The 70,456-nt window shown below is 54.6% G+C and overlaps 1 protein-coding gene across 1 annotated transcript; it reads right to left on the bottom strand.

Annotated features, from left to right (window-relative positions):
* Positions 1-26,985: 26,985 nt before the first annotated feature.
* On the bottom strand, positions 26,986-56,309 carry MAP2K3 (mitogen-activated protein kinase kinase 3). Its single transcript, XM_042914927.1, has 12 exons — positions 56,124-56,309; positions 41,041-41,107; positions 40,609-40,657; positions 39,456-39,569; positions 39,160-39,279; positions 37,714-37,830; positions 36,402-36,453; positions 34,825-34,952; positions 34,280-34,357; positions 29,917-30,056; positions 28,739-28,784; positions 26,986-28,106 (listed from the first exon to the last, which is right to left on the bottom strand). Exons 1-12 carry the CDS (start codon positions 56,170-56,172, stop codon positions 28,023-28,025), a joined length of 1,044 nt encoding a protein of 347 aa, XP_042770861.1. The 5' UTR covers positions 56,173-56,309; the 3' UTR covers positions 26,986-28,022.
* Between the last annotated feature and the right edge of the window lie 14,147 nt (positions 56,310-70,456).

Below are 70,456 nucleotides of genomic sequence, written 5' to 3'. Positions count from 1 at the left end.
CCTCTGAGACCGCAGGGGATAGCAGCCCCGCCCCACAGAAGGCTGTGGAAGCCCCGCGCCGGGACACAGACAGAGCAGCTGGCTGGGCCCCATGGGGCCCCACATCCAGGCTCCTAAGACCAGTCAGCTTAAGTGGGAAGGAGCAGGGCCCCGGGGGTCCGACGTTCCCCGGTCCACGCCTTGACTCATCGCGTGACCTTGGGCAAGCCACTTCACCCTTCTGTGCCTTGGTTTCCTCATCTGCAAAGCAGACTTAATGATACTTACCCCGGGATGCTGTCAGGACGGTGAAATGAGGTGAGCCCGGGACCGACTCGGCAAACAGCGCTTGTGGCTAATATGGCTGCTCTGCTCCCGTGCTCCCCACTGCCCAGGAGATGCCGGCCACGCACCCAAGTCTTTCTCTGGGTAGGCCCCAGCCTGGGAAACACAGGATCTTGCCATTCGCCTCAGACTGAGCCTTTCTCCTCAGGTAACAAGGACCAGCCGGCGGACGCATCTCCCGCTTTCCCAACTGACACGTGACAAACACATCAGAGAAGAAAAGAAGGTCACACGGGACAGCCGTAAGAGCTTGGTGGCAACATGGGACAGAGTAGGGGCGAGCGAACCGGTGGCTCCCACAAAGTGGGGCTTGTCTGGGGTCCCAGGGTGTGCATCCTGGAGACCTTCCTACTGCCTCTATTTTGGAGGCTCCAAATGGGTTCGGCCCGGCCTCTGTGCCCAAGTCCCCAGCCTCCCCGCCCACACCTGTACACACAAACCTGCGTGTTGGGGCCCAAGCATCACTCGCTTTCCTGGGAATTCTCACCTACTGAATCATTGGGCCAAACAAAGTCAGGTGGCCTGGGACAAGTGCAAAAAGCCAGACACCCTTAGGTTCCAATCCTAGACCTGCCCCAGTCTGTGTGACCTCACCTGCTCTGGGCCTCAGCTAAAAACCCGAAGCCAAATAACCTGAAGATAGTCATGAACACCCCTGGTAAATAATAAATGCAAAATCAATGGCCGCTCTCATCCCCTAGAGCCGTAAGGCACTTTATAGTCTAGAAAGGCCATTAGAGTTTATTCCCCACGTCCCACCTCCATGACCTCATTTCTGTGTTGGGCCAAACCTTCCCCTTCTAGCACCTTGGATGTCCCCCCCCATCTGACTATGTATACCTCCTCCGTCAAACCAGAGGCTTCTGGAAAGCAGAAACTGAGCCTGATTTCCTTCTGTGGCCCCAGCAACACCCAGCATAAGACGTGGGAGCTCAGAGCATCTTTATTGATGGACTGCATGACTCCTATCAGCTGTGGGTAAATTGCAAACACAGCCCCAAAGTCCTTGCAGCAACTTCCCTCAAGAGCTAGAATTCAGGGGCACCTGGGTGGCTCAGTCGGTTAAGTGTCCGATTCTTGATTTCGGCTCAGGTCACGACCTCACGGTTTGTGAGTTCAAGCCCTGTGTCGGGCTCTACACTGACAGTATGGAGCCTGCTTGGGATTCTGTCTCCCTCTCTCTCTCTGTCCCTCCCCTGCCTCCTCTCTATCACTCTCAAAAATAAATTTAAAAAATAAACTTTAAAAAAAGAGAGAGATAGGACGCCTGGGTGGCTCAGTTGGTTAAGCGGCCAACTCCGGCTCGGGTCATGATCTCACAGCTCGTGAGTTCGAGCCCCGCGTCGGGCTCTGTGCTGACAGCTCAGAGCCTGGAGCCTGCTTCGGATTCTGTGTCTCTCACTCACTTTACCCCTCCCCTGCTCATGTTCTGTCTCTCTCTCTGTCTCTCAAAACTGAATAAATGTTTAAAAAATTGAAAACAAAAAAAGAGATAGATCCTGTCCCCTTGTATCATGGGATTTGTAGGGCCAGTAAGATGAGAGGCAGGTGTCAGACGAGGCCAGGCCAGGGGTCAGACGAGGTTTCAGGAGGCCTTGCGGCTCCCACTGCTGTACTGGAGACCCTTCTGCCACATGGACTAGCCCTGCTGGCCTGCAGGAGGGTGAGAGGCCTCTTGGGGAGGGGGGCCCAGCCGTCCCAACCGAGACTGCACGCGGTGAGCAATCCCGGCGGAGAGCAGCTGAGCCCAACCCAAATCGCCAATCCACAGAATTGTCAGCTAAATGAAATTGTTGTTTTGTACCCCTGCGCTTAGGGACTGTTCGTTATGGTGCGGTAGCTGTTGACATCCCCCATGTCCCCACTTGATAGTGAGGAGATCAAGGTTTCCATGGGCCGAAGCTCAAGGCCTCCTCTCCCTCTGAAGAGGGACATCCGACCTCCCCTCCCATCCAGAGGAAACCAAGGATGCAGCCCATGAGAAGTGCCCACCAGGGGATAGGTGGCTGTGACAGGTTCTGCCAGCAGCTTCGGTGGCATCATTAAAAGCCTCGTTCATACAGATGTATTGTGGACGATAAAGCTCATGCCTTGTAATTGGTCCTGACATTTCTGCACTGGCTGCTCATTGATTGAGTGGCAGCCGAGCCCCTGCCAGAGAGACTGAAAGAGCCGGCATCAGCCTCCTCCCTCTCAACTTCGGAGCCACGAGGAGGGGGCTCCTTCTCTAGCTGGAAAGTCAGCTGTGCTCTGAATGGTGGCCAAAGAGAGGAGAGGAGAAGGACTCTGGCTGGCTTGGCTTCCGGCCGGCTGGCAACGATCCCCCTCCCGCCTGCTCCACCCCCCTCCCCACCCCGTGCCCGCCGCCCCGGGGCAAGTTCAACATTTTCTGCACGGGCCACACACCTTTGCAACTGCTGTTCCTTCTGCCTGGTGCACCCTTTTCTTCTTCCTCGCCAAACCATGGCCCCACTCGTATGCGATCCTCAAGGCCCAGACCAGCTTCGCTTTTTTGGCCCTGCTTGCTCTCCTCTGATCTCAGGTAGGACTTAACTCTCTGTGACCCCTTGGTCCCCAGCGCTGAGCTAAAACGATCAGTTCAGCACACCACCTCTCCTACTACCATGAGAGTCTTCGGAGGGCAGGAACCATGCAGGGAAACCAAAGCCAGGCACCACCTCTGACTGCACTTCTCCAGGAAAATGCATTTCTGAGGTGCTGCGAGTCAAACCCAGTCGTGGGTCTGAGTCACTGGGTGGGGACCGGGGGATGAGCGTTGTAAAAAATCCTGGATCAGGGGGCCCCGCCTCAGACTGCAAATCAAACTCCGCAGGGATAGGGCTCCAGAATTTGTATCTTAAAAAGCCTTGCCCTCTCCCCACGCCCATGACTCCCACACGCGGCCGGGGCTGGGATCGGCTGGACTCGAACAAGGGGGGGCCCGCCAGCCTGGACTCCCTAGCAGACTGCTCGCTCAGCCACCCTGGTCTCTCTCCATTCCTCCAGTAGACCTGGCTTGTACCTCACCGCAGGCCCTGTGCGCGTGCCCCTGCCGGGACCACTGTCCCCTAGCTCCCTGCGTGGCCGGTTCCTTCTCATTATTGAAGCTTCGACTCTTTGTCACCTCCTCTGACGGATTCCCGCACAGCTCAGCCAAATGCTGGACAGCCGCCCCTACCCTCTTCCCTCTCTCCATGAGCACCTCTTGGGCCTGTAATTATGATTATTTATTTCTTTGACGTCTGTTAGCTCCACAGGGGCAGGCTGTGTTCGGTGCTGTGTCCGCAGACTGTCTGCTCACAGCGGGGCCGGAGGAAACGTGTGGAAGGAGTCAGCGAATAAGTAAATGAGTCAATGAATACGTGAATGGATGGCCAAACCAAGAAGCTCCTGAGGTTGCAAGCAGGAATGGAGGTTTCCCAGGAGCAGAGGCAGCGATCAGCAGGATGAGGGAGTGGGGGCCCGAGGCCTTCGCAGGGAGTGGGGGTCGTGGATGAGCCGGGATCCGGAGGTGAGGGAAACGAGCGCTGCCAGTAAGCGCTCAACAGCCAGCCTCTCCTGGAGGGTAACGGTTAGGAGCCCGGGCCAGGAAACAAAAGCGCCGGCGTTCCAGCGTGTGTGGCCTCACGCCCGTGTCTTACCTCCTGAGAGTGGCTGCCCACGCGGTCGCTGTGGACATGCCCTGCGGGCTGGTAGGGAGAGAGCAGAGCCAGCCACACCAACGTAGGAATTGTTTCTGACGGTTTGCCATGGGCGGTGGCAAGGCCCACGCCCACCCCCCCGAGGTAGTGCTCTGTATGATACCATTTGGGGGAGGAGGAAACTGAGCCCAAGGATGTATCACTGATCAGAGGTGGAGCTAGGCTTCTAGACAAGTCTTCACTCCAGAGCCCAAGCGCTTCCCCCACCGCGGCAATAGGGCACCGGCGTCTGGTGGTTTTTCAACTCTCAACTCTGCCCCCCCCGCCCCCCGTCAGCACACCCTCCCACACACATACTATGTGACCTTGGCCACGTCAATGCCTTCCGAGCCTCGATTTTCCATCAAGTCATGGCTCATTGCCCCGCCCCGACTCCCTGGGAAGGCCTGGTCAGCCAGATGCCTCTGCCCACCACCTCGCCCATTTATCCTCACTGATGGCGCAGAGCAGCGCTGGGCTCTCAGCTCGCAGCCAGCGAGGTTAAAAATACACCCAAACGATGTTTCCATTGACTTCCCCCTGAGTTATGGGCTGAGGCCTGCGGCTGCCTCCAGCTCTGACTCCAGAGGCCTCCTAGGAGACCATACATGCTCTGGGTGAGCCAGACCAGGTGCACATTCCAGCCCGGTGGGACAGCCTCGCCTTTCTCGCCTGTGAAATGGGCTGGCGATGCCCCTCCCCGAGGGCGGCTCACATTCACATTTCTCCAGACGACGCATCTGCGATTGGCTCCTCCCGTCCTCGGTGGTCCAGCAGGCCGGAGCAAGTTAAAGAGTGTGACTCGGGACAACATAAAGGACATTCAGAATTATGCCGCTGTGTCAGTTTCTCTGTATTCTTCAGGCCCTCAGCCCGAGAGACCCGGCGCAGGGCCGGAACGTTTAATAGAGGCAGGAAATCAGAGCTACAGGGGCTTCGGAGATACTGGAGAGGAAATGGGTTTCTATAGCGCTCAGGACGGGGCTGGAGGTCTTGGACGTGGTGAGGCCACACCCTCGGTTACTACCCGCTCACCAGCTGCCTCCCTTCTCCCCAGATAAACCTACCCAGACCTTATTTAGCCAAAGGCAAAGTGCCCAGACCCTAGCGCTGTGCTGTCCATTACGGCGGGCTCTAACCACGTGAAGCTATGTACATTCAAATTAATCAAGGAGCGCCTGGGTGGCTCAGCGGGTTAAGCATCCAGCCCTCAATTTCCACTCAGGTCATGATCTCACAGTCGTGACATCGAGCCCCGCATCGGGCTCCATGGTGAGTGTGCAGCCTGCTTGGGATTCTCTCTCTCTCCCTCTCTCTCTGCCCCTCCCCAACTCCCTCCCTCTCTCAAAATAAATTAAAAAACATTTCAGTGATTAATTGATCACAATTCAATTCAATAAAAATTCAATTCCCCAGTCTCCCTAACTACGTGCGGTTCAAGTGTTCAATCACCACTCGCGGCTAGTGGCTACCATATTGGACAGCCCAACTCTAGAGGATGAATCCTGTTGGGTCTAAGCCAGTCACAAATCTCATCCCGCATTGCCAGGGGTTGGTCTGTGGCTGTCGTGGGACTCGTTCCGATCAGTGAGACCGAAGGGAAGGCTGGGAAAGATGGCATTCCTGGAACAAAGAGAGAGATGCCGGAGGAGCGGACTCTACACGTCGGCTACCCCGTTGCCTCCAGCCTCTGGAGGCCGCAGTGAAAGGATGTGATGGATGAATCCGAGGCGCCCATCTTGCAGCTGTAGCACAATAAGCCTGTGATGGAAGGCAACACACTGACGGGGGGCAAAACTGAAGGATGGAAGGAGGTGGGGCTCCATCGAGCTAAGCACCAGCTGCCTCTGAACCTTATATGATCATTCAAGCCACTGTGGCTGGGGACCTCTGTCACCTGCAGCTAAATGCTTTCTAACTGACCAGGCAGGAAATGATAGCTGCGTTAGACTTTCAGGCCTGTGGCTTGGTTGTTCTCTCAATGTCTCTCTTCTTAGCTCTTTACAAGCTCCATTCAGGTGTTAGGGCCCAGATCAGGGCCACCTCCTCTCAGAAGCCTTCTCTCCACATCCCTCACAAGCTGGAAGTGACCACTCTGTCCTCGAATCCCAGACTGGTCCCTGTCTTCCAGCACTTGAAACCAGTCACGGGCAGAGTGAGGGCAGGGTCTACGTCCGTCTTCATGGAGCTGCACCCCCAGGCCCTAAAGAGTTCCTGGCAAGTAGCAGGTACTCGATTAATACTTGACGAATGAAAGATGAAGTGCTTTCTTTCAGCGTCTCTACACGGCGTACGTTTACACTAAAGCTTGTAAAATGAAGGAGTGGGTTTCTCACAGTTCTCAGAAGTGGAGAAACTCAGAGTAGGCTGCCCGCCCCTACCTCACACCACACACCCAAATGCATTCCTAGTAAATTATAGAGTCAGATGCAGAAGCAGAGAGTTGACATTTTTATTTATTTATTTTTTAATTCCATGTGGAGTCCATGGACGGATAAACGGACAAATAAAATGTGGTGTATTGATACAATAGAATATTATTTAGCCTTAGAAAGGAAGCAAATTCTGATGCATGCTACGACATGGGTGAACCTTGAGGACATTATACTAAATGAAATAAACCAGTCACAGAATACAAATCTTGTATGATTCCTCTTATATAAAGCACCTAGGGTAGTCAAATTCATAGAGACGGAAAGTAGAATGGCCGTTGCCAGGGGCGGGGTGGGGACAGGAGGGAGTGGGGAGTTGTCGTTTAATGGGGGATGGCGTTTTAGTTCTGTAGGACGAAAGAAAGTTCTGGAGATTGGTTGCGTAACAATGTGAATATACTTAACACTAGTGAACTGTATACTTAACTTTTATGGTAAATTTTATGTTCCGTGTATTTCACCACCATTAAAAAAGCGTTTAAATGTTACTTGGAATATACATGCCAAAGGGCATATAAAATGTGTCCACTTTAAACCAGAATGCTAAGATGAACCCCAGTGGGCCCACCCCCCACCTGAAGATGAGAGAGCATCCGTTACCTTTGAAGCTCTGAGGGTCCCTGCCTGGTTCCACCCCACCCTCCCCTGTAGAAGGAACGGCCCCTTAGAATGCCGTTCATTTCCTTGCCTTTCTTAGAGTTTCGCTTAAATAATATATAGTTCAGTTTTGCTTAGTTTTAATCTCTGCAAAAATGAAACGAAGAAAGCAAATGCCGTGTCCTTCCTGTGACTTGTTTTTCTTCTGATTATTTTTGGGGTGTGCACCTTTATTGTTATGATTTGTCACACTTGCATATGTGTTGTGGACTCTTTGGTGTGCCTCATAAATGTCACGGTTACAAAATAAATACACAAAGTGCTAAATGTAAAGATTGAAGTTCTTTAAAACGTAAAGGAATCTAGGTGACTATTTTTATAATCTTCAGATGAGGAAGGCCTCTCCAAGCGTAACACCAAAGACAGCAATCACGAAAGAATCAGTTGACATGGTGGATGACAAAACAGTTTAAAATGTCTGTGGATGAGGGGCGCCTGGGTGGCTCAGTCCGTTGAGTGTCCAACTTCAGCTCATGGTTCATGAGTTCTAGCCCCGCATCAGGTTCGCTGCTGTCAGCATGGAGCCCGCTTTGGATCCTCTGTCTCCCTCTCTCTCTGCCCCTCCCCTGCTCATGCTTATTCTCTCTCTCAAAAATGAATAAACGTTTTAAATAAATAAATAAATAAATAAATAAATAAATAAATATGTCTGTGGATGAAAACACCCTGAGCAGAGTTAAAAGGACAAAAAAAAAAAAAACCAAAAAACCCACAAAACAAAAACTGGGAAAACTATTAACGATGCATAAGACACAGAAAAGACTGATATCCCCTTTATACGAAGGGGGTCTGTCAAATTACATGAACATGCTACCATACTGTTGGTGCTCTTATGAGTCAGTACAACGGTTTAAGAAGGCAATAGATGTCAATATATCTCCAAAGTCTAAAGCAAAGTCTGTACCCTTTAACCTGGAATAACTTCAGGAACTTCACCTTAGATAATGAGCGGAGACGTGCACTACAATTCACGTACGAGGTGTCCTTCACAATCACACCTACCATCGGGGAGATAGACAAGTGACCTAAATGTTAAACAACGGGATGGTTTGAACTATCAAAACCATTGAAGTCGTGTCTCGGAAAAATGTCTCCCTTCAGCAGGGCAATACTAGTTAAGTTGGAAAGCAGGTTATACTCTGATAGACTGGAATCCAAAACGGTACAGCCACGTTGGGAGAGGGTTTCTTCTGAAGTCAAACACACATTGACCATACAACCCAGAGATGATACTCTTAGAAATGGAGCCGAGAGAGATGAAAATGTGACCACAAAAACTTGGGCGCAAATGGTAATAAGTTTTATTTACAGTAGTCAAAAACTGGAAATAACCCAAATGTCCATCGGGTGATGCAGCCATGCTGTGGACTTCTAGTTGACAATAAAGAGGAACAAACTTCTGGATGAATCTCAGAGACGCTGTGTTAAATGAATGAATCTAGACACCAAAGGCTAGTTGCAGTGTGATTCCGTCTATGTAGCAGTCTGGAACAGGCAAAACTACAGTGACAGAAAACGAATCAGTGTGGGTCAGGAGCTGGGGTGAGAACAGAGTTCAAGTGCAAATCAGCAAGAGGGACTTTGGGGGCAGGGGGGTGAAGGAAGTGTTCTCTATCTTGTGGTTACACAGCCGGGTACACTTACTAAAATCATCAAAATGACACTTAACATTGGTGGATTCTATTGTCTGTAAACGATTTGATTTATAGACAAATATTTTAATTTTTTTAATGCCTAGTATTTTTGGGAGAGACAGAGAGAGACATACAGACAGAGCATGAGCAGGGGAGGGGCAGAGACAGAGGGAGACGCAGAATCCGAGGCAGACTCCAGGCTCTGAGCTGTCAGCACAGAACCTAACATGGGGGCTTGAACCCACGAACCACAAGATCATGACCTGAGCCGAAGTCGGACACTTAACCGACTGAGCCACCCAGGCGCCCCTACAGACAAACATTTTATTATCTGTAAATTGTACCTCAGTGAAGCTGATTTTTTACAGTTTTTTTTTTTTTTTTGAAAGACAGAGAGCAGGGGAGGGGGACGAGAGAAAGGGAGAGAGAGAATCTTCAGCAGGCTCCACGCTCAGCACGGAGCCCAACGCAGAGCTCGATCCCACAACCCTGGGATTGTGACCTGAACCAAAATCAAGAGTCACTGACTGAGTCACCCAGGCGCCCCTTAACAGTTTTTTAAAAGCATGTTATAAGTAACATGGCTGGTAGGCTCAATTTTGTGTGAAAAAAGTTTACTACTTATCTCTGTTGGCCAAGAAGACTAAAGTTGTGCTATGGTAACAAACCCCCACAATGTTGGTGGCTTGACCAAAGTAAGGTTTTTGTCTCATCCCCATGTCCCAGTCTCAAACAAGTTGGATGACTGTCCAGGGTAGCTCTCTCCTCCACGTGGTGTCCCAGGTGTCCAGGCAGCCTCCATTTTGTGGCTCTGCCGTCTCCACACGTGACTTCCACAGTTACCACCACCAACGGAAAAACGTTGGAGGAGAGTTCCAGGTCTTATCTGGGTCAACTTGAAATCGACCCAGGTCGGGGTGCCCGGGTGGCTCAGTGGGTTGAGCGTCCAGCTTCAGCTCAGGTCATGATCTCGCGGTTCGTGAGTTCGAGCCCCGCATCGGGCTCTGTGCTGACAGCTCGGAGCCCGGAGCCTGCTTTGGATTCTGTGTCTCCCTCTCTCTCTGCCCCTTCCCTGCTTGAGCTCTGTCTCCCCTCTCTCTCTTGAAGATAAATAAACATTTTTTAAAAAGATCTTTTTTTTTTAAATAGAAATTAACCCAGGTCATGGGGCGCCTGGGTGGCGCAGTCGGTTGAGCGTCCGACTTCAGCCAGGTCGCGATCTCACGGTCCGTGAGTTCGAGCCCCGCGTCGGGCTCTGGGCTGATGGCTCGGAGCCTGGAGCCTGTTTCCGATTCTGTGTCTCCCTCTTTCTCTGTCCCTCCCCCGTTCATGCTCTGTCTCTCTCTGTCCCAAAAATAAATAAACGTTGAAAAAAAAATTTAAAAAAAAAAAAAAAAAAAAAAAAAAAAAAAAAAAGAAATTAACCCAGGTCACATCTGGGATTAGTCCGTGGCCAGAATGAGTCACATGACTCCACCCCCATGGCAAGGAAGACTGGAAACATGGATCTTCAGCAGTGCTGGTTGTCTCTGCCATAACACTTCAAATACGCTCTGCCCCGTCCTTCCTACACAGAGAATACACCCCTCCCTTAAGGGAGAACACCTAGGTCCCACCCAGTCATTGCCTCCCGCTGAGAGTGCAGGGTCCATGGGCAACCTGCAGTGGTCTCTCTGTGGCTCCTCTTTGTCCAGAGCCTTCTGAACTAAAACCACAGGTCACATACCCCTTTCCACACACACCCGATGTATTCCAGTGGAATAGGGATCCGATAACCACAATCTGCATTCCTGTTTGGAATCCATCAAAGCATTTCAAAAATTCATCTATAATTTTTAAAAAATTTTTAATGTTTATTTTATTTTTGAGAGAAAGAGAGAGACAAAGCATGAGCGGGGGAGGGGCAGAGAGAGAGGGAGACAGAATCTGAAGCAGGCTCCAGGCTCTGAGCTGTCAGCACAAAACCCGATGTGGGGCTTGAACCCACGAACCGTGAGATCATGACCTGAGTCAAAGTCAAATGCTCAACCGACTGAGCCACCCAGGTGCCCTCATCGATAATTTCTAATAAAAAAAAACTTCTAGAATTTGAGAAATCGCGGCAATGTTGAGAATTCACCAGGGATACTTTGTGCAGCCCCCACTTTGAGGGTGAGAAGTTTCCTGACTACAGCCCTGACTCCTCCCTCTGAGAGAATCTCCAAGTCCAATGTCCTCCACGGTGACTTTTGGGACTCTTCTTTTCCCCCCTGGGTTTTATTTGCCTTCTTGACCATTTCTGGAGTGAGTTTTCTCACGTTCCCAGTCTGCTTCCTGTCTCCTAGGAAGGGTGAAGGCTCAAACATCATTTCATTCCATTTGAAGTCTCGAATTATCAAAGGCTTTTGCAGGCCAGGCATGGGATCTCATCGGAATTACAGTCCCTTTAAAAATCTAATAGGCATCTGACTGATTTGACTCAGGTCTGTTCTATGTGCACATTCTCACCTGTGTCTTTGCTTGATCCCCTCTGGGCCCTTTCTCACAATTTAATGGCTGAATCGACCTGAAACGACAGGTGAGAAGGCCACGCCCTACTCTCATATTTACCCTCAATCACCTTGATCAAGTGACAGATGTTGCTGGGTTTTAGGCCCAAAGCATCTCAAATACCACCTCAGACTGTTGGGAATCCAGAAGGCCTGAGTGTGTCCGCCCTACTCGGTCCTGACCTTCTGATTTATCCCAACTCCTTTCCATTCCTTTTGAGCTGATGTCTTCCTCATAATCCTCACCAGATGCAGCCAACAGCAGTGAAGAAACTTTATGTGCATCTTCTTTTCAACCTTTTTCTCTAGAACTATAAATCCAGGAGGTACTCGTACTTTCCAAATGGTCACAGGAGACAGGCTTGTGAAATGTATAACATAGATCTCTGCCTTTCTGGCCTCTGATACATTTCCTTAGCACCTGCCCCTACGGTGCTAAGCCAATACCACCTATTTCAGAGCTTTGCAATGCCAGCATTTCTCTTACAAATCAATTTCTGTGGGAGTCACAATTGGACAGCCTGTGTGAATAAGCCCCAAAGTTCAATGGCTTACCATTACTCTTTGCTCACGTTCGGTCTGAGCAAACATAGGGACAGATGAGGGATCCAGGACTCAGAGGGGTCCGGGCCCTTCCATCTTAGATGAAGCTCCGTCTTCCAAGACGACCACAGCAGTGGAAGAAAGAGGCAGAGGGGCAGACCCAGTCTTCGCGGCTTCAGCCAGGAATGGATATATGCTTTGTGGAAACTGGGAGGACTGAGCACACAACTCCCAAGTGTGGGTGAGCACAAGTGGCCCACAGAAAGATCTGAGGAGGCTGCAGCAGAGGGGACCCTGTGAACTCTCGATACTAATGAACTGAAACTCCACTTCAGGGCAGGGCCCCAGACAAGAAGGCACTGCTGAAAGTAGGAGCCAAACTGGACAAAACAGAGACAATAGAAACCCAAAAGTAGACACAAGAGGAAGAGAAAGAAAGAAAGTAAAAAGAAAGAAAGAAAGAAAAGAGGGAAAGAAAGAAAAAAGAAAGAGAAAGAAAAGAAGGAAAGAAGAAAGGAAAGAAAAAAAGAAAGAAAGAAGAAAGAAAGAGAAAGGAAAGAAGGAAGGAAGGAAGGAAAAGAAAAGAAAGAAGGAAAGAAAGTAAAGAAGGAAGGAAGGAAGGAAGGAAGGAAAGAAGGGAAAAAGAAAGGTCTACATAGAAAGGAGAAGGGGGATACGAGACTTTTTTTTTTTAACATTTCATAGACACAACAGAAGAGGGGACTATGGAGCTACAAAGCTGATTCTGACCCATCCCTCCTCTGGAAAGTTCAGAAAATTCCTTTCACATAAACATGAGCATCAGAAAATGATTGTTGTAAAGTTATCGTAATAAAAATGAGAATAACGGGCAACGTCCCTACAGATAATGAGGGCATCCCAGAAATGTGTGCCCATACAACACATGCCTAAGAACATAAAAAACCGTATCCTGGTATTTAAAAATGAGTCAACAGAAATTTTTTAAGTAATAAAAGATACAGAAGAATATTCAAAATGAAAAGACCTCAGAAAAGTTGTGCTAGACCTGAGATTGAAATTAGAAATAAAAGGAAAACCTCATTAAAGAATAAAGCCTAGGGGTGCCTGGGTAGCTCAGTCAGTTAAGCGTCGTAAGCATTGGACTTCAGCTCAGGTCACGATCTCGAGGTTCGTGGGTTCGAGCCTCGTGTCAGGTTCTGTGCTGATGGCTCAGAGCCTGGAGCCTGCTTCGGATTCTGTGTCTCCCTCTTTCTCTGCCCCTCCCCCGCTCGCATTCTGTCTCTTACTGCACAAAAATAAATAAACATTAGAAAAGAAGAAGAAGAAGAAGAAGAAAGCCAAAACTGAACAGAGCATCAGAGCAAATAAACACAAAAGTCAGAACATAAGTGGTGGGGCATTAAAAAAAAAAAAAATGGAAGGGGCACCTGGGTAGCTCAGTCAGTTAAGTGTTCAGCTTTTGATTTTGGCTCAGGATGATGTCACAGTTTGTGGGATCAAGCCCCGCATCAGGCACTGTGCTGTCAGCACAGATTCTCTCTCTCTCTCTCTCTCTCTCTCGCTCTCTCTCTCTCTCTTTCTTCCCCTCCTCAGCTCTCTCTCTCAAAAGAAAGAAATAAACTTTTTAAAAAAATGGAGGAGAGAAACTGATTTGAGAAAAAGTGCCTATACAGAGAGCAGGCAGAAAGACCTAACATATGTGTAATAGAAGTCACTGAAGAAGGTAATCGAGGCTAAAGAATCAAACAAAGGCCAAACACTATAATTAAAAACCAAACAAACAAAAACACTCTCCTGAAATAACTAACTTGAAACAGCACCGGGTACCTGGAAAAACTGAGCCAGAATATCCAACAGAGAGATGTCATAGTCTGCGACATAGTCTGCAGATGCCTTTGGGAATCCAGGCGAAAAAGACACAGTCACTTCTCAGGAAAATCGGGTCTTTCTCAGACTTACCCACATCGACACTTCTTGTCAGAAGCAACGGAAGGCGTATTTGCAATATTAAGGGAGAACAGCAAGAGCCAAGGGTGGCATATCCAGCCAAACTGATCTTCGAGCGTAAAGGTTATGAACAGTTATCAACAATCAAGAACTCCAGGAATATTGTTCCCGTGGGCACCTCCTGAGGACCCTATCGGAAAACCAGTTCAGACAACTAAAATGACCAGAGACACACAAACAAAGGGGCTGATGGTGAGTGGTAGTCGTAGGGGGCACATAGTTACTTGTACGGTTGAGACCAAAGAGTGGCTGTAACAGACACAGGATAGGGCGCTGCGGTACAACCATCAGATGTTGGAGGGAGCGTCAGAGGAGCGTAGAGAACCTGGAAGAAACTTACTGACTGGTCAGTGTCTGGGAGCAAACCGGGGTTAATTCAAATCACAGGCTAAAGAGGATCATAGCAAGTTTCAATATCGCCCGTGGTAGAGAACCAATAGACAAAAAGAGAGGGAACTGAAACTATTTCCTACGGAGATGAGCGTAAAGGGAACAACAGTTAGAGCAGAGGTGCCCGAGTGGCTCAATCAGTGAAGCGTCCGACTCTCGATTTCGGCTCAGGTCATGGTCTCACGGTCCGTGAGATCGAGCCCTGCGTCGGGCTCCACACTGAGAATGGAGCCTGCTTGGGATTCTCTTTCTCCCTCTCTCTCTGCCCCTCCCCTGTTCTCTCCCTCTCGCTCAAAATAAATAAATAAATGTTAAAAAAAAAAAAAACGTAAAGATTGGAACAAAAATATGAACCTTTCCTAAGTACCAAAGAGATAAAGTCAAAGAGAGAGAGGAAATAAAAAATATACCGAAAGACAATTTGTTTTAAAAGCTTACATAGGCATAAGTGTAACATAAAACAATATGACAGAACTGAGGCTAAACATATTGATTCTGTGGTCTTAACTCACCTATTAATAGAAAAACGTTTTTAGGTTGTCTAAGAAAGGAAACTTTCTTTAAATCTCTCTGGAGTGATGGCCAGAACATATACTGTGTGGTGAAAAAAACGTGAGGTGGAGGGAAGTGACTATGGTATATTTTATCTATTAAAGGAGGGGGATGAATGTGGATATGGCCAGCTTATGTTACAAATTCGAAAGGAAGAATGTTCTGATTATCTATTGTACTACGAACTACCCCAACGGTAGGCTTAGACAGTGATCTTGCTATTAAATTGTTTCGTGGGTCAGGAATTCAGGGAGGGCGCGCTGGCTGGCTGGGTTTTGCTTTTCCACGTGGTGTCGGTGTGGGTCACTCACTGGCATCCAGTTGGAGGTGAGCTGGCCTGGAAGGTCCAGGATGGCTTTACTCACATGACTGGCATTTGGTGGGGCCAGCTGGCAAGCTGGGCTTCGAGGGGACTGTGGATCGATGCGTGATACACGTGGCCTCTCCAGCAAAGACCCAGCAAAGGGTCTTGGAGCAGGGAGGGGTCCAAGCATCGGTGTCTTGCGTGAGTCAGGATTAGGTTCTGTGGCCGTGTACTACCGAACTCAGAAGGCCCAGAGAATCACTCCTGCTGCACACTGCTGGTGGCCGAAGTGGTCACAAGTCACCCAGAACCAAGGGGGGGGGGGACATAGACCGCATATTTTTTTAATGTTTATTTATTTATTTTGAGAGAGAGAGAATGAGCAGGGGAGGGGCAGAGAAAGAGAGAGACAGAGGGAGAGAGAGAGAGAATCCCAAGCAGGCTCTGCACTCTCAGTGCAGAGCCCAACCCACGGCTCGAACTCACAAACCATGATATCATGACCTGAGCAGAAATCCAGAGTCAGAAGCTCAACCGACTGAGCCACCCAGGTGCCGCTAAACCATAGATTTTTTAATGATTACATGCAGGAGAGAAACCCCCAGTAAGGGTGATTCTCACAACCAATTGAAGTATATAAAGTATCTTTCAATCCAGGCGTTCAAAATTATTTCTTTAATCCCTGTTTGGTCACCGTTGGACGACGAATGTAACTTAGAAAACTACAGGGACTCCACAAGCAGGCACTCCACCTTTTCCTTTACAACCTGTATCACCAGGTAGGCAAATAGGAGACGAAGGTGAGTTTCTCTCCACAGAAACATTTCAGCTAATGAGTGAAGAAGTGACAACAGAATTAGGATGTCACCAGCTTGCAACCACTAACAAATGACCATCAGCAGCTGCTCACGCCGCAGAGACAGCGGGACTCCGTGCCTCCCACAGGAGGACCGCAGAGCTCTCTACCAAGCGTTCTTGCCAAAGAAAAATTCCAACCTGAATCTGAGCAAGTCTCTAGACCCAGCTCCCGGTTTGCGGGAAGAACGCAAACCACGGGAAACTGTAGGCCTCTCAAGCCCTGTTTCTTCAACAAGTAAATTAAAAGGAGGAAAACACGGCAGGGTAACCTCAAGACGAAAGACACTTGGGAGATACGTCAGCCAGTGTGACGGGGGGACCTCAGATCCTGATTCAAACTGGTTTTTGCTTCTTTTGGACATTTCGGAGACATGCTAAGTCCGAACAGAGACTGGATGTTTGCTGATATTAAGGAATGATTGTTACACCTGAAGCATCCAATAATGATATTGTTACTGTTTTTAAAGGCCTAATCTTTCACAAGCACACTCTGGAATAATATTTGTGGGTGTAATCATACGATGTCTGGAATGAATGGGACGTAGGCCCTAAGAATTTGGGAGGTAAAGAAGTAAAGTGGGCAGGGGTAAAGACAAGACTGGCGTGCACTGAGCACTCTGGGTGTTGGGTATGTGGCGGCTCGTTACTTGCTCTCATTGTACACATGTCTGGACTTTTCATACTAAAAGGCTCATGTGTGCAAACGTTTGTACAATAAAAAAAATTTATATAGAAAAAGGCTTGTGGGGCACTTGGGTGGCTCAGTCGATCAAGCGTCCAGCTTCGGCTCAGGTCATGAGCAGTTCATGGGTTCGAGCCCCGCGTCGGGTTCTGTGCTGACAGCTCGGAGCCTGGAGGCTGCTTCGGATTCTGTGTCTCCCTTTCCCTCTGCCCCTCCTCCGCTCACGCTCTGTCTCCCTCTCCCTCTCCCTCTCAAAAATAAATAAGCATTTAAAAGAAAAAAAAATTTTTTTAAAAGGAAAAGGCTGGAAAGATATACATCACTTAAACTTACACAGTGCTCTATGTCAAGTATGTCTCAATAAAAATAAATTCTAAAAAATGCCAAGCATAAGTCGTTTTGGCAGATGGGATGGATCATAGGCGAGCTTTCTTTTTAAATCATTCAATATCTTCTAAAATGGCTACAATGAACACGCAGCATAATCTGGGGGAGAAAAATGAAACCAAGCTAGCACACCCTTCCTAGGGAGGGAAGGTTTCTCTCAGGCTCTGCAGGTGGACGGCTGACCTGGCACAGCCGGGCCAGGAAGCCATGTGGCTGCGCACACTGTGGCCCTTCCAGGCAAATGTGCTTCCCTTGGCCCCACTTCTGGGAATCGTGCCCAGGGAAATCATCTGAACCCTGAAACGCCAACCAAGCTGCCTGCTCAAGGATGTCCACGCTGGGGTAGTTACCAGAGTAGAAACTTGGAGTCAGAGGCCACATCCAACAACAGGGAACTGCCTTGGCGAAGAACGGAACGTGGAATGCTAAGAAGCCATCAAAATGGTGATTGTGGGACAGAGAGCCTCGGACCTAATGCTGTGTGAACCAAGGGTGCATGTTTGTATGTCTGACACGATTCTAGTTTTGCAAACATATGCGGAAAATGAATAGAACCCAGTTATCAGCCTCACAGAACAGCCCATTAATATCTGCCTCTACCCCTTATAAGACAGATTTGGTTTCCTCAAAGCTCCTCCGGAATCCTCGGGAGGCAGATGGCTCCCTTAAACCCCACCTGTTCCAGTGCCCCGTGTCTCTCGCATTCTCAGCTGGGCTTTGTCTTTTGCGACGAATCCCCCCACTGCCTGCCTGGTGAGGCTCCCGAGAGCCCCTGGCTCCTTTCCTCAATCTGCAACTCCCTTCCAGGCTCCTGTGCGTGTCGCACTTTAACTGAAAAGTGGAGAAGCTTGGGTTTCACAGTGAAAGTATCCTCACCACAGGCGGCCCCCCACCCCGGCCACTTCTTGTCCCTTCCTCCCCCACTCCTGGCCCCAAGGTGCCCCGGTGCACCGCACATCTCTAAAAAACTTCACAGCATCCCATGGCTCCCCTGTGCCCTGCTGCCCCCCCTCCCCCGACGGGAGTCCCCTCATCCACAGAATCCTCAGCATATTTTCTTAAAGACCATTCTCAGTGAAAGAAGACTTTTGTTCCAGCTTCAAAGTACCATTTGTGCCCTTATTTGTGGTGGGACTTGTTAGATTTCCCCGTCTCTACTCCGCCTCCTTCTACAGTCATATAGCCCCTGCTGTCTAGGTAGGGCCCTGGCTGCCTACACAAAAACTACATTTCCCAGCCTCCCTTGCAGCTACAGATGAGCATGTGACCGAAGTACGGCCAATGGGATGTGACCCAATGAGGTACTACTTCCAGGTTATGCCCCTATCCAAAGGATGGGATATGCCCGCCATCCTGCCACTCAGAACATGGGGTTTGGAGCTGAGGAAACATCTGGGTCATAAGGGTGAAGGCATCAAACACCCTAGGAACAGCAGAGCAACAAGACGGAAGGAACCTAGGCCCTGACACCATGAAGCGGCCACTGTTGCTGCAGATCACTGTCCCTCAAGCTGTTACGGGAGAGAGAAAAATAACCGTCTGTCTGGTTTAAACCACCATCAGTTGGATTTTGCTGTCGGTGTTAATAAGCAGCCAAACCTGGGTCGTAATGATAAACCTGCTCTATTAAAAGGCGCCATGGCACCCAGTGCCAGCAGGCTCGCTTATGTCAGGAAGAGCCTGGGACCAGGATTCAGGAGCAAGTGCTTCATGAAGGAAGTGCTCCCAGCGGAAACCAGTAAGGGAGTGAGGGAAACGGGAGAAATGGGAGAAGCCAAGCAACGGTGCGTTTCTGCCCCCTGGCCGGGGCCTGATCCCGGGGAGCTCTGGAGTGTAGGTTATACTCCGGAGTACTATCCGGAGGGGATCCGGTATGAGACCCCCTGATGGGGGTCTGCAGCCTCTGGAGCCTCTGGTCCCCACGCGTGGGGAGCTGAAGCCTTCCAGGCCCTCTGTGATTCCCACCCCATCGACCTCTTTCCCCAGCCTGGGCCTGCCCTCCGCATCCAAACAAGATGAACAAGGACAACCCCAAAGATACCCCCCTGGAACCCTTAGCCAGGAGCGCTGGCAGATGCCATGAGACCTACAATTCGGTTGCCCAGTAAACCACGCCGGCATTTGCCCAGAGAAAGCAACAGGGCCCAGCACACGGAGCTCAGGATGTGGAGAATCAGAGAGGTGCAGCGACTTACCCAAGGCCACACAGCCGAAGCGGAGGGACTGAGGTGGGTGGGTGAAGGGCGGAGCCGTGTAACAGAAAAGCCTACGGCTGTGAGAATCTGTGGGGAGCTGGGGGAGCTTCTGGGGGCAGGGTGGCCCCATGGGGGGTAGGGAGAACCCCTGTAAAGACTTCAGGTTGCATTTACTGAGCATTTCAGCGGACTGACAGCCTGGCCTCTGTTAGCATCGGCTTTCCCCGGTAATTCACAGAGGCGCCACCTCCTTCGGAGCGCCCCGCAGCAGACGCTGAGAGAAGGATTCGGGAGCAAGAAAATCCTGGGAAAGACCCACAGGGAAGTGAGAGCCGGGCAGAAAGGAGCTGATTTAAGGTGCGTTCTCAACACAGTTCCCCGGGGCTCCTGGAGCTCTGTCCAGCTGGGGAAGCCTGGGACAGCGATGGCCCGTGTCTTGCTCTCTCCAGCAGCACACTGGCCACAGAAAGCTCCTGGGCAGAGCCCTGGAGCCTGAGGCAAAGGACAGGCACAGGAGCCCCCTACGGCGGGTAGGTAATTTCATTCCCCCACATACAGGGGAGGGGCCGCTCCTGGCCACGCGGGCCACACCGTCGGCCCAGGTCCGTTTGACCCAGGGCTCCAGAAGTTACCAGTCTTTCCAGCTCTTCCTCCCTCTTACTCCTGAAAATAGCATTTGCCAGTGTTTTGAGACCCGTGTGCTTTCTTCATTTTAACAGCTTCAAGACTTGAATGACTCAGAGCTTTTCATTTACACACTGGCATTATATTTACTCAGCTCCATTAACCCACTCTGGGGCGGGGAGGGAGGTCTTCAAACACCTGAGAGGAAAAGAGCAGCTGGGTGGCCAGACCCCTCCCTGAATGGGGCTGGACTCTCCCTCACTCACCAGCCCTTAGAGCCAGGCCACCTGAGTTTGGATCCCAGGCCCGGCCCTCACCACCTCTGTGACCTTGAACAAATTGCCTCGCATCTCTGTGCCTCGGTTTCATCATCTGTAAAATGGGAAAGGCAACAGAACCCACTTCCTAGGGCTGTTGTGAAAATTCAATGCAATAACCCACGCAAAGTGCAGGGAGAAGTGCCTGGCAGAGGGTAAGTGCTTAATAAATGCCAGATCGACCTGTGTTTCAAAGGAGCAGAGTCGGCTGTAGGAAGGGGACTTGGACATAGACATGGCCACACCCGGCGCGACTGGGGCTGGATAGAGGGAAGCGAGGTGCTGTGGGAACCCTGAGAAAGGAGTGACAAAGACAGGAAAACCGTGCAAAGGCAGAGCTGGAGGAAGTAGGTTTTGGGGGGTGAGTAGGAGTTCACAGGCAGAAAAGGGAAGGTGTAGTGAATGTGTGTGTTGGGGCGGGGTGGCTGTCCCCCATCTAAACCTCTTCTTAATTGAGAGGAGCTCCTGTATAGAGTCCCAGGTAGGCAGCATCCCGTCTCCCCCTGCAGAAGCTGAAACGACCAGACTTTGGTTTGGTGCATAGGCGACTCCTGCCTGGGACTTTGAAGGTTAACACTGGGCAAGGGCCATAGTGGAGTCCTGGCCCATGCTGGCTTGGATGCCCAGGCCCCAGTATCTTCCTCAGTCACTGAAAGTCCTCACATCCACTGGGTAAGCCCTGAGACTGAGCTAAGAAATCCCCCCTTTACCTCGAGTGGACAGTCGCCTTCTGTTGCTTGCAACCAAGAGTTCTGAAGGGAATTCCTGGCAGAAAGACCAGAACGAGACAGAAATGGAAAGGAGGACATCTCCAGTGATCCTGACCCTTGCCCCCACCCAAGGCCCCACCCCAAAGCCTGCCCCCCCCCCCCAAGCTTTCCTCATCGACATTCACTGAGATCATACAAGGAGGCAGGCTTGGTGGGCGGACGGACCCCTCCACTCCGTCACACAGGCAACAAAACTGAGCCCTGAGAAGTAATCATTTGCTGAAAGTTGCCCATAGATGGGAAGGCCCAAGTAGGCTCTGATGTAGGGTCGGACACCTGGCCAGGCTCTGCACCTGCTGCAGTCAGAGGCGCCGGGACCCTGAATTGGGCACCTGCCATAGAAGCCCTTGGAATCTTACAGTCCCAGGACAGATGCTGAGGCCAAGGTTTAAAAGGCAAGCCTCTCTTGGCCATGGCCACATATCCTGGGGGGACTATGGCGAATGGGGTTTTAGTTTCAAGGCAATTGTGAGACCGAGAATGGATTTGGAGCCTGAGGAACACAGTGCCTGGTGCTCATCATCCACTGAAGTGGCCCGAGAAGGTGCTTAAGAACAGGAACCAGAGGGACAGGTTCATTAACTGAGCACCTACTGTGTGCCAGGCCCATGATGCCCCTCCAGGGTTTCATGGAATCCACCTACAATCCAAGATCAGTGTCAGCACCCCCAATTTGTAGAGAAGGCAACTGAATCTCGGGAGGTACTGTGACATCTTCAAGGTCACACAGCTTCGACAGAGTCAAAGCAGGGCGATCTGACCCAAGAGCTGGGGACGGGGTAGGAGGGGGTAGGTAAACCTTCATGGGGGCATGGAGCAGGGCTTTGATGACAAAAAGGCATTTATGTAGCAGAGACGAGGACATTTCAGAAAAAGTGTTATTGTTCTTAGTGCAAGTCTGACTGTGTCTCTCCTCTGCTTAAAATCCTTCGACAACACCCCTTATGCCCTGAAAGTCTAGAGTCTTTGCGTGGGCTACAGGACACCATGTGATCTGCTCCCAGCCCTCGATTCTCTTCAGCGGCACCAAGTCCCCTCCCTCCTCAGGACCTTTGCACAGACTGCTCCTGGAATGCTCTCTCCATTCCTCGCCTACTTTATTCCTTCTCCAACTGCTGCCCCCTTACATGGAGTCTTCTGAGGCCATAGGCTGTCTCCCATGGCCGGTACCCAGTTAGGGTCCCACCCTCACGTCTCCCCTTTTCTTTCACCACGCTGACTGCGTGCATACTCATAGCCATACATCTGGCAAAAGTTGGCTCTTGGGGGAGTGACAAAATGGTTCGGTGGTACAATTATTTGTGGCCCCCACATGGCAAAATCTTTATTCCTTCATACTGTGTCTCTCGTTCAGGAGAAATTACATTTAAATAATTTCCCTAATTAATTGAATTTAATTACTTAATTATAATTAGGTTTAACAAAGGTAAATGATTTAATTAATTAATTAATTTAATTTGATGCTTCTCCTTAGGGAGTGATGATGTAAAAGAAGTAGGAAATGCTTCTTTGAGCATCTGTGAGTTTGCCTTGTGCTGTGTCTGATGCCCTGGCGGAGCTCACTGAGGGCAGGCCCAGGTCGGCCTCAGCCCTGCTGGAGCTCCAGTTCTAGAACACTGCCTGGCACACGGCGGGTGCTCAGACAACACCTTCCACGCGCCGAGCCCTGCAGCGAACAATCCAGACGAGGCTCTGCTGCAGGGAGTCCCCACTGAGTTCCCTTTGCCTGGACCCTCGGGCAATGGGGAGCCGTGGAAGAGAAGAACTCCCTGAACTGGTGCATCCCAACAGAGGTCACAGCTGCTGCCGCCTCCTAAGCCTCCTGCCACCCAAGTCTCTCCGCGAGGCCAGCCCAGGACGAGAATAGAGCAGCCCACGGCTTCAGCAAGGCTGGCGGGGGCGGATGCAGCTAAACCTGGCTTTGGCAGGTGGCTCCCTTGGGTAGGGCCAAGCTTGGGCCGGGGGTGGGGAGTGGGGCAGGACTCCAGGGTTTCTGGGTTCACCGAGCTCTGCCTCACTGTCCGGGGGGCACGGGCAGGACCAGACCCTTGCTGAGCCTTCGTAACCTCCAGGAGAACCCGAGTCCCCTGGGTGTGAGGATACACGGGCTACGATAAACATAGCACAGCTGATGTATATATAGACCCTCCCACCTGGTTTCCAAAAGGATTCGAAACGGCTTTCACAAGAGGCGAAGAAATGAACATTTGCAGCGTGCCAGGGTTTACACATGAGGCGCTCACGTCACAGGCCTCAGGGAGTAGAACCAGGACAAGTAGAATCTCTGATCCCTCCAGGAAGCACGTCTAAAGGGGAATGAGCTCCCCATCGGGGAAGGTGTGCAAGCAGAGGCCACAGACCCCAGGTGGGGGGTTTGGCTGGGGAAGGATCGGTACACGGATGAAGGCTGGGCCAGATGCTAAGTCCCTGCTGGGAGAGGAAATGATACCGGCCCTGCTTGCTCAATCTCCGCCCCTGCCCACGGGCAGCCAGGGATACAGCCCAAGATGAAGCTGGGCATTGGGAGCCATTTGTTAGCCCCTTCCCCCTTCCCTGGGCCAGCGTTACCCAAACAGGCTTAAAAACTGGAGCAGGGGAGTAAACCTTAATCACGGTTCTTGGGACTGCCCTGCTAAAGTCTGCAGCGTCACTGGGAGTCCTGCCTTCAGACACGGAGCGAGGCAGCTGATGTTTGGGAGACACCAACTGAGCCCTGGGTGCCCAGCTCTCGTTGCTGCTTGCCGTGTGGCCTTGCGCTCTTTGCTTCCCTTCACCGAGGTGCAGGGTCCCCACTCAGTACAATGAGGGGGTTACCTTCCTTGCTCCTAGAGAGCCCTCCCAGGACTGATGCCTCAGAATAAATAGAACTACAGCCCCCACCCTCACCCCCCAAACCTCGGCACAGTTCTGGCAGGGCTGGGCTCCCAGGGCCCCACTGCCTTGGTTCTAGGTTCAGCCTTGAGGCCAGAGGGCACCTTCCCCGCACCTGCCCTTTCCTCTGTCATTGCCAGACCCTCCTGGCCCCATTCCAAGCTCTAAACAAGACAGACCCATCCAGGCCCTAGAAGAGCTCATGGTCTAGTGGGAGAGGTGGCCAGTGGACAAAAATGTAAATAAATAAACGTGAGGAATATAAGCTAGGGTGAGGGGACAGAGTGACAGGGCGGTCAGGGAGGCTTCTGTCAGGAAGCCACATGTGAACAGAGATATTTGAGCCAGCCAGGAGGACATCTATGGAGAGTGTTCTGGGCAGAGAGAAGAGCTAGTGCAAAGGCCCTGAGGTGGGTCCAGGTTTGGTGTGTTTGAGCACCGTGTGGCTGAAGCTCAGAGAATAAGTGGGAGCGTGTTGAGAGGGCAGGCCAGCTGGCATGGCCATTGTGGGCCATGAGGAGGTTTGGACTGGGGAGGGGAGGCGGGAGCCACAGCACAGTTCTGAGGAGAGGAGAGACTGGGCTGATATTTAACAAGGGAGGCTGCCTCCCTGGCTTCCAGAAGGGAAGTCACCAAATCTTCCTTCTGGGCCTGCCTTCCCATTCCCAACCAGGCCCAAATGCTGCATTTTAATGCTACCTAATGAGGAGGCTCTCACAACTGTGATTGAAACAGAAAGTCCACGTGCCTCTGCCATCTGTCTATCAGTCCAGAGAGACTCATTGACTCCAGAGATAGGCACCTCTGAGTCCCTGCTGCCTGGAGGGAAATGGAGACATCCAGCCCTAGCAAAAGGGCCTCTGACCTCCACGTCACAGCCTGGGGACAGGGAAGAGGGGGCCCTGCCACTTTCAGTGAAGAGCAGGCAGGAAGCCTTCACTGAGGTCATGGGTTGTATAAACCGTCCAGGGCCTGGGGACTGAGCAGGTCCTTTGTAAATGTCAAAATTATCTGCATACTGGCTTCCCTTGCTCAGATGCCTGAACACTCTGTAAAAGCTGAAGGATCCCATAAACAGTAATGGAACCTGTAAACAACTGGTGTTTGCACTCATATGCAAACTCTAAAGTGCTTTCCAATGGGGAGAGTGCTTGGTAGACTACCTGGTAAACTACAAAGTGCTTTATAATCCTGTACAGTTTTGCAAATGTAAATTACCCTGTAAACTATTTTGTAAAGAGCCCCAGGTCCGCACAGCGCGAAGTCCTTTGTACACTGTATCATTCTCTGTAAACCGTAGAGCGATTTGCCAGCTATGGAGGGGGGTGCACCCATGAGCTTCTGTAGATGAGTCAGGCCTGTACCCTGTCACTCTGCATCAGCCCCAGACCTCCCAACAGGGCCCATGCACGCAGGGAGAGGGGTGGGTGAGCACAGGCGGGCCAGACAGCTGAAGGTGCAGGGAGGGAGAACTGTGCTGAGAGGGTCGGACGCCGGCGCTGACCCCTGGCCCACCCCGAGACCCCGCCCCGGGGCTCCAGAGTCTCGAGTGCGTGTTGGGGTGTGGGGAGTAGAAGGGGCGGGCGGGGCGCTCCGAGGCCGGGCGGGGCTCAGGGGACACAGGGTCAAAGTCAGGGTTCTGCCGCCTCCTGGCGGCGGCAGGAGGAACTACTGGGGCCGCGCCCCTGGGACTCAGGGTCCGACGGATCCCGTGCGCGCACCCATGTATACATTCGCGCGCGCGCGCACACACACACGTGCCCGCGGGCCGATCCGCGCACGCGCAGACGTCCACGCGCGCACCTACACACAGAGCCTCAGAATTCATTCACTCCCTCATCCTTTCCTTCGTGTATTCATTCATTCGCCTTTTCATTCAACAAAGGTTGACAGAATGCTTGCTAGATGTCAGCACTGGGGACAGAACAGTGGCAGGTCCAATCTACCCAGATAAAGCTGATAGAGATTAGCTACACTGGCTGGACCAGATGTGGGGAGGCCTCCCTGAGGAAGGGACATGGCCAACCAGGAACGGTGGTGGGGTGCCAGGCAGCCACAGGATGGTGGGGGAAAGGGATTCCGGGCAGAGGGCTCAGTCGGTGCAGAGGCCAGAGCGGGGAGAGGGAGGGAGGGAGGCGCACAAAAGTGCCTTGAAATGATGAAGTGCTGTGCCAGGGAAGGGTTAATAGGCAGAAACCTGTCCCAGACTGGGGACCAACTTGGGGACAAAAACCAGACCTCACTTCCGGCTGAGCCGAAGATGAGAGGCGTGTGCACGAAGGCAGAGCAGAGATGGATCCCAAAGGGATCAGTGCCTCCTTCTGGGAACATGCCCCCATTTCCCACGGAGGACGAGGGAGACCTTGCTCTCAGACCCTGAGATGTGCGTAGGTAGGTGGACTCTCCCGTGTGTTTGTTCCTCCTGGCCCGTGATTGGTTGGAGGATGAGCATGTGACCTCTTCCCAGCTAAAAGATCAGCCCTGAGACGGGGGCTGGAACTTCACTAAGCTGGGGGAGCCACTGGGTCCTGACTTGCCCTCATGAGGGAAGCATGAAGCCCAGAGGAAACAAAGCTAAGCTGGACACAAATTCCTCGGGATATTAACCAGGTTCCTGGATCTAACTGTGCCTGAAGCCAGACACAGTTCTTACACAAGCAAATACATTCCCGTCTGCTAGGGAGGGTGTCAGCCCTAGCCCAGGCCTCAAGGATCACAGGATCACAGAGCCCCACTGGACCCTGGCAAGGAGGCCTTCCTTGAGCTGCCCCCCACTCTCCTCAGAGCCCTCTCCAGGGGGCCTATACCTGTCCCCAAGCCTCAGTTCCTCCATCTCCCAAGGTGTGTGGCTTTGAGCAAGTCATTTCAGCTTTCTGGGCCTGTTTTCTCCTGTGTGAACCGGGGAGAACAATGTTACCTGCGACAGGAACACAACACCCTCGAGGAGGTGAGTGTGCCAAGGCTGATGCAACCTTCAATGGCGGCGGGACAGGCCGTTCCCCCAGTGGATCGGGCCTGTGTCTGCTCTGTCCAGCATCCAGCACAGGGCCTGGAGCCTTGTCTAGGAGCTTCCGTGTCCTCACATGGGGAAGGGCCTGTCAAGTGCAGGGCCCTGGAGAGTTCGGCAGGCACCCCCTCCCCCAATCACACTCCCCTGGCCCTGTCCCAGGAGCAAGAGGTCCTTCCGTGGGCACAGATCTTCACCAAGGAGTGGCGCTCGCCGCTATGACACACAGTCTCACACAACCTGTGTCCCACTTTTTTTTTTGTTTTTTAAATTAAAACAACAATCAGGTAACTGCCCCAACCCATCAGGGAGAAGACCCTGGGCAGTCTTTCTTCAAAAAAATATATTTTTTCTTTTTTTTTTTTTTTTTAAACAACACCAAAAGCAAATCCACAGCCCCTGTTGAGCCGGTCCCCAAGGAGAGTGAGCTAGACAGCTCCCCTAGCACCTCTCTGAGCAGAGACCTTGGGCCCATCCCCCTAGACCCCAGGCTGAGCAGAGGCAGGGGTTCTCCACCTGCTGGTCCCTAGGGGGTGAGAGAAACGTGATCGGCTCCAAACCATGCAAGAGAAACCAGGCAAACCCACAAAGCAAGAGAAAAAAAAAAAAAATCAAGAGGATAAATTAAAACAAAAAAGTGAAACAACCCCCCCCACTCCCGAGGCAGTGGGCGGGGCTAGGTTGAGCCCACGTATCCTTAGAGGCCCTATTTGCCAGTGCTGGGGTGAAGGCTCGAGTGGCTCTGTCCTCGCACTCGTGGGGGCTCTGGCGGATTCACATGGCTCATCCCCCGATCGTGTCCCCCACACTGATGCCAGGACAGAGGTGTGGCCACCCTAGGCCAAAGTGTGCAAAGTCCATTCGGTCAAGACATAAAAAAATATACAACTTGGGTGGCATCCAGGGCTTGGGCCAAGGCAGCTTCCTGAACACAGGCACTGGCTGCCTTCTCTGTGAGGGGCAGCGGGGTCCGGTGGAGGCCATCCAGGCCCCTCCAAGTCCAGGATCTCGGGGGCTGGAGACTTGGGGTCCTTGGAGCAGCAGGGGCAGAGGCACTGGTGGGGCCCACGCGGGCCTGGCTGGGGGCTCTGGCGGTCTGGTTCTTTGGCACTTGGGACGAATGGCCTGTTGCCAAGCCAGACACGAGCAGCCCCCTTGATTCTTCCCCAAACACCCAAGGCCGGGGTGGCAGTAGCTTATGGGTGTGGGCAAGCACTGCCCTGGCAGGGAGGGCTGTGGGGCGCTGGAGGGCCAGAGCGGAGTCCACGGCCCCACCCCCTACGAGTCCTCCCCCAGGATCTCCTTCACAAAGGCAGCAATGTCCGTCTTCTTGGTTTTGTGCAAGGTGAAGAAAGGGTGCTCCTGGTGGGACAAGAGAGGGCAGTCACCTCGGGTAAGGGTGAGGAGGCGAGGTGGAGACGCCCCTACCTCCCCAAACCGCCCCCAACCCCTGGGTGCTCCTCCTGCCCAGGACACCTCTCTCCTGCCTGGCCAACTCCTACTCGTCCTTCTAGGACCTCCATCTTCAGGGAGCCCTCCTTCTAGAGACACGTTGACGGCTTCCTCCTCGGCCCTCCTGCAGCCATCCCCTGGCCACACCACACTCCCTTTTCCCCACACACGCCAGGCCTCCAGCCCAGTGGAACGCCCTCTCCAGCAGCAAATAAATCCTCATTCACCCTTCCAAACCCACTTCACATATCACCTCCTCTGTGAAGCCTTCCCTGATGCCTGGGGATAAAATGGCTCGCCTCCCGCCACCGTGCACCCCGCCCCGCCCCTCCGCCCTGTGTGTCAGAGCGTGGTGGCCGTGTGCCCCTCCGCGGGGCCTGGTGTGGAGGCGGGGGAGGGCGCCAGGGTACGCCCGAGCCAACGGCCGCACACCTGAAGGAATCAAGACAGAGGCGGGCCGAAGGCGCTGCCCATCTCTGCGCACAGGGAGGCGGCCCCCTCCCCAGAGCCCCGCCAATCCACTGCCCGTGCCCCGCACTTACCATCAGCTCCAGGTAGCTCATGCGCTCCGCGGGGCTCTTCCTCAGGCTAGGAGAGAACAGGGCAGGCTGAGCCAGGCCGGCATAAAGGAGGTCTCTAGGCCGGCCGAGCCAGGGCGGGCTCACCCCTAACCGGGCACTTAGGACACACGTGCTCCTGGGGCAACGGCAAGGAGGGGGCGGCTATTCGGGGGCGGGGGGGGGGGGGATGGGGGGGTGTCCTGAGGATGGAGTGGGATCCGTGGGTACAAACTACAGAGACTTGGACGAACTTCCCTTGCCTCTTGGGGTGTTCATTTTTTTGCCCCTAGAGAGGTCTAGGGAGTTCTCAATGACCCCGATACCAAATGACATTGAGATGCGATAGTTAACAATCGTGTCCTCAGTGTCCTGACTCAGAAGGGAAATTCCTTATCACGGGTCTTGGGAGAGGGGAGGCCTCAGTGTAAGGGATCAAGGTGACCAGGCACTCTGTTTGTGGGGCTCATTTGTTTTTGGTCTTTCTTATTTTCTAATAAAAGAAATAAAGAATACAAATTTTCCTCTGAGTTGCTCTTTGCCCACGACACATAGATATGTTGATATGTTCTTTCACTTCTGAATACTTTGTATTTCTATTTTTCAAACCTCTTTCAGACCCCAAGAGTTGGTCACAAGAATTTACTTTGAATTTCCACGTATCTTTTTCCTCTTCAGTTACGCACTTTTTGTTTAACTACAGGCAAGGAACGTGACCTATATGACTCTGCCTTTTCCCTTCTCCCCATTTCCTTTGTAATCTCTAACACGATATATATTTTTTTTACGTGAAGCTCACACGGGCATTCTTTAATTTGGTACAAAGTTCTCAACAGCAATAAAAGCAACTCTGTTAACGCTGTTCAAATCCTCCATCTGTTTTTTGTTTGCTTTTTCAGTCTACCTGGTCTGTCCATCTCTAGGACTGTCCCCCTCTAGGACTCTCCACCTCCGGGACTGTCCACCTCTAGGACCGCAGTTTGCCAGATTTTCCTCGTGTTCTATTTCTGCCTTGCATATTTTGGGGCCATGCTGTTTGGGGGTTTATCTGCTCAAGGAGAAGGGGGCCAGGCGAGGGAAGAGCGGGAATCTGGCCGGGGCAGGGAGGGGTGCTGACCGGGGCTTGGGGAAGCCCCAGAGCCATCGCAGGGCCGCTCACTCACCACTGTGCGGTGAAGTCCACAAACTCGGGAGAGAACGAGTCAGCTGGGAGCTGGGGAGATGGCTCCTCCACAACCTGTTTCAGCTGCTGGAACGGGGTCCCCCAGGACTCATAAGGAAACCGTAGAATGGCCATCTCGATCTGCGGTGGGGACAGCGGCACTGGGTCAGATGCGCCCACACTCTGCACCCGGAGACAGAGCATTTGGGGAAACCTGCCTGTCTTGGCTTGGTGCCCCAAGCCGGGCCACAACGCGGGTTGCGAGAGCCGGGGTGACACCAACAGCCGGTTCCTGTAACGCAGCCGGCAGAGACCATGGCTCATGAAGCAAATCTAGGCCCGGGTTGTAACTGGCTTGAATGTCATTGGGCTCTTAAACAATCTAAATGCAGAAAGTTTTACGTAAAAACCCAACTTCCAGCTAGTCTGGAAGGAGGTTTTACACAAAAACTCAAGTTCCAGCTAGTCTGGAAAAATCAGAGCAGCCGGCGACCCTGGGACACCTGCCACAAGGCAGCCGTCGGCAAAGAACTGCCACTCCTCTCCCTAACGTCTCCACAAGGTCTAAGTATCTGCTGCCACCTATTTGGACAGTTGTGGTTATGACAGAGCAGGCAAATGGGAAATGGAATTATTCTCAGAAGCCGATCTCTCCCCAGAGCTGTAGACGGTGAGGCCGGCGCTCGGTCAGCTGCTTCGTCTCTGCAACAGCCCCTCAGGCCGGTCGAGAACTGAAGTTTGCAGATGCCCCTCCTCCTTCTCCCTCCCCCACCCCCACCCAGCGGCGTCCTGCAGGACCCATTTCCAATGCCTCCTCCTCCAGGAAGATCTCCCAATCCCTGCTGACCCCCTGGACACATGGCCACGGTGGCCTTGTCACTCCTCCTGAACCTGGGCCTGCCTGCAGGTGACATCAAGGCCACCTGGCCTCGGCACCCGTGCCAGGCACCTAGTTGGTGGGAAGTCATTTGTGGAAAAGACCAGCTATCTTACGATAAACTCTGGGTTCCGAGTTTGACTGCCAAGATTAAAAAAAAAAAAAAAAAAAAAAATCAGGTCAGCCCAGGCCCCCGCCTGGAATAGCACAGAGACTGCTCACTGACAGGCCATAATCACCATAATGAACACAAGAGACCTCGGCTCAAACAAATGCTTCGTGTTGGCAACTGGCGCCTGAACAGATCACTAATTATTGTGCTAAGAAAGGGCCTTCCCATTAGGCTCAAGGCCCCTTTCCAGCCAAGACATAAATAAAAACTCTCAGATGGAGGGTGTGCGCAATCCAGCGGGAATGGTGGCGATCCTGTGTGTATTTTCACGGGACAAATTCAGGGTGCTTTTTCCTAGAATGTGCACCGATTCCAACCAGCGGAAGTGAGGATCCTCTACGGGTTTCCAGGGAAGGACCCGGTGGCCTACTAGAGCTCATAATTAGGAAAACAGAAAACGGTCCAGACTCTTGACCTCGTAATCCTTTTTCCCGGTAATTTTTTCTAAAGAGCGCAAAATATGAAACCCAAAACAAAACAGCCTCTGGGAACAAAAAATGCACGGTGTGCTGTGATCTGTAATAGTGAACATTAAGAAGCAGTCTGAACAGCCAGTGCCGGGGACTGGCCTGCCGCAGGGCGGCTGAGTCTCGGCCGTGCCCATCATTCAGGTGTTCACATGATCGGCACTTGATCAACACTCGTTATGGCCCAGAGCCTTCCCAATATCATGCCATATCTATATGTTCTGGCTGTGGTCAAGTGCCTGCAGAGGGCCTCTCGGGGTGGGCTCAGAGCACTGGAGAAGACCACCCAGAGTGACAGGCCCGGCGCACAGCGCTTCACCGGTCACTCCCCCAGGTCGGCCGGGGATTTCAAATGGAAAGAAAAAACCAGACATGAGTGAAACGCCTCACATTAGGGACTGAGTAGATGGTGGCAGTTGGCTGTGGAGTCTCTCGAAGAGATGCCTACAGGGATTTGTAACTACCCAGAGGAACACGAGTGATGAGATGCTAAGTGAAAAAAGTGAAATAAAAACCATAGAGGTTTTTCAGAAAAAAGCAAAACATCTAGAAGGAAACGCACAACGTTGGCAGCTGACAGCAGGAAGAAGGGGCTGTGCGTCTTTGAGAACAGTCACACTGATTTTTCTTCCCCCTTTTATGTTTCTTCTGTATTCTTAGATGTTGTTCTACTACTTTTGTAACTTATGGGGGGAGGGGACCTAATCTGTACCAAGGCAGCCAGTTCCCTAAGCTGCTATTACAGCTTCTCCTGTGAGCACCTGCCGGCCCCCCCATCTAGACCTGGAGTTTATTTCTCCTTGAACCTGGGCTGGCCTGTGACACTATGACCGACATAATGAGGCAGAGGAGACACTATGCCAGTCCTCTGACAAGCACGTAAGAGCTCTCCCCTCGTAGAAGCCACCACAAAAGACTTCAACTACCCTCCCCACCACGTTGTGAGGAACCCGGCGGGCAGTCAGCCAGGAGGAAGCTGCGTGAAGGCCCCACGTTTGCAGAGCCCTCTTGGACCTTCCGGCCCAGCCCTGACCCCAGCCAGAGCCGAGTGTAGTGGAAGAACTGCCTGGCTAACCCAGTCCGGAATACAGAAACAGCAGAAAAAATAAACTATTATTGGTTTATGTCACTAGGTTCAGGTCCACTTTGTTACGCAGCATTTGCTAACTGAAGTACGCACTAAGCACGCACTTGCCCAAGTTCCACCAGAGACACCAGAACGTCACCGGGATGCGGTGGGTCCCCAGTAATGACAGATGGACAGATGGATGGGAGGGAGGGATGGATGGGGGGGAGCAGGGGGGTGTGTGTGTCAAGCGGTCATGAATGGGGTCTCTAACATCCAACCAGTTCTGTGCAGTCTGTACATCCTGCAAGAGTTTGCTCTTATCTTTTTAACTCAGGAGGTGAAAAGCTCTTATCTGCAGGCACAGCGTGCACCTTTAGGCTCTGACTACTCCTCTCTGCTCCGAGAAAAAACACACTTAAGTAAAAAACGATCGTGTTGGCACTATCAAGCAAAACCGAAGGCATCACCCGATTCTGTGTCTCTGACAAATGATTTTGATTTTGGACCTTTCCTGGTTATTGCACACAGACACAGCTTACCAGTCACAGCGATGAGGGGGAACAGGATGATAAAATTGCATTATCGGTAAGATCCAAAACATCTACGTTGATCCTGAACTCCCGCCTCACCCTTTTCTGATCTCCCCTCGATTCTGGCCCCCAGGCAGAATACTAGGCACACCCCACCTCAGGGCCTTCACCCAGAAAGCCCTGTGGGTTCCTCCCACACCTCCTCAGAAGATTAATGCTGCTCCACTCCTACCTGAATCTCTCCTCTCCACGCCCCTTCCCATGAGATATTTTACTGGTTTGATTTTTGATTACCAATTATACCCTGTCCCTAAGAGCTGGCGGCCAAAGCTGGGACAGGGAGGGTGCTGACACCAAGCAAACATCAAGGGCTAATTCACATCCCAGACACAACCCATTAGTCCCAATGGTTGGGATCGGAATAGAGGCTGATGACCCCTCAGCCAACTGAGTCAGTCCCGTGTGCATACTGGGGCCACCATGACAGTAACCTTTTCCCAGGTATTCTTGCGGGGGGCGGGAGGGGTACTCGCATCCTGGTCTTTTTCCTGTCCCTTCAGCCCATTCTCCACATGGGTACCAGAAGGGGCTTTCTGAAGAAATATATAAATAAACCTTGACCTACACCGGAGCCAAGCCCTGACTCAGGCAGGAGCAGACGTTGGCTGGGCAGTTCTAGAAAGAGCAAGCAGCACACGAGCCCCGCCCTCCTCTTGGACCTCATGTAGCCACCCCAGCTCTGCCGGGCACCTGCCCCACCCCACCCAAGCCCCCCACAGCCCAGGACTGAGAGCCCACTGCCCCATCCTACCACACTCAAGGAAATGCACAAGGACCTCACAAGCAACAAACTTCTTGCTATGAAAAAAAAAATTTTTTTTTTAATTTTTGCCATTTTGCTTTTTAAATTATTTGGGTACCAGAAGCCCACTTAATTTGGACTTGCCTGTGATTTCTCAACAAGCACAGTGAGCTCCGGAGAAAGTCTAACGGACAAATTATCACAAGCCATCAAGAACTTTCATGAAGGACACACCTCCCCACTAGGGAAGGACCTAATGCCATCTATAGATATTCTCTTAAATATACCTTAACTTTTGATGGTACATTTTCTTCTCAGATTGTGAAGCCAACACTTTTTTCCAGGCCTAAACTATCTGATGGGCCCTCCAAAAGCTCATGGACTGGGCCCGGCCCCACCCTGGCCCCCACCCGACCAGCAAGGGCTGGACCCAGCTCCGAGCAGTACCATGGTGATGCCGAGGCTCCAGACGTCGGACTTGACGTTGTAGCCCTTCTGGTTCAGCTCCGGGTTGATTCTCTCGGGCTGTAAAAGGGACCAGTGAGACATGAACACACACTCACCCCGGTGAGGGGCCAGAGGAGGGGCCGCCCAAGGTTCCCTCGGCTGGGTCTTGCCTCTCCCACCCCAAACGGAGGGGTCAGTGCTCATCCTATCCCACTCCCCACCCGCCATGGGGCAGGTGAGAAAACCGAGGCCAGCGAGGGCCAGGGTCTTGTGGTGAACGCCCAAACCATGCCTCGCAGCTACCCCCGCCCAGGCCACTGGGACAGACTTGGGACCCACAAAGATACCACAAGCCACCACCATGTGGCTGTGTATGAAACTTATCACCCAAACGGGCACTTTGGAGCACAGCTAACACCCGGGGTAAAGAGGGGCTCTGGCCACCCCAATGGACAGAGGACATGGCCCGACGATGAGCTCCCAGGCACGTCCCTCCTGAACCTCAGCTGTGGTTTGGGACCCGGAGCGGTGTGGGGACCACTCACAGCCATGTAGGGCTTGCAGCCAGCATCCAGCGTCTTGGCCACAGAGTCCACCAAATAGCCGCTAATCCCGAAGTCGCACATCTTCACATGACCCTCCTTGTTGATGAGGACATTGGACGGCTTCACATCTGCCAGGGACAGAACACACCTTTTTCTTCATGTGGGGTTGTGAGTCTCCGCTGGAGGCCAGCAGGCTCCTCCTACGCCCCAGTCACCCAAGGGGCACATGATACCAGGGAGTGGATGAGAGATAAGGCTCTGAGAGGCTCCGCTCTAGTCCAAGGTCACAAAGATGGAGGCAGCGAAGCCAGAACGTGCCCTAGTCACCGGCCACGAGTGGGGAAGGAAGTGAGTCTCTACCAGGACCTCGTCTCTGTGCCCACCATCAGCACTTTGGACACAAGGTCCGGGGGCGAATCTCACACCCGCCGGGCAGCCCCACAGCCGGACTCGGCCTATTTCCTGTTATAACCTCTAGCTCTGGGGTCCTCCCGGGCTGGGGATTTGGTGGGGCGGAGCATCACTGACAGAAGCCAGAAATCACCCGAGCGTCTATGCTGAGAGGTCGGGAGGTTCGGCCAGGAAGCACAGGGCAGCAGCAAAAACACAGGAGAGGTGCATGAAAACACGGAGCCCACGCCATGACTCGAGGTCCACACAGAGCATGCTACGGGGCACGCAGCAGGGAATCGTCCAGCAAAAGCACACACAAGACACACGTAAACCGGCATGCTTTCCTGTGTGTGTCAGGATAGAAATGCATAGGAAGAGAACCACAGTTTCCATACGGAACCACCACAGGGGTGACCTGGGGCCGGAGCTGGGATGGCGACTGAGTAGTCAAAGCAGGCCTGGTCTAATTTAACTTTGTAAAAAACAGTACGTCTGGGATAGTGAACTACCCAGAACAAAAAGGAAAGAACTGCAATACACACAGCCCCGGTGAACCTCAGAAACATTAGGCCGAGTGAAAAAGGGCGGAGAGAGACCATGTGAATCCATTCACATGAAGTTCAAGGACACGTAAAACCAACTTACTGTAGGAAAAATCAGATGAGAGGTGCAGGGGGTATGTAGGGGTGGGGGCTGACCAAGAAAGGCACAGAGAAGTTTCTGGGGGTGCCGCAGAGGGTGGAAACATCCTGCATCCTCACAAGGGCCAGGGTTTCATGTGGATGTAAACTCTGAACAGACTCATTGAATGGTAACTACAGATCTGAGCATTTCACAATATATAAATGATACGTCAAAGCAAATTCAGCAGCATTCCCAGGACGAATGTCCAGTTTTTGCTCTGAGCACCAGCAAACCTAAGGGAAGCATGTGGGGGCGTGGGGCTGGGGGGGGGGGGGGGGGGGAGGGGGCGGAAGCCAAGGAAAATGGTTTGGCGAGGTTGACAGTGGCCTGGACTGGGAAGCAGGCTCAGCTCCTGACCCCAATGGGCACGTGACTACCTATCACCTGAGAAGGTGGCTCATCTTGGAAAAGGGGAAGGTCCACCCTCCTTGAAGGACTGGGCGGGACCGTGTATGACTAGCCTGCAGGCCCCTCCCGGATGGTGAGCGGCAGGCACTGACCTCTGTGGATCACGGACAGCTTGCTGTGCAGATGCTCCAGTGCCCGGACGATCTGGCATCGGCGCAGGAGGAGGAAAGACAGGCTGCGTTACTTCCGGTGGCATCGACAATGACAGACCAGGAAGACCCCTACCCTCGTCCACCTGTCTCCCTCTCCCATACACATGGCCCAGCCCCTCACTACCCCAGGCTCTTGCTCCCATGCCCCCATTCACCCCGCTGTCATGGCCTTCTTGGTGCAGGCACACCCAGCCTCCTACTTTTCTCCCACCAACCCTAGAGGGCCAAGGTCTCAGGCCCAACCAAGCCTTTACCAGGGAAATGATGTACCCAAGACCCTCAGAGTCCCAGACCTGTGACCCCTCCAAGAGGCTGTCAACACCTCCTACCAGGCTATGGGGTAAAACCTAGCCCTTCTGCAGCATCCCTGGCCCCTCTCCTTCATGAGAACCAGTGGGCTATATGCTTAAGCCATTCCCCTCAGGGAGACATAGGGGAAGCCTGGACAATTACCCCAAAGATTCTGACTCACTACCCTGGCATGGGTATGTTTTAAATGTTCCTGGATGTAGTCAAGATCGAGAAGCACCCTTTTTCCCTCTGGCTGCCAGGATGCTCAAACCCAGGGTTGCTACCCTCCTTTAGAAATGTTCAACCTCAAAAGGTGAACATTATGAATGCTAACCTTCCCCCCAACTTAGCTTGTCCCTCTATGAGCTGTCTCAGGGCATTTTTTGGCATGAGGAAGTTGCAAGTACTAAGTTCTTTCTTTAAAAATGGTCTTGGGGAATCTGGGTGGCTCAGCTGGTTAAGCATCCGACTTCAGTTCAGGTCATGATCTCATGGTTCATGAGTTCAAGCCCTGTGTCAGGCTCTGTGCTGATAGTTCAGAGCCTGGAGCCTGCTTCAGATTCTGTGTCTCCCTTCCTCTCTGCCCCTCTCCTGCTCACACTCTGTCTCTCTCTCTCTCTCTCAAAAATAAATAAACGTTAATAATAGTAATAATAATGATAATAAATTGGTCTAGAAAGCTCAGGCCTGTACACAAAGGCCTAGAGGCCTGAGATCTTCCAAATCTGTGTGGCTCTGGGAGCCCCAGCCTCTGGGGTCTCCTCACAAAAAGGCTCTGACCCAGAGTGGGAGAGTCGGGTCCCTGGAGGGCAGTTACCCAGGTTCAGGGCCACACTGGGGACCCACCTATGCCCAAGTTATCACCATTAGGCTGAGCTCTGTGCCTACTGGGGCAGGGCTGGGGCCTCTGGCTATGTAACTGGGACCCCCAGCCCCACCCAAGCCTGAGGCAATTACTTACAGACACAGCAATTTCCCCCAGGATGTCCTCTGGAATGGTCATGTTTTTATCGAGCACTTTCCGGTAGAACTTGTCCAGGGATGTGTCCATGAGCTCCATGCAGATCCACACATCTCCCTGTGGAAGGACACCTGGAGGTCAGCCTGGGTTACCTGAGGCTGTACCTGGGCCTGGACAGCCCGCTCTGGTGCCAGCGTCAGCACACGCCTGCCTCCCCCGTGCCGGTCAGGCCTTCCTACAGACATGTCTGCCTGCCCACCTCAGCCCACAAAGATTTACTGAGCTCCCAGCTCCACCCTTTCTGCCCCCAAAATCTTTCAGCTTCTGCTTCTCCACCTTCCATGCTTGTCCACACTACTAGGTAGGTAGTATACCCACCACCCTTGCCCACCTCTTTTGCCTCTGGTCTCCCCGATCTGATCCCTAATTCCATGGCAGTTTTCTAGAAAGAAGTGACTGAAACACACACCTAATTATGTTCCTCCCAACAAGGGCTCTCAGGATCTGGCTGCAGCTCAGCTCCATGACCCTGCCCTGCAGATCCCTCCTGACCTCAGCCACTGCGGCCCCCAACATGCATAGGTCACCCCAGCTCTGGCCTTGATGGACGGTTCCCTTCTTCTCCTGCAAAGCCCTGCCTCCCCCACACCCTGTTGCCCCACAAACGCCCACCTATCTTTCAGGACAGCCTTCTGGGAAGACTAGGTATGGCATCTCCTTGGGGTACCCACAGGACCCCGTGCCTCGCTGCCAACTCTGACCCTACGTGCAGTGAGGCCCAAGTGTGTGTCCTTCCCCCCAGCAGCAAGGGGATGACCAGCCTGCACCTGGCACTCAGCAGGTGCTGAGCCAATCAGACAGGTGGATAATGAGGGGCTGACTCACAAATGGGTCCACCGCACCCGGGAAAACCGGGAACCCAGTAGATGGTCAGAGAGCATCCCGCGGGAGCCCATCCTTCCGCCATGGCATCACCCTGACCCCTCTCTCATCCCACATGCAGACCTTCCCACAGACTAAGAGTCGGACCCTCGCACACCTCCATGACCGCCCCTACCTGGAGCCCCGCCCTGCCAGCCTGGAGGCCGGTGAAGCACACGGGCAGAGTGAGTGCCAGGCCCTGGGCCACATCACTTCAAACCCATGCAACCTTTCGAGGTGGACACAATTACTGGCCTCATTTCACAGGCAAGGAAACTGAGGCAGGAAGCAGGGGAGCCAGGCAGTTTGGCCTCTGGGCCTGAGCTCTCAAGACCCAGCATGTACCATCTCACTCTTGTGCCTGGCACCTGGCACACAGGGGCGCTCAGCAAGTGTCTGCTGGGGGCCCAGCATGAGCAACAGCGGACCGCAGGCTAGACGGAGTGGGGCAGGTGTGCAGAAGAGAGGTGGGGGTGGGGCAGCGTACCCTGGCACCCACCTCCCACCCTCCCACCAGGGCCGCACCTCTCTGAAGAGGGCCCCATAGAAGGTGACAGTGTAGAAGCAGTCGACCGTGCGCATGTTGATGTCCAAGTCCATGAGCAGACGCTTCTGCTCCTGTGAGTTCACAGTGGCCCGGATCCGCTGCAGGAAGAGAGGGTTACGGTTCAGGCGCCACACGTCAGAGGGCGACCACCCCACCAACCCTTCAAGGAGCTTCAAGGGGTGCCCTCAGCCTCCCCTTCAAGGCTCAGCCCCCCATGCCTCCTCCAGGAAGCCTCCCAAGTGTCCCCTCCCTGCCTGGCTGGGGCCCCGCTTACCTTCACGGCCATGATGGTGCCACTCTGGGCATGCCGCACCTTCTCCACCACCCCATAGGCTCCACGGCCCAGCTCTGAGATGGTCACCAGGTCATCGGCCTCCACCTCAAAATTCTTGGGGGACAGAAATGAGAGAAACCACAAGTTAGGAGCCTACCCTCGCACCTTGCCCAGTAGAGAGAGCTGGGGCAGCAGAAATTAAAAACAGCCAGTGAGACCTGGGCTCAAATCCTATACCAACCACCTTCTGCCGTGTGACCTGGGGCAAGTCACTGAACTTCTCAGACTCACGTCACCCTCTACAAAACAGGCATAGCCCCAACGTCCAAAGGCTTCCACAAGGTATAAGTAAGACCACCTATGAAATGCCCCCGGCAGGCACAGAGAGCTCAAGAGATGCCCTTCCCTCTTGTCCCCTAGCCCATTCAGGTGGTAGGACTAAATCTTTCATTCAACCAGTATTTACTGAGCACCTACTATGTGTGAGCTCCTGGAGAGAACAGAACAAGGTCTTGCCCTCACAGTGAGCAGTGTGGCCCTAGGCCCTCTTCTGTAGGGCAGGCAAGAAAGGAATAAACAACTAGATGAGCGGGACAGCACCCAGTGACAAGTGTCAGAGAAGGAAAATTAGCCTGGGAGAGGCTGTCAGCCAAGGGGATGCCTCTACAGTGGGGTCTCTGCCTGGAGACCCTTGGTATCTCCTGTGGGTGAGGCACCGTCCCTGAACCAGGATCTCAACCACTGGTGTCCATGCATCAGGAGGTGCATGTGAAATGCAGGTTCCCAGGTGCTGGTTCTGAGGACAGAGCCAGGAGTCTGCACGTTCCACACACCATTCCCACAGGTGAGGTGGACGCAGGCGGCCCCACGACCCAAACTCTGAGATCAGGAAACTTCACACTGCTCTGGCTCTCCAGGGCTCCACGAGGCAGGCCGACTCGCCCCAGTCCAAATGTGGCGGTCTGAAAGTGGGCAGCCCAGGGCCACACGGCCACCATCTGGAGCGTGAGGCTCCTCTCCCAAGCCCAGCTCCTTCCACCTCCCGGAGCCACCTCCAAGAGGCCCTACAGAGTCAGCGTGGGCTCATCTGTCATGAAGACACCGAGATTCAGAGACATGAAGGCCCCACCCCAAGTAGGCAGCCAGCACCTACCCTGTCTCCGATGGTGATGAAGGTCCGAGAGTCCAGGTTCCGGGGGGGTCTGTGGGGAGGAAGCACACCCCATGAGCCTCGGAGAGAACCACATCCTTCCCCGAGAGAAGGAGCAAACCAGGCTGGCACAGGAGCCAGAGACGCGTCCTGTCCCCGGGAGGCAGCTTGAGGGAGGTGGTGCTCCTCAAGGCACCTAGTCTCAGTCACTCAGCATCTGCCGTACCAGACACAAGGCGTGGCCACACAGACATGGCCGGAGCCTCGCCTTCCCATCTCTGAGATGAGTGAGAAGGGGACACAGAGCGGATGTGCGACGCCTGTGAGCCCTGTGGCCACCCCACCAGGGCCGTCCAGGACACGATGCCCCCTGCTTGCTCCCCTCCCCTGGGCCCTCTCCAGGCTGAGCCAGGGGAAAAGCTGAGGTGGACTTACGTAGGGTTGGGTACAGGCGGCTTGGACATGCAGGATATCCGCAAATCCTTCTTCCTCTTGGATTTCCCTAAGATGGAGAGAAGGTAAGGCATCTGGTCAGCTCAGTCTATCAACATCCCCTGGGCACTCCCTAGGCCGGACAAACCTGGGGACATAAACGGCTCAGGCCTCTGGCCCTCAAGGGGTCGCAGGTGCAGACACAGATGCTGAGGGTCAGTGTGGGCAGGGCCCTGATGAGGCCTGGAACCTCTGGGCACCTGCGGGATGTTCCTGGCTCAAGCCCCACTGGCCCTCCCGGCAGTGGCCCTCAGGTCCCACTGGGCCCCGGGCAATCACCCCCCCAAACCACCCGAGAAAAGATGGCGCCTCCAGAGTACGCCTCCCGGGAAGGTGGCTCCATTGCAGATCTGTCCCACAGGCCACACATCAGGCTGCCACTGAGCACCCGCCTCAGGGAGTAGGGCCGGGTCTGAGCAGCTGAGGTTTCTGCCGGGGCCCGGTGCTCCCACCCTAGGCGGAAGCCCTGTGTCCTAAAGTTTCTGGCAAGGGTTGAGCTGCGCCCCCTGAAAATTCATGTGTTGAAGTCCTAAGAGTGTCACCCTATTTGGAGATGGGATCTTTACAGAGACGATTAAGTTAAAACGAGGTCATGAGGGTGGGCTGTAATCCAGTATGACTGGGGTCCTTACGAAAAGGAAATTTGGACCCAGAGACAGGCATGCACAGCTGGAAGGTGAGGAGACACAGGGAGAAGATGGCCACCTGCAAGCCAAGGAGCTCCTAAGGATACCAGAAGCTAGGAGAGAGGCCCGGAACGGATCCCTCCCTCACAGCCTCAGAAGGAACCAGCCAGCCAACACCTTGATGGGACTTCCGGCCTCCAGAACTGTCAGACAGGAAGTTTCTGTGAAGCCCCCAGCCTGCGGTGCTAAGAAACAGATATAGCCTCCTTCTCCCACTTGTGCTGCTAACGTTGGTGGGGCGGGGGTAGGGGCAGCATCTGAGGCAGAGAGAACTCCTTTCAGATCCCAGCTCTGCTGCCCACCCCTCTTCTGAGCCTCAATTTCCCCATCTGTCACCTTGGAATGCAGACGCCCACCTCAGGGATGGCTGGGAAGCCCGAGCGGACGCAGGCTGGGGAGTTGCAGGCCGAAGCCTGGTGCCTATTTCTGTCCCACCCCCACGAAGTTCTTGCCTTTGCTGCCCCCTCCAAGAGCACCCCAGGAAGCCTGCTTCCCTCCCGAGGGCTCCGGGCAGGCCTTGAGTCCCGAGGCCGCACCTCCCTCACCCTCACCCTCACCCCTAAGGACGGGAGAGGGGCTTCCCTTCTCCAAGGCCCAGTGCCCACGTCTCCTGGGCTAGCTGAGAAAGCGTGGCCAGGTGCCTTAAGGAAGAATCCATATTCTGGAGCGCTGGACGCGGCTGGAGCTGGGCACAGCGGAAGAAGCTTCATTAGGCCACCCTCCCAAAAAGGTACAACGCCACCTCACAGTCAGGAAAGCAAGTTGAGGGACCTCAGGGAGCCCAGCGGTAAGGACCGAGGCAGGCCTGAGTCCCCAGCCCCTGCTCCCAGGCAACCGGGACAAGGAGCTCCATTTTCCAGAGCAAAGAAGTAACTTGTCCAGGCCACCGAGGATGTGGGTGGCAGAGCTGGGACTTGACCGTGACTCCCCGAAACCTCCCAGGGCACTTGCCAGCTCCTGCAGGAGTATCCTTCTCACCTCCCAGGCAATGCCCTGCCGTCGGCTCTGCCCTCCCCGCCAGCCTCACGAGGCTGCCACAGACATACCACTGGCCACCCAAGGAACTGGGAACTGTCCGAGGCCCTGCACCACATGCTGTGAGTGTGCACAGAGCACTAGGAGACCTGAGCCCCTGAAGCCACCTCTGAACTGGGTTCAGATCCAGTCTCCACCACACCGTGCTGTGCGGCCTCAGTGCACCATCTGGGAGCCTGGCTTGGGGGCCTGGACCCCGCAGCCGGGCAGAGCCTGACGCCACTGTCGAGTGATGGGATAGGGAAGACGAGGCCCAGCCTCAGCTGTCCTCAGATGAACCACCGAAAAGTAGAACGGCCCCAGCGGGGATGGGGGTCCCAGTGTGTGCACCGGGGTGGGTGGGCAGAGCACTGCGGGTGACGGAGGCAGACACCTGCAGCCTCCCCACAGAAGCCGCCCAAGGCCCTCCAGATGCCTGGCTGTGAGGCAGGTCTGCCTGTGCCCCAGCAGCTGGCGACAGAGCCACAGTCCCAGCCAAAGGCCCTGACCCAGGGGACCCCATGCCAACTACTAAGTCAGTACCCCAACGGCACAGTCCTCAACCCCAGAGCCGGGAGTGAGGCTGCTCACTCCATTCTGGCCTCAAATTCAAATCCCACCTTTGCCCCTTAGAGGCTGGGTGCCCTTGGGCAAGTCCCCATGCTTCTCTGAGCCTCAGTATCCTCATCCAGACAATGGGGATAAAGAAAGCACCTGCTCAGTAGGCATCACAGAAGGCACTCAGAACAGCACCCTGCTGCCATCAGAGCTACTTGACCCCCCAGCCTGGGCCTGTCCAGGACCAACCCGGAGGCCTCAGGAAACAAGCTTCTACAAATAGTATTCACTGGGAACCACCCTCCGCTCCCTGTCGCTGGGATAAACCAGTCACCTCATCATGAGCCCATGTGGGAGGTGTTTTCATCCCATTTTACATATGAGGCAGTGGGGCCAGTTGTCAGGGGCTGGGTGGGTCTCTCTCTTGTCCAGCGGCAGCAGCAGTCAAGGTCACACAAGTGGCCCTTCCCATCTATTCCAGACGTTCCAACAACCCTAGAGGGAGGAATTCTCAGCCTTGCTTTACTTGAGGAAACCGAGGCTCAGAAGCGAAGATGCTGCACGGGGAGTCAGGGGACCGGCCGGGACTCCCTTCTGGATTGGTCCACTTGGAGACCACAAGGGGCTCGTGGCACCCCGTCCTGCCGGGGAGGAACTGGCAGGCTGCACTCCCCCGCGGGGAGCACTGTGCCATCTTGTGCTGAGCAGAAGTCTAGAGGCTTCCCTGGGTTTCCCTGGGCCCAGCACATTCCACATGGCAGAGGAGAACAGAAAAGCCGAGGCGTGCGGGGCCTTCTGGGTCAGACTTCTGTGCTGGCCCTGGGTCAGGCTACATCACCGCTGACCTCTGGCGTGGGAGCAGGGGCCGCGGGGCCCAAGGCCTGAGGAGGCCACTGGCCAGGCCGGTGCTGCTGACACCGCATTTGGCACGCGACAGCCTCTGCCCGAGTCCAGCTCGGCGCCCCTGCTGAGACGCGGCCCTGGACCCGTCTCCGCCCCTCGAGGCCCGCGTCTCTGAAGCAGGAGCGCCGAGAACATGCGCCCCCTGTAAGGCAGGCTCGTCTGCAAGGTAACTGGCACAGGCTGGGCACTCGGTAGGTGGGCCTATGTGATTGGCCCCTAAACGGTCACTGTAGTTATTATAAGCCTGTCCACGGAGGTGAAAACATCTACCCTACGTAATGAGAATTATGGGTGGCTTTAATTCTTCACTTGAAACTTTTTGTAACCAGAAAGTAAAACATTTTGTGTTAAAAATGAACAACCCACTCAGGGGTCTCCTGGGGCTCATGGCCGCACCCGTGCCCGTAATACCTCGGCTCTTGGCCCTGCTTGCCCCTTGTCTGGCTCTAGCCTATGCACCCATCCCCTACCCCGGGATCTGCGAACGCGGTGAGATGGGCGCCCCCTCGCCAGGCCTCAGTTTCCCTAGTTGTCAAGGGAGCTTCTATGCCTGCGGCCAGGCTGGGTGGGGGAGGAGTAAACAAGAGCTCCCATCTGCCCCTCCTCCCAGGCGGGCCTGAGGGCACAGGCTGCTCCAAGCACCTGGGTGGGTGGGTGGGAGGAGTGTGGTCCTGGCCTTCTCACCTACCTGCCCGTCAGGGTCACCTGGCCTGCGTCCGGAGGGACACGCACTCTGTGGGGCAGCTGTGCCAGCTGTCAGAGGGAGTGGGTGAGGCCGCCATGGAGACAGCACAGAAACAGGCCGCGGGCCACCAGCCGCTGCCACCGTCCATCACACACGTCAGCACTGGGCCCAGATGGCCAGGCAGCCCGGGGCTGCCCAGGTGTGGACTCAATGTGACGACCGTCACCACAACAAACAGAGGTTCACAGGCTGCCACCAGCAAACCACAACAAGCCTGCCAGCCTCAACTTGCAGGGCCTCTGGCACAGGTGGGCACAGTGCCAGGCATCTGTGTGTCCTCGGCCCTCTCCAGTCTCCCAGCGGTACCACGGGCAGAGAGCAAGGAAACCAGCCACTGACCTACGGGACAAGCCAGTGGAGAGAGGCACCCCATGCTCCCACAACTCCTACCCCTGCCTGGCCCTGCTCATCATTCCTTGCATAAGTCACCTTCTTGCCTGTCTCGGTACGTTTGCATGTTCTGTTCTCTCTGTCTAGAACGTTCTTCCCTGCAACTTTGTTCTAGGTGGTATGCGATCCTCACCCCTCGCCTAGTCAGAGAGGCTTTCCTGATCACACCAGCTAAGCCCCCTTGTCCCTGGCTCTCCCTGTGTCCAGCCAGCTTCTCTCCTGTCACGTCTCACAAGTCACAGTTCTACAGCTACTAGCTCAGGAGCAGCTATGGAATTGTTTAGGAGCACCGACTCTAGAGCTAGGCAGCCTGGGTTCAAACTACAACTCTGCCACTGCCTAGCTGTGTGCCCTGAAGCAAGTGTCTTAACCTCTCTGGGCATCATAGACTCCACTGTGCAGCGGGGATAACGGCCCCACAGTTATCCCAGGGCTACCAGGCATGTCCTACCAGGCTATCAGTGCCATGCTGCAGCGGTGGCTGACATGCAAAGATTAGACTGAACCAAACCCGCAGGACCCAAAACAACACTAGGCCCTCAGCCCCAGACAGTCACTCTGTTCATACTCTCCGCAGCCCCACAGAATAAAGTGCTTTTCTGTCTGTACCTGTTGTACCGGGGCGGGGGGAGGCGGGGGTCAGAGAGGAGAGGTACCTTGACCAAGGTCACACAGTGGGAGTCTAGCAAGGGGCAGACATGAAGATGGGTCTGCTTAGCTCTAACGAGCAAACATCAACAGAAAGCCTGAGAGAGGGCTCTCCCCACCCCCTGCGTCACCCCTGCCCTGGGACCTTGGGGACATTCCAAATAGACTGGACTGTGCCACTCCCTCTCAGGCTGTGTCCACGGTGGGGGGTGGGGGGCCCTGCCACAGACTCCACTCACAAAGGGAGCCCCCCACCCCTCATCGTGTTCAGTCACGACCCCTGGTTTCCCATGACAAGCGCATTGCTCCCTGCCGCTCCCAAACTGTTACTATTCCTACCCCTACTTTGGGGTACTTCGGGTGCTTCTTGTGGTTTCCAATTCCACCGGAAAAGTCCCAGGCCCTGAGCGTCCGTGCCCGCCATGGAGATGTGGGAGGCCAGATGTCCCAGGGCCACTGATGCCCCCTCCCAGCCTCTGCCCCACTCAGCCTGTCACTTCTGTCCTATGGGAGGGTCCCTCACAGAGAGAGCGCCTCGACCAAACTACTCCCGCGGCGCAGGCAGCTATCGAATAGCTCTTGTCAGCCGGCACGGCACCTGATGCTCAATGCCATCGCCCACTGCAGCCATCGCACTGGCCCCACACTTACCGCCCCGCGGGCGAGCGCGGCACCCAGTTCACGGACCGGCCCACCGAGGCCCTGCGATGCTCAGCAGGAACGGCAAGGCCGGGCCCGTCCCACCTGTGTCTGAGGCTGCAGTCTCCTCCCCCTGGTACCCTCCCCTCAAAGAGGCCCCTGAGGAGCTGGCGGGGACCACCACCACCAAGTGTCGGCAGGGACCAAGGACAGAGCCGGCTCCCCCAGGTAGGGGGCCAGTTGGGTCCCCGGCACGGTGGCGCCCGCTCCCCAAGGTCCTGAAACAGATGAAGGGCTCTCTCATTGACGGGTCCCCTATACACGTGGCACCTGCCAAGGGCACCGTGTACCTCATCCCACAGGCGAACGACGGGCTGCACCACGGGGGCCGCTCAGCCCATGACCCTGCCCTATCTCCTGCTGTGTGCCAGTCACCTGGGCAGGCCCTGGCCTCTGAGGCCCTCAGCACCCCCTTTCCCTTTACCTCTCAGGCCCTTCCTCATCTGCAGAGCACGTTGGGGGGGATTCAGTGCCTGCCTACCTCACAGCATCCGTCCCTCCCTCAATGAGCAGACCGCACCCTGCCCTCCGAGGTCATGCGCCAACCGCGGACCTGTGGCGACGTATGAAGACATTCCGTCAGGGGGGTGCTACTGGCATCTAGTGGATAGAAGCCAGAGATGCTGCCCCGCAACCCACGGTGCACACTCAGCACCCACAACTGAGAATGATCCAGCCCAACAGGGCAACCGTGCCAGGGCTACACCTGTGGCCGACAGGAGAGGCAGGACCACAGGCAAACAGCAAACTAGCAAACAACACCAATCTGTGTAATGTTTACACAGAATCCCATGCGCGCTAAATGCTCTACAGAATAAAGGGAGCTGGGGACAGGGACCTTTGTGAGGTGGGATTTGAGCTGAGGAGGAGGAAGGAGGAAAGCTCTAGAGCCACAATGGTCCAGGCACAGGAGGCAAGTGCACAGGGACTTGGGCCTAGAAGAGGGAGGGAAGGGGGAAAGGCTGGGACCAGCGGGTGCGGGTGGGAGACCTGGTCTCACCCGGCCTCGCGGGCTGCTCTCGGGGCGCAGGGCACAGAGGGCAACCAGAGTCCGCCCCCTTGCTGCTGGGAGTCGCGTGAGCTCACAGGGCCACCACCTTGAAGGCACCTCGGCACTGTCCAAATGCCCACCGACCCGGAAAAGCGACCTCAAGGAACTCATCCCTAACATACAACTCCCACGAGACAAAAAGAATAAAGAGCCGCCGACACTTGGCGAGCACCTACTGTGTGGCCTGTGCTAAGCATTTAATCACATCTCGCCGGATCCCTTCAGCAACCCCCAGAGGCAGGGATGAACAGGATCTCCATTTTACAGATGAGGACACTGAGGCCCAGCATTTGTAAGGTCAAGAGACTGGCCCAGGGAACTGGCAAGGGTCCAGCAGGCCCCTGGGCAGGATGGGGGGGGGCGAGTGCTCTCCACGCAGGAGGAGGAATGCAGATTTTGTGAGAGAGAGAAAACGAGGGTCTCTCCACAGAGGATTCCAAGGAGCAGGACACTGCCTTTCTGCACCTTTGAGATGATCCTAACCACGTGTATGAGCTGCTTAGTGAATTTAAATTAAATAATCAGAAAGAAAGAAGCCCTGTGTAAACCTTGTGTCCTGGGCTTCTGTGGGTCTGGGGCTCAGGCTCCTCCTCCCTCCGAAAGGGGTAGCCAGGTTCACCAGTGTCCTTCGTGGGGGCTCTCAGCAGCAGGGCCTGCTGGGAATTGGATGGCGCCTCCGAGGCTGGCCAGCCCGGATCCTGGGGCCAGAGGCCTGGAGGCTTGCACGGGGTCCCATGCCAGGGCAGCAGCAGGACCAGGACTCCGACACTGACCCCAACTTCCTGGACCGGCTCTTCTCCCCGGGGTCACCAGATCCTGGCTTCCCACACCTCAACCGCAGCCACGACAGCACCTCGCAAGCCACTGCGGTGGAGGCCGACAGATAGTGAGTTGAGGAAAGACAGGCTTGGGCACCGGGAGACCTGAGCTGCTGTGTGACCAGGGGCAAGCCACACCCCCTCCCTGAGCCTGTTTCCTCCCTTGATGATCTGGGGAGCGCAAAGACCTTGACCTCCAGGAGAGGACTAGTCAGGGGTTGCTAAGAAAAGGCCGGGGCAGACCTGTGTGACCTTGGGCATTCACTCCCTGCTCTAGGCCGGCGTACTTGTAAAACTCAGGGATGACAACACAACCATGTTGCTGGGTAACCATGACAGCTAAGAAAGATAGTGCACGCCAAATGCCTGGCCCAAAACGGATCGGATCAGCGGCCGCCCTGGCCCAGAGGCCTTCAGTCACCAAGGTGGGCCCCAGACTGCAGAGTGAGGCCCCCAGACCACAGAGCCCACGCCTCGAGGCTAGGGGCAGGGAGGGACGTTCCCTGGTGGCACCTAACCTTCCCAGAGCCCCAGGGAAACGGGCTGCTCCTCTTGCTTGGACGCGTGGGCTGAGCTCCTACAGGTCTGCACTTGGGGCCGCTGTGAGATCACCCAGGCCACCCGGAAGCACTGCTGGGCCCCATGCTCCTGCCCCTGCAAAACGGTAGCAGCACCTTCCCTTAGCAAAGACCACGCTTGCTTTTATCATCATTTGTCTCGGAACAAAATCTTACAAAACATGGGGATAACGGAGAGAATACCTAAATGGGTATTCTTGGTGACAAAAATGCTAATACATAGCTCAAGTTCAATTTCAGCACCGAATGGGCACCTATGGTGTCCCTGAATCTGCCAGGTCTCATCCCTTCTCACCCTCGATAACAGCCTGAGAGGTGGGTGTTTCCATTCCCTTGGTTCGTGTGAGAACACTAGAGCCCAGGACATCACAAAGGGAGTCGGGGCAGAGTTGGGCCTCGAACCTGGAAGTCCCCCCAGGCTCACCCAGCAAGGCTCTACCAGCACTACCTTGGGGTCTGCCCCAGGCGGTTGGGGGTGGGGCAAGCTGTGCCTGGAGTAGGGAGGTATGGGGCAACCCAGAAGGCTAAGACACAGACCCGCTGAAGGACAGGGAGGGCAGGACACGCTCCCCAGGCCCCACACCCAGGGCAGTCTCGGGCAGGCCCCCCGCCCCTGCCTCAGCAGGCGCTGACCACCAACAATGACGACCCACTTAGTGGGAGCCCAGAAATGCTTCTCAGCTCTCTGTTTACTTCCTGATAGAACGCAAACATCTCCACGGACATCCAAGGCCCTTCCCTTGTCGCTTCACACCCGCTGGCTCATGCAACCCTCAGGACACGCCTTGCACAGTGATGCGGATAAGGAAAGTCAGGGCCCGTCAGGGTGTCGCTACACAGGCTGAGCACAGCACAATTTGGGCCCGGGAGTTTAAGATTCGCTTAAAGCAACAGTAACAGCTGCAAACACTCGTCTACACCAACTCCTAGCCAGCCCCCATGCCGAGCACCTGCATAGGCTAATGCAGCGAGTCGTCACAATAGCCCTGCAGTTTCGATTCTAGGAGCATCCCCGTGAGACAGACTGAGGCCACACGGCTCGGGAATGGGGGAGACGGGCGTGAACCCAGCCAGCTGGCCGCAGCCCCTCTCCGCCATTATGTAGCTGTGCCGGCCCCATGGGCCGCAATGGGGGCCAGCCTAGGGATTCTGAAGGACAATGAGCCGAAACATACCCCTCATACCTTAGCACTAATAAAGAAGCGATTATGACAAAAGTCAGGATGGCTGTAAGGGAGATGCAATACTGGGGGCACTCTGGGGTACAGTAACGTTCAATTTCTTTAGCTGAGTATTGGGTACACAGCACTCATTCACAAAAATACGGCGGTACCTTCTATATACCCTTTTGGTGTCTGCAGTACAGTTACAATTTGAAAGTTTGAAAGGGACGGGCTGCGAGCAGGGCAGCTGGACACCGCCTCCCAGAGAAGCCGGGGCGGCCCCTGGATGCCAGCTCAGCCACAACACCCCAGAAAGGGACAGGGTGACAGGGACCTGCGCCCGAGACTGGGGGTAGGGAGGAGAAAAGCCCCCTCAGGGTGAGCCTGGTGACCCTCTCCCAACTTGGATACAGCTCCCGGGCTTGCCGTCTGTGAGCGGCAGAGGGGCCTTCCGGGTTGCCACTGCCCAGCCCCATCTGTTCTTCATGACCTTTGTGTGAAGCTTTTGGGGGCTTCCATGGTCAGTGCTGGGGAGGGCATCTACAGACACAGCTGGGCAAGCAAGCCTGACTTGTGTGCGCAATGCCGACAAGGAAGGCCAAGGGGAAGCATGGGTGGTCCCTGGAGGCTGCAACCCCAACGCTGGGAGCTGAGCGGAAGGCAGGCGGGTCTCATCACCCCCATCTGTGCGGGGGAGGGCTCTCTGTGTGGCACCCTCTGTGCTGCCCCCCGGTGTTCCTCCTCTGGGACCCAATCATGACACACGGCACCCAGCCTGAGACCCTGAAGACACTCCACATGGCCACCAAGGCCCTGCACCCAGGCAAACCCTGCATCGAACTGCTCCCCCCTTCACCTCGGCCCCCCGTCCACTCATACACTTGGCCTTGGATCTGGACTCTCAGAACCGTGACTCCCAAGGCCTCCTCCTGCACCCCAGGCAGAACTCTGTGAGAGCCAGGGTGCTCCTCGCTCACCCCCTGTATCCCCACAGCCAGCACCATGCCTGGCAGTGATGAAGTTCCACCAGCTAAGGGGCTGGCCTAGAAAGTCCCCATCCTCCTGATTCCCTGCCCCACGCCTCCCTATGCTCAAGGGAGGCGGACCTGAAAAAAGAGGCCAGCACCCAGTCCTCTCTGTTCCCCACAGGCCCTCCCCAGGAAGGCCCAAGAGGCAATGGGAGCCCCAGCTCCAGCTCGGGCACCAGTGGGGAAAGGGCCTGGTACATTCTGCCGACATTACAGGACCCTGCAGCCACAGAGTCCCATGTCACAGGGCTTATGAGTCTGTCACCAGAGGTCAGGGTCCTACTTATTCATCCATCAATGAACACCTTCCATGACCATAACAATAAGAAAATAACAGCAGATGCCATTCGTTAGGCAAACACTATCTCCAATCTTTACCACCACCCTGCAAGGGATGGGTGTTTACTCCCACTTGGCAGAAAAGGAGACTGAGGGTCAGAGAGGGCACATGAGGAAGTCAGGAAGCAGCAAAGTGAGTCAGAATTTGAACTCGGCCTGTCTACCCCCTGAGCCCAGGCTCTGCACCCCCTTCCTATCTCGCCAGGGCTCTTTAGGGACTGAGGACAGTCTTGCTGGCCCATTACCTGACACTTAGCAAGGGTGGAATGAGGCTGTCCACAGCCATCCTTGTGGCTGCTAGCAAGACAGGAGAGGTCCCTATTCCCATTCTGCAGGTGAGGAAACGGAGGCCTCTCATCTGAAAGGTAGGCCATGCCCAGGGGACTGAAATCACTTACAGAGTGCAGTGAATGTAACTTTTCCAACATCACACAGCAAAAGAGACCGAACTGAGATTTGACCACAGGCACCCCCACCCTGTCTTTCGGGACTTCAGGCCAACCCTGCGCCCCCTCTCCTCCCCCGCATCCCGGAGCCCCCAGCAGCGCATCTGAGCCTGAGGGTTCCCTGGGCCGAGGGTGGTGAACAGCCGCCGCCACCTGCTTCTGTTCCGTGAACAAGAGGAAGCAGGGCCCTTGCCTAACAGAGGAAGTTCCTGGGCGGGGCGGGAGTGGGTCCAGGAGGGCCTGCCCAAGGGTCCCGGCCCAGTCTGAGGTCCAGGAAGGGGGCCACCTCTGATGCCCATCTCAGGGCTAGACGTTGACCTGAGAGGTCGGGGCTCACAGCCCCCTACCCATCCGCCAGCCACCAGGCATCGCCCCTTTAAGCAGCAGCCAGTTGGGCTGGCATGCCCGGCGGGTGAGTCAGCACCCAGTGCCCGCTGACTCACCCACCGGAAGCCTCCCGCTGCCCCAGCCCTCTCCCCACACAGGCAACTGAGAACTTTGCTCCTTTCGGGCCCCGAGCCACGGGCTGGCTGATAGAGAGTTTCCTGTGCGTCACGCCAGGGGTGGGGGAAGTCCCCAAGGTGTCACCCTCCAGTCTTTCCGACAGCAGGGATGGGACAGGATGGGGGTTGAGGGGGGACAGTGGCCATGGCAGGCGGGACCGGGACACGGTGCTCCTGAAGCCTCAGTGCCCGCGCTGGGCGGCCGGGAGCCATGGGAAGATCAAATATGAAGTGCCCGCACTGGTGGCACTCACAGTGCAGCGGAGACAGTAACAGGGTACATGTGGTACCCCCGAGGACAAGCGTGGCTTGAAGCAGCAGACCCAAACCACGCCAGCTAAACGTGCCCCTGACCACTGGCCCCAGTGCCAGCTGCCCTCAGCCTCTGACCCCAGCCCAAGATGGCATGTGCGAGAGGAGACTGGGGAAGACCAGCAGGGCTGTGGGACCTGGGGTCTCATGGGCTCATGGAAAACTCCCCAGGCCTGTGGCACAGAGGATGGAGCAGGGCCCCAGCTGCAAGGCAGGAAGGTCAAAAGGAAAGCTCCCTTAAGGTCAAGTGCCAACCACGCCCTGTTTTGTTCAAATTCCTCTGAGAAGGTGGAGAAGAGCACAATGCTGGGGGCCCTGTGCCCAGGACGGGAAGGGCAGCCAGGTGAGAATCCCAGCTCTCTGGACTCAGTCCAGCCGCTCCCCTTGTCTGACCCCAGTTTTGTCATCTGTCAAATGGGACGGACTGCGGTGAATATAAAATGTGCCAACTGTAGAGGGCTGTGTACACGAAAGGCATCACCTCTGGCTCAGTCCTTCCCCTGGGTCAGGCATGGCCTGGGGGAGACGCCTATGAGACAAAGACGTCATGGAGAGTGCCACTAGCTGGGACAGTGGGACGGTGGGATGGCGGTTGGCAGGGAGCAGCGGGGTGGGGAAGAGGGGGCCACCCAGCAGCTCAGCTCAAGCATCTAGAACAAGAATGGAACACAAAAGAGCACTGGGGAGACCTTTGGAGATAGACAGTCCTAGATAGGACCCTAGCTCCACCTGTCACAGCTGTATGACCCAGGCAAGGCACTGAACACCTCTGAGCCTCAATAAATGGGGCTGTGAGGAAGAAATGAGAGAGTACCTGGAACAGGGAAAAAAGCTTGATAAGTGGTAGCTGTCAGGATTTTTGTGAGGTGGTATCGCGGCTCCCCACCACGTCCTTCCGCAGACCCCAAAGAGGTTGACGGGGTCCCTAAGCCTTGCAGAGGCTCCTGACCCTCCATCTAACCCACCCACCATCATCTATTACCCGGACCCACAAAATGGAATTTCATCCCGATTCTCTCTCTGCAGAGAGAGGCTCAGAGAGAGCAACACCAGGACTCCAGTCGCACAGCGTATGGGGACCAAGCAGTGCCTCTCCCAAGTCCCTTTCCCCTTCACACCTGTGACCTCTCTACCTTCACAATTCTACAGCTTTAACTTTTATTTGGACGAGGCATCCCCCCCTGGAAGAGCTGAAAGGGCATTCAGAGACAAACATTGCTTCCGAGCTCTTCCTTCTGCCCATGAAAACACTGTGGCCCAGAGAAGGTGGGGGACCTGCCCTAAGTCCCCCAGCACCGACCAAGCCAGGCACACACCCCAAGCTGGAGAAGCGAAATGTCTAATTTCCTGGGTCTCCAGAACGGAGAAGCTTATGATTTCCCGGTTCCCGAGCTCCACGAGGTCTGTGCAGTCCAAGTCCCTCCCCAGCCACCTCCCCCCTTGAGTGCCTCCTGAGTTACTCACAGCGGTTGGGCAACGGTCAGGGATCCGGCCTCCCACTTACGTAAGACGTAATTACCCTGCCCACCGGGCCAGCAGGGCTCTGGCCCACAGCCACCACAGCCGCTGGCAGCAGGGGCAGAGAAGGACCCGCGCCCTCCCCAGGACCCCACATGCCCTCCGGCTGCCGGGGCCCCTCCAGAGAAAGAGACGTAGGAACAACCTCTGATCAGAGGCCCATTAAGTGCCATGTGTTACTTTTCTCCACCTCACTCTGCAGCTGCAAACAGAGGCAAGGCCTTGACACTGCAAGACTGAGGCCTTCCCAGCAAGAAAAATGGTAAAACCGGGGGTGCAGCAGCTGTCCCTCCCTAAGCTCCTACTATGTGCCAGGCACCATGCTGAGTTCCTTGTCTCCTCAGCCATGCTTGCTTAAAACTCTTCAGTATTGGCTACCTCGTATCATATCCAGAACGCCACACAAGGTAGGTGTGATTACTCCCATTTTGCAGATAAGGAAACTGAGGCCCACAGACACTCCTGCTGCTGGGGTGAGGCAGCAGCAGGTTTAGAGAGCCAGGAGGCAGCCCATTCATTACAGCTATGTCCGGTTTGGAACTCTTACACAGCCCAGCCTGCTGAGGCTCCCACATGCCAAAAACATCCTTTCCTCTTCCTGCAAAAAAAAAAAAAAAAAAAAAAAAAAAAAATCCCCCTTTCACCCTCCAAGTTCCCACCCCCACCCCCACCCCCGCATGACAAATCCTGCTGCCGCCCGCAGCCGCCACCTCACAAAAATTTCCAGGAAGGCCAGCTACTTGGAGAAGACAAGAGCAAGCCCACTGCACGGCCAGCACGCCGGCCTAGTAGTAGCTGGCCCGGGACCCAGAGGCAGCAGGGACAAGCCTGGTATCGATCAATCCTGGAGACACAGGGGAGCAAAAAGCAGTGAGGTCCCCAAGTGCAGAGAGAAACTTGCAAGTCAAGACAAGGAGAGCTGATGGAGAGGGCGCTGTGTGTTAGGGCAGGCTGGGAGGACAAGAGAGGTTCCTGGGGGACAAGGCTGCAGGGCTGCAAGCCCACCAGGGATGGGGCAATGTGGGGCCTACAAGGATGGAGAGAGTTAGGGGAGAGGAGAGAGTTCTTAGCTGGAGTGTAGCCAAGGCACTCACATGGTGGGGGCGGGGGGAGGGGGGGGTGAGGGGGGTGAGGGTGGTTACAGTGATTCCCCAGCAGGGCAGCACTGCTGGGGTGTCAGTTAAATCCCAGTCTGGCTACAGCCCTGGGACCAGGGAGTGGACGGAGAAGGAGGGGGGAGGCGGCTGGGTGCAGGATCACAGTGAATCCCCCTGAATCCAGCTGAGGTGCCCACGTTGGGAGAATTCATGTTCTGGGTGCAGTTAAGGCCTAAATGAGGAGGTCAGAGTGAGGTTTCTGACCTGGAGCGGGGTAATCAGAATAATCGGAAGGAGATCCTAGCTTGAGTTCGGGCCCGAATGCAGTCCCAAGGCCTAAACTGGGGGTCCAAGTGAGGTCTAAGCTGAGACCGAGACCCAAATAGGGACGGGTTCTGGGCCGATGTGCTGCGTGGGTCCTGTACGGTATGGAATGGGATCACACAGACGGAGGTCGGGGTTCGCGGCCCGGGCCCGGATTGGGCGCGGGGGCGGGGGGTCAAGTCGCGCTCCCTAGCAGGGGCTCCTACCTTTGGTCGGGGGCATGCTGGAGGGCTGACTGGAGGCGGGCGACTCCATGGTGCAGGCGGGTCCAGGGGCAGCGGAAGGAACTAATCGAGAGGACGGCGGGCTCTACGCGGACGGAGAGCGCTCATGGCTGCGGGCAGGGGGCCCGGGCGCGGTGGCGGAGCAGAGGCGGCGGCGTCGGCGGCGGCGGCGGCGGCGGCGGCGGTGGCGGCGGCGGCGGCGGCAAATACGCGTCCGCGACGGGCGGTGCCGGAGCCAGACTGGGCAGCGCCGCTGGGGCCCCGGCCGGACGGCGCCGACATCGGCCCCGCCCCCGCGCGTCGATTGGCCCGTCAGTCTCCAGGGCCCGTCCCCTGCCTATCCAACGCCGGCGTTGCCCTGCCTGTCACGCACAAGCCTTGCCCCTGCTGGCCCCAAATCGGGCTCCTCCCACTGTCTGTCAAGCCCCGCCCCCCGCCCGGGAAACCCAGGCCCGCTCAGGCTCTGTCCCCTCCTAGGCTGGAGCGGTGTCCCTCCCGCTGTCTGTCAAGACGCAAGCCCCGCCCACTCCCCGGGACTCGCTGAGCGCGCCTGGCGCCTGTCAGGCTCTAGGCCCCGCCCCCGCGCTCTCCCAGGCCAGTCGTGCTCTGCCAGTGAGCTTTGTGGGCCCGTCTGGGGTGCGTAAGCTGGAAGAAACCCCAGCTATACTGGGGTGGCGGGGCTGGGGCCCCCGGGAGCGGGAAGGCAAAGTGCTGTGCAGGGGTTAAAAGAGCGTCCCCGGGGCGAGACCTGGGTTCAGATGCCTACTTGGCGGTGACCTTGGGCAAGTCAGGTAACCCCTGAGCCTCGGGTTTGGCCTGTGTGAAAAAGCAACCATAACAGCCCTGCCTCCTGGCGCTGGTCAGAAGGAGACCCGGGCTTTAGCGGACTATCATTGGTTGACTGAATGTTGTAAAACGCTGAAAGCACGGTGTCTGGCGTGCGCACATCTATTCCCTGCTTCTGCAAACATCCACCGAGGGCCTGGTGTGTTCAGGCACCGGGAAATGGGTGGAGATACAGTGGTGAACTTTGTGGTACCTAGCGAGAGGTCAGTAAATGTAGCATTCATGGTCATGTCTTTATTGCCCCTTCTTCTCTACCTGGCAGGGAGTAAGGTGTTTCTCTTCTCTGCTCTTGGGGCCTCAGTCTATACGTACAGACTGTATAATGTATAATGCAGACAGACCAGTCCTCGCTTGTGCTGCCTGCCACATGGAGTCTAGGGGCATTTTAGGAGCCACTGACCAATCTGGCCCTGGGATCAAGTGACTCAGATGGAAAGCCATGGGCTAGTGAGGGCAGGAAGCGCTTGGCAAGGGTCAAGGGGTCAGCCCCTTGCCTCTGGGCAGGCATGAGTGTGTGACCTGCCAGGGACCTCACGTGAGGGAAGCAGATTCCACCACCTGCTAGAAATGCTTGGAGCAGGGAGCTGACCTCTGTCTGCTCATTTGTAGAAAGGGGTGACCCCTGCAGAGCCCCACCCACACAGTGATGGAGAGGGCCCGATGAGATAAAAAAGGGGGGGATATGTTATAATTATCATTATTCTCTTCCTGTGTCTCTCACTCACCCTTTCCAGGAAGTGGACAGAAAGTCATGATCTGTGGACTCAGACAGGTACAGGTTTGAGTGTCAACCCTGCCACTTACTAGAAGTCATGGAACAGCTCCATGCCTCAGTTTACTTACCTGTCCCATGGGGGCAGTGAGGCCTCTCTGAAATTAGTTCATGAGCTGAGGGTTGGAAGTATCCAGCTTAGGGCCTGACACTTCCTAAGTGCCCAGGAAATATACTGTGGGCCACCTCCTCCAGGAAGCCACCTCAGCCTTACCACTCCTGGGTGTCTGGAGTGCTCTGTTCCAAATGGGCCATGTGACCTTGGGCTAGTCATTTCATCTCGGAACCTGCTGCTTATCCATCTGGAAAATGGGCACCCAGCAGCAGCTACCTCCCTACCAGGACCACAGGCCTGGTCCAGCGGGTTTTCTAGGTTCAGGCCTCTGCCATCCACTTGGACTTCCATGCTTCCCATACTCCCCCTCGCCCTCTCTGTTCCTTGCTAGGTTCAAGGGTCGTAGTGCTGTCCCTCGAACATGCCAGTACCGGTCCTGCCTCGTAGGGCCTTCACCCTCGCTGTTTCCTCTGCCTGAGACACCTTTCCCCGCCCAGATTCTGGAGGTGGCTCCCTTCCAGCCTGCAAGCCTCCGCATAAATGAACTCCTCTAAAAGGCCTTCCTGGTCATGCCCCCAAATCCGCGGTTATTCTCTGCACAGCGCTCGGGCCACCAATGCCTTTCCTATTTGCTCTGTTTTTAAGCCAGCTCTCCCTCTAGACCATCGGCCCTTCCTGGGCAGGAATCTTGCCCACTCATCCCCTGCCGCAGTCCTGATGCACAGCCCCGGGCCTGGTGCATAGTAGGTGCCTAATAAGTACCTGAGGAATGAGCAAAGAGGATGAAAAGCACGCCACAGACATCGATGAGGTGACTCCAGTCCCGTGCCAGCCTCCCAGGCACCCATATGACTCAGACAAGGCCCTTCAGTTGGAGGAGTCGACGGTTAGTCAGGGAGCCTGACAGCCCAAGAATCACAAAACTCCGTGTGGGGCGCTATAAATAGATGCCCGAGCAAGAGTCTCAGGAAGGTGCCAGACACCGCCTGGGTGAGGTCAGGGAAGACTCCTCAGAGGAAGTGACTTTGAGACGGACCTTTAAGAATCCATAGGGGGCGCCTGGGTGGCTCAGTCGGTTAAGCGGCCGACTTCGGCTCAGGTCATGATCTCGCGGTCCGTGAGTTCGAGCCCCGCGTCGGACTCTGTGCTGACAGCTCAGAGCCTGGAGCCTGTTTCAGATTCTGTGTCTCCCTCTCTCTGACCCTCCCCTGTTCATACTCTGTCTCTCCGTGTCTCAAAAATAAATAAAACGTTAAAAATTTAAAAAAAAAGAATCCATAGGAGCTTGTCGGGCAGAGAAGCAAGGAAGAGTCTCCCTGGGAAAGGGGCCACGTATGAGGGCCAGACTGGGGCGCAGAGCTGCATTGCTGCCATGGCGGAAACACCATGGGAGGGCTTCTTCTTCTCTTCCCGGCTAGTCACCGCAACATCTGCGGGCCACCCTCTGCCTCTAAGGAGCACAGTGAGGCTGAAGGACTCCACGATCCCCCAGAAACCAGAAGGGGTGTTTGATGGGGTCAGAACAGGTTGCCTCGTACCCCGACTCTGAGAACAAAAGTCCCAAACACCCCTGTCGGTAGACTCAGGGAAACTGAGACACAGGGAGGAAGAGGGTTAGGAGGTGGGTGTGAGCAGAGGTGGGAGGGACCTGGAATGGCAGAGGACTGGAAAGACACGATGGTCTGAGCCCAGGATTGGGGAAGCTCACTCATTCATTCATTCAACAACAATTTGTTGAGCACTTACTCCGTGCCTAGCACCGAAGGCACGACAATTGAACCAGACAGACACAACACGACTCCCTGCCCTCGGCAAGGTGATGGTCTGGTGGGCAAGCCAGACAAGCAAAATGCCTAAGTCACTTTGCAGTCTGTCAGTGGATAAGAAGTGCTATGGGACAGAGGAGGGAGGGAGACAGGGAGTGAGTCTGGGTGTGGGGGCCGTACTTCTAAAGATGGAGGGCCGGAAAAGCCTCAGCGGAAGGTGCCGTGTAAGCACAGAGCTGAGGTGGTGAGAGGGGAGTCATGAGGATGTCCGAGAGAAAGGCACGCAGGCGGAGGGAACAGCGGGTGCAAAGACTCTGAGGTGGATGGCTTCTAGGGGAATAACAGTGTGGCTGGAGTAGTGGGAGATGGGGGCCCCTGTTCTCACCCATATGGATCTCTTGTACGTTCTCACACACTCTTACGCAAAACCCCACAAGCCCCCTTTCACACCTGTATAAGTACACACACCCCCAAATACCCATGCACACAGGAACACAGCAAGGGGCACAAGTGTGACCATGAGTGTGGAGTGGCCACACAGCTGCAGAAACAGCCCACAGGCACAGCTGTGCCCATACCACCCTGACACCAGCGGAGGCCTCCAAGGTTGCTGACACACAGCGCCCTCTGGTGACCATTTCTGGCATGGTGGCCGGACGCCTGCCGGTCACTTCACGGAGCCCTGGGCAGCATCGGCCACCCTCTCTCCGCTTCCTCCTCCTTGCTTTGCTTCCTGCCCCCAGTTCCTCCACACCACAGCCAGAGAGCGCCTTCCAAAAGACACGGCGACCCATGTCCCAAACCTGCCAGGGCTCCCTAAGTGGGGAACTTCCCCAGTCATCTCCCCCTTCCAGCCACTGCCAGCCCAAGTTTCCTCCTTTCTTTGCAAAAGCTGTTCCCTTGGCCAGGAAGGCCCTGCCCTGCCTTCTCCACCCGATGCATTCCTACCTTCCTTCAAGGCCCAGTTGTGAAATCGAAAGGGGAGGCTTTCCCTGACACACACCCCCTGCACCTCCACCCCAGCCCTCTCATCAAGGACCCTGGCTCTGCCAGTGGCTGCTCCCCCATCTGCCTCTCCACTGAACTTGCGCTCCTCCAAAGTAGGAGCTGGGACTGGGTCCTTCAGGCCCAGCACAGCGCCAGCGGGTGCTTCAAGGCCGTGGGAAGTTCCCCGGGAAGAGTAGGGCAGCAGGTGGGAGCCTGTTACTCAGGATCAGGCTCTGAAGTTACAGTGTACAGAGGAGAATAGTGAGGGGAAGGCAGGGGCTCACCTCCCTTGTTTACATTGTCACCATTCTCAAGTATCAGAAGGTGAACTCCTACAAGCTCAATGACTCTGCTAGCAAAACAGCAGGTACTATTTTTAGAGCGCCTACTGTGTGCTAATCCCTCAAAGCACATCATCTCGTGGACTCACTATGATGCAAGACGCGTGAAGGCAACGACTTTGCTTTGGCCCCTGCGCTGTCCCCAGCCACACAGGCGCTCAGTGAACGACTGTGGAATGGAGAAAGTCTCACAACACGCCAGCAAGATGCATACTAGCATCACCATCTCCATTTAACAGAAAGGAAAACCGAGGCTCAGGGAGATGCCTAAAGCAGCTAGTAATGGCAGACCTATTGTTGAAACGGGCAGATGGAGACAGAGTCTCCCTGCCTTTTCTGCCCAAGCTTCCATTAAATGGGTTGCAACATCCTCCTCCTGAGCAAAACAGTTGTCCTTGAGCTCTCGCTACTGATTTCTGGAAAAATGCCGAGCTCTTTGCTCCTGGCGGAGCACTTGGGTCCGTCCAAGCCAGTATTCTGCAGGGAGGGACGTCCCAGGAACATGTCAAGGTGCTCAGGGGCTCTGGACACCCAGGAGCCTCAGTCCAGAGCCTGTGTGTCCCCAGGTCCTCCAAAGTGGCACTTCCTGCCCAGGAGGCAGGGACAGGTGTTGAGGGACACCTGTCACACTCCAAGGCTGAGACTTAACGTGACCCAGCGAGGTCAGCACGGTTAGACTTCATCTCACAGACAAAGTAACAGAGGCCCAAGGCTTCAAGCAGCTTCCTGATTCTCAGTGCCAGGAAGAATGAAACCAGACATTTACCCAGATCATCAGGACAGCCTACTGTGTATCAGGCATTTTACTAGAAGGTTCATGCTTGTTATCTAAAATCCAGGACGTCGGAGTTGTCCTTATCACCAGGGTATGGGGGAGGAGTGCAAACATAGAGACAAGCAAGTTGCCCAGCCTGACCGAGGAGGAGAGAGGCAAGCTGCATCCAGATCAGGCCAACTCCATGACCTGGGAACACCCCAATATCCGCCTGCAAAGACTGCTTTTGAATCTAAAGGGCGTCCTAACTCCCCCAGGAAGGAGCTGAGTGACCTTGAGCCAACCACGTGTCTCAGGCCTTGAAGATTAGCGCACCTGTTCTCTTCAATGCTTCTGTGCCCTTTCAGCCGTCCCCAAGCCTAGACTTACATCCTTCCTACGACAAGGGTCTCATGCCCTCACTGGAAGTGTCTTCTGTTCCTAGGAACTTCTGACCATTACCATCTTCTTCCTTAAGTCATGCTGAACTTTGCCTCTTGGAGATTCCAAACTTAAATCCATCCATCCATTTGACATATATTTCCTGAGCATCTACTTTGGCCTGACCCCATGTTAAGGACTGAGGAGACAGGAAAGAACAAGATATACAAGGTCCCTGCCTTCATGGAGCATAGCTCTGGGAGAGGTTGCGAAGGAAGGCAATACATTAATGAAAGTAAATACATAAAATTATTTCAAATAGTGGGGCTATGAACAAAAAGTAAAGCAGGGTGATGTGGCAGAGAGGCACCATTAGACAGAGTGGTCAAGGAGGCCTTCCTGGAGGAAGTACCTTCTGAGCTCAGACTTGGGGATAAAAAAAAAAGCCATGTGAAACTGAGGGTAGGAGCTGATTTAACATGGTCCATGGTACACAGTAGGAGCTCAGAGAAAGGTGAAGGGGACTTCTAGTTAATCATGAACTGAATGGGGATATTTTTCTCTTTTCTCTCCCAAAACCCCTCTAAAAGGACAATAAAATAAAATGAAATAAATAAATCCTTAAGGCACAAATTCACAAGGACGAAGAGAATAAGAAAGTCAATGACAGGGACAAGAGGAATCCACAACATTTTTGAAGCTAAAAAATGAATAGACAAATAGCAACCAACTTAGAGAGTGGAGGAGAGTAAAATCAGGGGTTTCAGAGGAGGGGGCCAATCCGAAACCAGACCACGGACATGACAGACTCTTAGAAACACTCAGCCTGAGAGGCACCAGGTCCTTCTGGAGGTGGAGGGGCAGGTGGGAATGGAAACAAACTAAGTTAAGAGTTCGTGAAAGGAGGGACGCCCGAGCGGCTCAGTTGGTTGAGCGTCCGACTCTTGGTTTCGGCTCAGGCCATGATCTCATGGTTCGTGGGATCAAGCCCCACGTTGGCCTCTATGCTGATGGAGCGGAGCCTGCTTGGGATTCTCTCCCTCTCTCTCTCTCTTTCTCTCTCTCCCTCTCCCTCTCTCTGACCCTCCCCCACTCGTCACCCTCCCTCTCTGTCTCTCTCTCAAAATAAACATCAAAAACAAAAAAAAGTTTGTAAAAGGAGCAGTTGTGCCTCCCAACTTCCCAGAGACAAAGGTCATGAGCCTCCAGCTTGAAAGGACCCCCTGAGCACCCACCTTGACACAAAAAGGAAAAACAGTCAATTGTTAACTCCTGGCAACACAAATAACACAAAATAGAAAATGTAGTCATGATGGGCTACAGCAGCTCAGCTGGAAACAATGTTGACTTAATCACAACATTGTAAACACCACACACTGATGTATCCAAAAGTTTTGAGGAGGTGAGATTGGGTGCTTGGGGGAGGAGAAGTACACGGATCCATATGTAAAAGAACGAAATCCTTGGAAGCTATCAGATACTGTCTAAAATTGAAGAGAAAAAGAAATAGCAATATAAGCATGTCATGGAGAGATGAGGAAGAGCTAAAGGGGTTGGAGGCAGTCTCGCCAGAATATCAACTGTGGCCGGAAGGGACTTGGTCTGTTTGGGACGCCGCTGTGTCCTCAGTGCCCAGAGCAGAGCCTGGCACACGGTCCACGCTCACTTCCCCACTTCCCGTTTGTCAGGGGCGGGAGCAGGCAGCTCCTGGGTTTCTGTTGTCCTTCCTACAAGCCTCATAATGCCGTTTAACTTTTAACCCTAGGTATATGTGTTGCTTTAATAAAAATTAAACGGAAAGCTTCAGGAAAAATAAAAAGGCCCGTGGGTCTAGAGCATAGTAGCAGCAGGAGTGGGGTAGAGGACTGGAAGGGCACGAGGTTAGGGGTCAGCAGGCCCAGGCCGTGGAAGGCCAAAATGGAATCATTTTGGAGGATCATCAGTCATTCAGGGACGCTCAGGCCTGCCAGCCACACGCTCCCCGGAAAAGCCACAAGTGCCTCGCCAGAGCCCTGGGGATAAAGACCCCCACACCCTCCTCTTCAGCTGGGACAGTGCTGCAGCCGCACCCCCGCTGAAGGGCCAGCTGACCCCCGTTCTGACCGCTGCCTGCTTTCTGCGTGGAGTCGGGGCAGGCCATCCGATGCCCTGTGCCCGGGTACGGGGCCCCTTGGCAGGCTGGGCCACCAGGGCCTGGTGGTCTCCAGCGTCTCCCGTGAAGGCGGCTCTGCCTGGGAGGAGGGGGCGCGGTGGAGACCCCGGGCCAGGGTCTGCTGTGGGCGGGCCAAAAAAGGACATACGTGCCCACCAGAGGGGACCCCGGGCAGGGGAGGCCGCTGTGTGGTGGCTCAGTCTCGGCTGGGGCGCGACCTCAGAGCCCAGGGTTGCTCTGAGGGTCCTGCCGTGGAGATCACTGGGGCGGCACAGCCAGCCAAGCCAAGCCAAGCCCGGGATCTGTCCCTGACAGCACCCTGCGTGGCGCTGAGCGCTTCCCACCTCCCCACGCTAAGAGGCCTCAGGAGGGATCTCCTCGGGACCGGCTGTGCCCTTCCAGGCCTAGAGTCAGGGCGCTGCCTGCAGTCCTGTGCTGGGGAAGCGCCCCTGCCTAAAATGCCCTTGGCCGCCACCCCCAGCCTGCCCCTGCCTAAAATGCCCTTGGCCGCCACCCCCAGCCTGCCCCTGCTCAGAGTCAAAGTCCCAGCCATCCCATCCTTCCAAATGTTCTGTTTCTGGCAACCGCACATCCTCCCGGTATAAGAGGAGAAAGGGTGTTCAGGTTGTCCATCCCGGGAAAACTGTCCTTTGGAGGGTTGCAGACGTTCTTTGGTGGAAAGAATCTGTCCCGGGGGGAGGCCCCAGTGAAGGACGGAGATTGATTCAGACATCTGGTGGGCAGGCGGCCACCGTGCCCCCGGCGTGCTTAGACAAGTGGCTTCCTCAGCCCTCCTCCTAGGGATGAATTTCCAGTGCCCCGGCTTTGGAGGTTAGTGCATGTGCTTGGGGCTGGGAGAACCCAGAAACAGCAGGCAGGATGTTTGGTCTCACACACTCGAGGTGCTCCCCCAGCCACGGCGTTGTTCTGTGAATGGCTCAGATCTGGGTCCACTGCAGGGGTGGCTGCTGTGACCTTGTCCTTAGACACTGTGCAGAGGCAGGGAGCGAGGGCACTGTCGTGGTAGGAACTCTCCCTTCTGCCGGCTGTTTTCTGCCTTGCTCGAGCCATTGGGAAAGTTCGCCAAAAGTTGCTGCCTGGTTCACGTTGCTCAGTAGGAATGTAGGAAATACTCCCAGGGCGCCTGGGTGGCACAGTTGGTTAAGTATCTGACTCTTGATCTCGGCTCAGGTCATGATCTCGTGGTTTGTGAGTTCGAGCCCTGCATTGGGCTCTGCACTGACAGTGTGGAGCCTGCTTGGGATTCTCTCCCTCCCTCTCTCTCTGCCCCTCCCCGACTCCCTCTCTCTGTCTCTCTCAAAATAAATAAGAAAACTTTAAAAAAAATTAAAAAAGGAAATATTCCCAACAGCTCGGCCATGGCGACTTGTGGGCAAAGAGGAATGTGTTGCCTTATTTATGCTTTTCTGTCAAACATTTCTGTAGGAACCAGGTGTTATTTTTCACATATATTCAATATGTCACGGTTTAGTATGTCCCCAAAGCCAATGTTTATCTGATATTTTAATGTAAACAAACAGAATGTCATCATTGTTTGTAACTCTGCCTGTTCTTTACAGCTCAAATCCCACCTCTTACGAGCAGCCTTCCCGCAATACCCAAACCGAGAGCCTCACAGGACCTGACAGCACCTAGTGTCCCAAAACTCCAGAATCTAGTGGTATCAGAGGCTGTGTGTGTGTAGCAGTGTGTGGGAGGCAAAGGGGGACACAGCAAAACTTCCTTGGTTCTAAGCCAGCCCCGCTGTTTCACGGAGGAGTGAAAAACAGTGCCTCTAGGGTTTGACCCTGAGCCGAGTTCTAAGCCGGCATGGCCTCCCCAGCCCCCAGCCCCTCCTAAGTCCCAGCAGATATGTGTTGAGAAAGGAATGACGGTCAGAGACAGGGAAAGCCACAAAATCCACCCCGTCTGCTTATTTCCTGCTAAAATCATCCCCCTTAAACTCAGTCCCAATGCCCCCTAAACTCAGTGGTGTCAAATAACTATTTTATCACGCTCAGGGCACAGCAGGGGTGGCCTGTGTGTGACCCACCACATCTGTGGCCTCAGCCGGATTCACCACGAGGCCCCATTCACTTCCGTGTTGGGCACCCGGGCCAGGAGGACTCCAGGGCTGGGCCCGGCTTGGTCTTTGAACAGAAGCACCTACACATAGCCTCTTCCTGTGGCCACGGCTTCCTCCCCGCCTGGCAGATGGAGACCCACGTGGAAGTTGTGTGGCCCTTTCTGATGCAGTGTGAGAAGTCACACAGTGTCACCTTTGCCTTACTCCATTGGTCAAAACAGCCCTACCAGTTTTAAGGACCGGAGACATAGACTCTGGCTCACCATGGGAAGGATGTCGGAGAACTTGCAGCCATTTTTATAAAACCTCCACAGCCCTTCTGCAGTCTACTGTGGACGGTGACCATCCACAGAGCCACCTACCACACTTCCCAGTGTGTCAGCCACTCCTAGGGCAGGGCCCCTGGTGGGGACTTCCTTCTCCAGTGAGGAGCTGAGACAAGTCCAGATAGGACAGGAGTGAGGGACATGGTGGCAGAATCTGAGAAAGATCCAGAGGTCTCAGTGGCTGGCAGGAAGAAGGTGGAGGCCGAGGGAAGAGGCCAGAGTGATGAGGCTTTGGGCCTCCCACAGGTTCAGGGGAAGGGTGCCAATCACAGAGATAGCACCGGGCTGGGCAGCAGGTGTGGGAAGAGAAGATAGTGAACTTGGTGGGAAACATGTGGAGTTGAAGGGTTTGACAGCCATCTCGTCCTTCTCGGCTGAGTGCCAGTCCACCTCCCCCAAGCCTTCTCGGCCGCTCCAGGAGGAATTACTGCTCCCTCCTCTGGGTTCCCGAAAACCCTGTGCTTATCTTCATCATGCTGGATTGGAGCCCACAAACCCAGGCCTAATGCATCTTGGGTCCCCAGTCTCATTCAAGGGCAAGAGAAAGGCACCCCCAGGGTGGAAAAACCACGGATGGTCGGTCTCCCTCAAGAGGCTGCCAAGAGTCCCTCCATTCACCAGTGCATGACCCCAGGCGAGTTCTGGGGTTTTGTAACTGTTCAGTGAGCCTCAGTTTCCTCCTCTGTAAAGAGGAGGTTTTACTGGTACTCATTTTAAAGAGTCAGGGAGGACTAGAATGTGTTTAGCACATACTGCTCAATAGAGGCTTGGCTGTAGAATCAGCCCATTCCTGAGGCCCAGGGGCAGGAGGAGACCTCAGGATCTGGGCCAATTCAGTGGCCTCCTAGGGTCTTGAGCTGGACATGTGGGTTCCCCTGAAGGATGTACCTCGGCCAGGACTTCCCTCAGGGGTGTCTGGTCTGACCCAAAGACAGACAGGCGATGAGTGGATGGGAGGCACTTCCCAAGAACCGGTGGGGCAGCCAGATTTAGAAAAGGGGGGAGGCCTATCCTGACCCCTAAGTTACTCAACACACCTCAGTTCGTGGAATGAGAGGTGGCTTCCCAGAGGAGGGGGAAATTTCAGTTCAAAATCCAAAAGGGCAAAGGTGTGAGAGTGAATCGTGTCTCCACCTCTGTCCCCCAGCCACCTGGGCACCCTCCAGGGACTCCGTGTTCCCGCATCCTTGCACGGACAAGGCAATATCTGGGCCTTCCTCAGGATCCTGCACGTCTCTTTGAGACTTAACATCCCCCTTCGGTCCTGCGTGCCCCTTCATCTCAGCACATGGAGAGCATCCTTATCCGTTTTGCAGCTGCAAAGAATCTACCGCATGTCGCCCATAATGCACTTAGCAGGCCCCCTGCTGACTGGCATTTGGGTGCCTTCTAATACTTCCCATTTACAACGAACATCCTCACGCAAACACCTTTTCCCACCGTGCCAGGATATCTGAGGCTGGTAGTCCCAGAGAGGGGGTGGCCGGGGCAAAGGGCACCTGCGTCTTAACACAGCCAGATCATGCCTGCCACGTGGCCTCCCACCCCCCACCCGGGGGCCCCAGCAGGGTGTCTGAGTCGGCCTGCTCCCGCCAGGAAGATTTTAATGAATAAAGCCATTTTTATAAACTGCTTGGGTGGGGAGGGCAGCCGGAGAAGCATCACGGCATGGAGGAGGGTCTGGAGACGGGGCATATCAGTCAACAAGCTTGACGGGCATGTCAAGGTGAAGTGGGGAGGGCATGAGGGACTGCCCAGCGGTATCGTGCTGGTCAGTGAGGATGCGCACGTACTGTGCCCAGCAGCACAGAACAGCTGGCCACACAGGTTGGGGCGGGCCCCACGGAAGGGACAGAGCTGTGGGCCCGGTGGGGCCCAGCAGTCCAGCACTCAGGCCGAGGTGACAGCGTGCCTGCGTGCAAAGCCTGCTCTGCCACTCCGACGAGTGAGTCACTTGGTCTCTCCAAGCCTCAGTTTCCTCATCTGTAAAATGGGCCAACAGCCACTCCCCCGAGTGAGATAACTCCCTCAGGCCCAGGGCTCGGCACCCGCGAGGTGCTCAGGAAACAGTCACCGTTTGCCTCCAGGTGTTCTCGGCCCAGCCTGGCAGTGTGCACGAGCTGGGTGAACGCTGAACACGAGTGCCCGCACACGCCGATGTCCGTGCGAGAGAGCCCGCGGTGGTGTCTCAGTGCCACCCTTCTTGGGCTGCAGGACTTGGGGCGGCCGCATGGGCTCTCCAAGCCTCAGGGGCCTCCCTTGGCGAATGAAATCAGATACCGGGTGTGGTGGTGAAGCTCCAAGGAGGGAGCATGTCCGAGCGTGCCCGGCACACCAGAGCCTTGGAGGCGGGCGGGAGACGGGGATGGATGTGGCTCTGCATCATGGGCAGGGCAGGGCGGGCGAGGGTATCTCTGAGGTCTCTTCTGGGCCACCCTCCCCTCCCAGGAGCAGCCCAGCCAAGCAGCCTAGGCCAGCTGGTTGGTTTTGATAAGTGACTTTTATAAGCAACAAACAACACAGAGACGCCTGGGCTCCAGTAGAGGTTATGTCTCCCTCTGGGAGTTGCAGCCCGAGGGGACCTGAGTGTTGGGTTTGGGGGCCCTGGGGAGCTTCCGTTGGCTGGTGCCACTGGGAGTTCCAACCCGAGAGGCATGAGGTTTTGTTCTATCCACAAGGACAAAATAGAGTAATAAAGTAGCATTAGTCATAAGAATAGTAATGATAAAACCCCCACTTACTGAGCATTTACGATGTTATTTAATCCTCAGAACAAGCCCAAAAGAAAATATTTGCAAAACACATTTCTGATAGAGGGCTCATACCCAGAATATACACAGAATTCTTACAATTCAAAAGTAAGAAAACAAACAACCCAATAAAAAATGTGCAAAAGATCCAAACAGACACTTCACCAAAGAAGATACACGAATGGCAAATAAACACGTGGAAAGGTGGTCAGCATCATTAGTCACTAGGGGAAGGCAAATTAAAACCACAATGACGTTCTACTACACACCCATTCGAATGGCTAAAATTTAAAACACTGACAATTCCAAGTGTTGACCAGGATCCACAGAAACCTTGCTGGCAGGGATGCACAATGGTATGGCCACCCTAGAAAACAGCTTGTCAGTCTCTTATAAAATTGAATATACACCTATCTACGAGCCATTCCACTCCAAAAGAAAGGAAAACCTTTCTTTACACACACACACACACACACACACACACACACCTCTTGTATGTAAATATCAATAGCATATTTTTGCATTATAATTAAAACCCAACTGTCCATGAACTTGTGAATGGAAGAACAAATTATGGCATATCCGTCCATGGAATACTAGGCAGCAACTAAAAAGGAATGGGCTACAGATACAGGCAGCAACGTGGCTGAGTCTCAAGTGCATTATGCTGAGTCAAAGAAGCCACACTACAAAAGGTGACATTGGATACAATTCCATTTGTATGCCATCCGGAAAGGTAAAACTACAGTGACGCAAAACAGATCAGTGGTTGCCAGGGACTTGGGGTGGGAGGATTAGCTGCAAAAGGACATGAGGAAAATTGGGGAGTGAAGACAATATTCTACAGGATGCTCGTGATGGTAGTAACGGAGCTGTGCGCTTTTGTCAAAAATCATCAAAATTACACTTACATGTATTAATTTTATGGGGTGTCAACTACACCTTAAAAGCTTGGGGAGGAGGAGGAAAGGCAGTCCATAAATTAAAAAAAAAAAAAAAAAAAAAGCTTTGAGCAGCACAGAGCAGGGGGCGGGGGTGGGGAGGTGCGGGGAGACTCAATGCTCAGAAGGGTGACGTCATGGGTCCAAGCCCTGATAGG

Source organism: Panthera leo, chromosome E1 (assembly GCF_018350215.1).
Source record: "Panthera leo isolate Ple1 chromosome E1, P.leo_Ple1_pat1.1, whole genome shotgun sequence".
Taxonomy (NCBI): Eukaryota; Metazoa; Chordata; class Mammalia; order Carnivora; family Felidae; genus Panthera; species Panthera leo.
Note: the sequence above shows the minus strand (reverse complement) of the source record. Positions and strands in the feature narration are given on the sequence as shown.

Coding starts and splice junctions, on each gene's coding strand:
- MAP2K3 (XM_042914927.1), bottom strand. CDS start 56,172: ATGGAGTCGCCCGCCTCCAGTCAGCCCTCCAGCATGCCCCCGACCAAA. Junction 41,108..56,123: donor CAGCATGCCCCCGACCAAAG/GTAGGAGCCCCT, acceptor TCTCCATCTTAG/GGAAATCCAAGAGGAAGAAG. Junction 34,358..34,824: donor GCTGCAAGCCCTACATGGCT/GTGAGTGGTCCC, acceptor TCCCTTTTACAG/CCCGAGAGAATCAACCCGGA.